This window comes from Amblyomma mixtum, chromosome 9, assembly GCF_055824585.1.
Source record: "Amblyomma mixtum isolate Tamu chromosome 9, ASM5582458v1, whole genome shotgun sequence".
Lineage (NCBI taxonomy): Eukaryota > Metazoa > Arthropoda > Arachnida > Ixodida > Ixodidae > Amblyomma > Amblyomma mixtum.
Window position 1 is genome coordinate 23,819,419 of NC_143020.1, and position 72,089 is coordinate 23,891,507.

Genomic DNA, 72,089 nt, shown 5'->3' on the forward strand with positions numbered 1-72,089 from the left:
CAGGGGAGCTACCTCGTGTTGTTGGTATGACGGCGCGACACAGAGCTATATTACCTTTCAATATAAAGCTTCTTGCCTACAATACTCTCGTTTTTTTCATCTTTGTATTATTGTGTATTGGTGCGGGGTACCACGACACGTACAAATCTGGAAAGAATACATATACTGCAAAAAAAAAAAATGTTCGAGCACTTTTTATTGTACCGCATAATTTCCATACTTCAGAGCTATTTTCGAAAGGGAACATAATGCGCGTGTTACACATTATTTCTACGCAAAAAGTGTCATACACACTGCCCACACTTTTACACCCATTCCACAATTCCGGTATAGATTTACATACAATTTCTGTACGAACCCTGCGCAAACATTTAATTAGCAATCCTTGCTTACGGTAACAACTAAAAGAGTTATCTTGCCTTTTTTATGTTTACATTCTATGACTATGAAGTGTACGTGCATTAATTTTGAGTGTTATGCATTCTGCAAGTTTTTTTGTTGTTGTTGTTCTACCGTTGCCTGCATTGCAGGGAGGCTGCGGGCTTCAGTGAAGTCGTTTGCTTGTCAAGCGGCTTTTATCCGCAGTCTCCCCCATCACTGATGGAAATAAACAAGTTATTATTATTATTATCTGCTCGTGCCCTGTGAGAGCAGCTGAGGTAGCAAGGTAACCCGGTTGTGTAACGGCCGTAAGTCGTGCAGGCCTCCTCTGTTTGGCATGGTATAGTCTGCAGGTTAGTACAGCCAAGTTGTTGGAGATATCAGCAGTGTCGTCGGTAACGGCGGGGTATGCCAGCGGAGGAAGAAATGAGATACTCTCCCGAGCCGCGTTGTGATTGGACTGGTTCCCGTCGTCATCGCCCGTGTGTCCAGCGATCCACGCGAGGCGGATGCGCACGTTGCGTGTTGAGTGGGTTCTGATTATAGAAGTAATCTGCTGTGCAAATGTGTGAGTCGTGAATGGTTTGTGGAGCTCGCGTACAGCTTCATGTGAATCACAGAGTATTCGGATATTGCGCGACATGTAAGTTTGTAGCAGCTGATTGCCGACGGGAACGTTTTCCACCTGGAGTAGAGCGCCGTATATAGCGAGCAGAGCCCCTTCCTTTATGCACCCATCGGGTGCACGAATAGTACGGCAGCCGTTGAAATTGAGGTTCTCATGGCTGCGCCATGCCATTGATATGGCACAGTCTTTCAGGGATGCATCTAAGTATATGTCATCCTCATCTCGTTCTCCACCAGCAGCCGTGAGCCGAGCTAAGTGCGGCCGGGCCGCCGTTTGTGCTCTGGGTGAAGCCGTTGATCGTAGCGGCCGAGGTGAGTACGAAGCCATAGTCGAGCCGGCCGGCCTCCATAATCAACTGGCGCAGAGAGTCGGCGTCCCAGCGTTCCAAAGCGCGTCCTTTTTCCGTGCAAGTTCGGCTTGTTTCGTGCCGAGTTACAGTTTCCTCAATGCTTTTTTGTATAGGAAGAAGAGGCACTGGTTCCTCTAGAGCCATGATGCGCGTATGTCGTGGTAGACCTCTTATGATGCGTAACGTGGCCCTGTGCAGCCGGGCTAGGTCTCCGTGGATTTTCGTGGTCAGTTGGTACGCGGGGACGCCGTAGAGAATCTTGCCAACTGCTACCCTCATGAGCCATCGTCTGACAGGCCTCCTGCCTTGCACCGCCGTACTTGTTTGACATGCGAGCGATGCGATGCAGGGTACTCTTCCAGGTGGTCACCGCTGAGCTCGACCACACTAAGGAGGAGCATGGCTACTGCTCGCCATGCATGGAGATACAGGCGCCAGTCTCGCAGCAAGCCACACTCTCTGAAATACGCTTCGCTGCAGACTGAACACAGCGTCAGTTTCTTAAACTCCTGCAACCTTCACTTCACGCGCAAAGTAGAAAAGGGGCGAAGCATTTTTGTTTTGGGAGAAGCGCATCACTACCAACGCTAATCAAGAGATACCAATGAACCAGCTTCGCCAGTTACAGAGCAGGCGCATTCGCACACCTTCAACGTATTCTTTCGCGGACACGCTCTGCGTTCGAAGGGCCGCGATAGCAGGTGTCACAAAATTCGGCGCATTTTAGAAACAAACAAAGAAAAACCGCCGCGCGCACGGCGTCTAGCCGGCGCGAGCCCAACGGGAGAGAGAGAAAGCCCCGCCGAGCGCGTGCCTCTCTCTCCACCGCCATGGCGTGCGCCGAAGGAATAGTCATCCACGCCGAATTCTCTGGAACAGACGAGTCGGTTCTACAGCTGACGGGGGGAAAGGGCGTAGCCTTGCGTGCACTAAGACACGTCCCCCTCGCCCGTCGGCGTCGGCGCCACTCAAGAACACGCTCGAAACTTCGAGATGCGACCCGCGACCTCTGACCAATGGGGACGCGCGGCCGGTGAGAAGAGGAAAGGGAGACAGCACTGCCAATGCTGCGTGTATGTGCGCGCCTACTCGGGCGCGAACAACAAACAGACGGGAGAGCGAGCCTATAAAGAAGGACGTTCACCGCTATCAGTCAGTCCGGACCGCCGTTTAAGCTTCATCGAAGCGCGCCCGTTCGACTCCCGGGAAAACACCACTCGGCCAGCATCGGACCAACGAGGCAACGGTCGCCAGTCTGCGGGACGGCATCGTCATGGCACTCTGGTCGTCGGACTGCCGCAGTGCCCGGTGAACAAATTGTGTTTTGTTTGTTTACCTCTCTCTCTTGTGTTAGTGCACTTTAGGTGCAATATTGCCTCTGTATTGCATTCTCTCTAGTTTAACTTTGCACGTGTTGCCTTGTTCAATTAATCACTTTGTATGTGTCTGAACTAGTGATTGTGTAATCCTCTGTATCGTCTCGTTGCTATATAAACTTTGTTTTGTTTTGTGAACCTTTCGCTCCGACCCATTCTCTGGCTTGCGACCAGCGAAAGCTGGGCACCGAACGCCCAAAAACCTCTTGTCACTTGGTAGCTGGTCTCCGCTGAGTTGGCCACGCTGAGCCGAGGGCATCTCCTTCGAGTCCGAGACCGCTACCCCCACACGCTCTAAGGGTGTCTGGGAGCTTCCCACTAAAAGTGCGCGAAGTCTGGGTGACAATATATTCTGGCGTCCACGACAGGACGTTTGGTGTTTGTAAGCACAGAGAACGGAGAAAGAGTCGGAAGGAGTTTACGAATCGTAAACGAGTGTTAGCAGCAGAGCGATATTGTGAGGTGCCGCGCCGAAGCGGTTAGTGAGGTTCACCGTGGAGAGGTATTCGTTGCCTTGAGTATAGAGTTCGGTCTCCAAATATGAATTTAAAGGAGCTTGTAGAGGTCGGCACCCAGATGGGGTTGTCCGGAGCTCTACTGCGTAAATGGGTGGACCAGGAAAGGCAGAGGGCTCGGGAAGAAGCCGAAAAAGAAAGAGAGAGGGCTCGGGAAGAAGCCGAAAAAGAGAGAGAGAGAATTGAAAAGGAAAGGCAGAGGGCTCGGGAAGAAGCCGAAAAAGAGAGAGAGAGAATTGAAAAGGAAAGGCAGAAGGCCCGAGAAGAAGCCGAGAAAGAAAAAGAAAGAGAATTTGAACGCGAAATGAAGCTGCTTGCCGCGAAACTGGAACTGCAACGTGATGCGAATCAGTCAGCTGTAGTTCAGAGCACTAGAGAGGAAGGTAGCAGCTTGCGTATAGATGCCAGTAGGTTGCTTCCAAAATTTGATGAAAGAAGGGACGATCTCGACGCGTTCCTTAAGCGATTCGAAGGGATCGCAGTGAGCCAGAATTGGTCAGACAGTGAGCGCGCCACCGTTCTAAGCACGTGTCTGAGTGGCGAAGCACTAGGTGTATTCGGGCGACTGTCTCCTGAAGACGCAGCAAGTTATGGCAAGGTGAAAGCCGCTTTGCTTAAAAGATTCCGACTCACCACCGAGGGATTTCGGGACAAATTCCGGACAGGAAAGCCCACAGACGGAGAAACGGCAACCCAATATGTGGCGCGATTAAGCCACTATTTTGATAGGTGGACGGAACTGTCGGAAATCGCACAGGAATATAGTGCACTCCGCGAGCTGCTGATCAAGGAACAATTCCTGAGCAGTTGTCACCCGAACTTGGCGCTATACCTCAAGGAGAGAAGGGCCAAGACCCTCTCCGAAATGCTAGAACTTGCCGACCAATTTCTTGAAGCCCAAGGGGGAACGAATCTGACCAAAATTAAGAATGCAAATTCAGAAAGCGCTCAGAAATCCGACAGCCGCGATACTCGATCCAGCCCAAAGCCTCCACCGAAGTGCTACCTGTGCAACAAGACAGGCCACTACGCATCTATCTGCCGCAAGAGCGCCACGAACAGTAACCTTGCAGCTTGTTTTAAGTGCGGCCAGAAGGGGCACAAAGCCGCGGCTTGTTCCAACCCGGGCAAGTCCGTTCCCCAGGTATCGTGCGTGCGAGCCTCCTCAGGTGATCACCTGGAGGAAGAAGACGAAAACGGCTTTGTCGAGCTGAAAAACGGCAAGAAGGTGCCGGTTGTGAACGCGGTAGTGAACGCGCGACCCGAAGCCGGTATGCACAGGATGCCTGTCTCGGAAGGGAAAGTAGGGCCGCGAAGAATTTCAGTGCTGCGAGACACAGGAAGCAGCGCGGTCATCATAAAGCGAGGCTTGGTGCGAGATAAGGATCTCACTGGAACGAAGAGCCTTGTGCGGCTAGTAGACGGATCCTTTAAGCGCTTACCAGTAGCTAGAGTGCAGGTGCAGACTCCGTACTACAGCGGAAAACTTACTGCACTTTGCATGGAACACCCCATATACGACCTTATATTGGGTAACATCAAGGGGGCAAAATTTCCCAAGGACCCAGACGGTCGCCGCGAGGGCGAAAAATCGGAATTCTGCACGCCAGAGCGTCGCAGCGATCGACAGGGAAAAAGGCGGCGAAGGAAGCGCGAGCGAGCTAGCGCAAGAAAGGAAGAAATGAAAGAATCACCCAAGAAGGAAGAACGGCACAATGTAGCGCAGGAACGTTCCGCGCAAGAGAAGCCTTCTTCGCAAGAAACATGCGGAAACAAAGCAAACAGCTACGAGAAGCTGGAGGATAAGCCAGCAAGTGGCCGCAGCGGAGCACGAATGCCGAAGGAAGGAAGGAAAAGCCAAAGAAGGACACGTGGAAACAACGAGTCTAGAATTTCTGCTAAGCTCAGCGTAACGCAGGCTTTAGAAACGATTCTAGTGCTGTTCGGCACCTTGCTTCGGCTGTTTTCCTGCCGCACTGTCGAATTCAGGAAGGAGACCAGGAGTGTGTTCACACCGGTTCTTATCGTGAGCCTCTGCGTTATGATGCAAGTGCCTTGGAACATGTCGATTGTCTTGTTCGCATGTGCATGCCGCCCCGAAAACTTTTTGTATGCTTGGGATATGAAAGAATTTCCCAGGGCAGAAAGCCAAGAGGCAGACATTGACAGAGCGAAAGAGTCGCGTAGGAAGGAGAGCCAGGAGTGCTCCCCAATTCTAGAACAGGGCCAGCCTGTTCGGCCTGAACCCAGTAAGACGAAATTGGGAGTATAGGCGAAAGTGTGCCACATACTTGTGTGCCTACTGTATGCAATGTTGTGTTAATGCACTGCCCAAACGCAGCGTGTTTTTATGGGGATTATGAACATTGCATTGAGTTTTGTATGTGAAAACATCGTGGTATTGATGTATGCATTTTCACATGCAGTTTGTGAGCGCATGCATGTGCGCGCGAATTGTACCGCCGAAACGCGGCGTGCTTTGAAGTGTTGTGAAGTTTGGAGTGCACTCTGTCGATTGCACTGTGTTATGTATCTCAAAGCATCAAGTATTGATATATGTATTTTGGCATTCGCCACTGACTTTGTGAGCGCATGCATGTGCGCGCGAATTTTGTGTTTTGTGAATATTGTTACACAATATTCTTAAAGGAAGGGGCAGTGTCACAAAATTCGGCGCATTTTAGAAACAAACAAAGAAAAACCGCCGCGCGCACGGCGTCTAGCCGGCGCGAGCCCAACGGGAGAGAGAGAAAGCCCCGCCGAGCGCGTGCCTCTCTCTCCACCGCCATGGCGTGCGCCGAAGGAATAGTCATCCACGCCGAATTCTCTGGAACAGACGAGTCGGTTCTACAGCTGACGGGGGGAAAGGGCGTAGCCTTGCGTGCACTAAGACACGTCCCCCTCGCCCGTCGGCGTCGGCGCCACTCAAGAACACGCTCGAAACTTCGAGATGCGACCCGCGACCTCTGACCAATGGGGACGCGCGGCCGGTGAGAAGAGGAAAGGGAGACAGCACTGCCAATGCTGCGTGTATGTGCGCGCCTACTCGGGCGCGAACAACAAACAGACGGGAGAGCGAGCCTATAAAGAAGGACGTTCACCGCTATCAGTCAGTCCGGACCGCCGTTTAAGCTTCATCGAAGCGCGCCCGTTCGACTCCCGGGAAAACACCACTCGGCCAGCATCGGACCAACGAGGCAACGGTCGCCAGTCTGCGGGACGGCATCGTCATGGCACTCTGGTCGTCGGACTGCCGCAGTGCCCGGTGAACAAATTGTGTTTTGTTTGTTTACCTCTCTCTCTTGTGTTAGTGCACTTTAGGTGCAATATTGCCTCTGTATTGCATTCTCTCTAGTTTAACTTTGCACGTGTTGCATTGTTCAATAATCACTTTGTATGTGTCTGAACTAGTGATTGTGTAATCCTCTGTATCGTCTCGTTGCTATATAAACTTTGTTTTGTTTTGTGAACCTTTCGCTCCGACCCATTCTCTGGCTTGCGACCAGCGAAAGCTGGGCACCGAACGCCCAAAAACCTCTTGTCACTTGGTAGCTGGTCTCCGCTGAGTTTGCCACGCTGAGCCGAGGGCATCTCCTTCGAGTCCGAGACCGCTACCCCCACACGCTCTAAGGGTGTCTGGGAGCTTCCCACTAAAAGTGCGCGAAGTCTGGGTGACAGCAGGGCTCCGAATTATTATCTAGAAAGCCGTCCGCTACTGTACCAGAGGCTTACATCTTTCTTGACATATACAATGTTTCATCCCCCCCCCCCCCCCCCCCCCCAAAGTTTGTCGGGAGCGCGATTATATCTACTCTCGGAAGGACGATATCTTTGGAAGAATGTATATGCCAGCGGGCTTTTGCTGATAAAAGCGCTAAGCTGGTAGCCTTAACTCTACAATTTTTATTGCACTGCAATCCGAACAACGAACGCTTGCTTAGAGTTTTAAGCAAGAGGAACACTATCTTTTTCAGAACCCGCTCTCTGGCAGGCCCGCAGTTTGCGCGGTCCCTTTGAAAGTTCAGAGTAGGTAAAAGCTCACAAAACTACCATGTCACCTCTGACATCAACTCAAACAAAATTAACTACGAGGTTGGTGACGTCGCAGTTCCTCTGAACCAATGGAGAATTGTCCTACAACCATTCGGGTTCACGTCGGAAGGGAAGTCTAACATATCGCTTTGATATGCCAGCCGTGGAGTGAACGAACGCTCGCGCTTCCTTGGCAATGGCGCTCTGAAGACGTATTAAATACCCTCAAGCGCGGGAAAGATATATTCATGCCTGCAGCAGGGTTGTTCTCGCTGCTCAGCAACGTCTCCGGATACCCCACCTTTCTGTATGCAATACGCTCTTCCCCACAAGTCCGGTGTCGTCTGCGGAAGCCATCACGCACAGCCAGCTCGCGATCAGCCATGAGATGCGCTGCGCACATCGCCGAATGATGGGCTTTGAATCGTTGCCCATGTTTCCAGTGACGATTCGAGATGATGTATACCTGTACTGGCGCAAAGTGAAAACCTTTTAGAATTTCTGTGATATCAGCGGTCACTTGCAGTTGTTACAGCAGCAATTTAGTTCAAGCACGAATGTTTTCACAACAATGTTCCTCATGTTATTTGCTGGGGGAAAGGACGTACACTGCAGAAATCCATGCGATTTTTAGTAAAATTATTGAGAAACCCTTGTTTTTAATTTCAGCTTCTATTGAGCCGAATCAAAACCCACTTTATTCAGCACTCCTGCTTCCTGTTGTTCATGGTTAACCAAGCCATACACGAATCGAAATAGTTTAGGTGTTAATAATGAAGGATTAGGCGTGAACGTACCTCACAATAGTACGTCCGAGCGGCGTGATTCATGTGGCTTTTGTGTATGAGGTAAGCAATCGAGATTTCCGCATTCCGTCAAGCAAGATTTCCTAGCGATTGCTGACAATACTTTTACAAGGTGGCAAGATTAGCGTGTGCTGCCGATTAATCATTAAAGGCCCTCTTTGGCGCTGGCCAACATCAAAATTCAGGGTATGTACAGGCACCCACAAACCTCACACGAATGACGGAAAGCATGGCTGACTGCCGAAAGCGCCCCGAAGTGATAGTCACCGAGCGAGGGAATACCTTTGCATGTTTACGGCGGCTGACGACCGCTGGTGCGCAGCTCGCTTAGGCTGCTTTTCCGCCTGTGCCCGATCGCCGCGTATACAGCTCGCTTGTTAGGGAGGGTTTCTCCCCTTTTGCTCGCGGGAACAACCTCGCTCACCATAAGAACGCTTTGCGGATTTCTTATCGTGGTAACCCTAATTTGCGCGCTAAACTGCGGCGCGCGCCTTTCGAGTTTGGACCAAAGGCAACCCATGTAATTAAAAAAATTATTGAGAGAGAGGTGCGCTCATCAGTAAACAGATATATGCCAAACCTTCAGACAATACTAAGAAAGTGAGATATTTCGATTGCTTATTACACTTTATTGCTTATTACACTTTAGAACTCTGAATCACTTTTATAAAGGGAAATAATTTTGTCAACATTGTGTTCATGAGCATTTTTCTATGGATGACTCCTGGCCATTGCACAAACTTGTAGTTTGCCGCAATGCCTGAAGCATTTACCGTGGATGACAGTGTCGAATTTCTGACTTCTAGTTTTTTTATGAAAGCGTGGGCACCATGTCTGCTCTTCTTATGGAATCAAAACGCAGCCTATGGGTCAATTTTGCTTTCGTATTCCTGAGGAGTCTGAGGAAATAAAAACGCAGAACCGTCAGGTGCTTGCATAGGAAAATTGAAGACTATTTATGCAAAAACAGAACAGTCAGTGGTTCCTCTAGAGTAACAAAATCACTACCAAGGGTAGCAAACTGAGGCAAATGACGAACATGATACAGCATCGTCAGATGGACTGGTCATATGAAGTTTAAGGAGACAATTTCAGCCTCAGCTGACACGGGACAGGGTTAATTGCGAAGTATGAGAGATTCCTTTACCATGAAGTGGACGTAGTAAAGCTGCTCATGATGATTGAAAAGCGATTTCTAAGAATAGTATCTCTCATCGACCTTTACTATAAAAAATTAAGAAGGAATATCTACAAAACGGAATAGCAGCTAGTATAGGGAATTCTTTCCTTCAGAATTTATCGCTGGACACTTTGCGTTGATAGCAAGAGTGCTCCTGGTTAGCTTAAGCAGCGTGTTTATTTTTTTTTTGCAGGTCACAAGTTTGTTATCAGTTTTCGCCATTGCGGCATCGCATACTTAGTTGAAATTGATTGCATTCAAGTGTTTCGTGCTCAGAAAAGGCACAAATCTGTCACGCGTCGTCAGAATCATTTTCAAGTAGAACTCCTCTATGGGCTTGTTACTATATCATATTTTCAAAAAAAAAACGGCGCAAAATACAAAGACAAAGAAAGCTCACAAAACGACAGGACCAGTGCCGGTCGTCTCGTTTTTTGTGCCTCTTTTGTCTCCGTTTTGTACCGCCATCTTCAGTTGCAAATCATCAGAATCCATGCTCTCCAAAGCAGCGTCAAAGAAACAGGGCGCCGAGATATTTTTCTGCAAACCAAACAAACGTGCACGCATTGTCAAATATTAAAGAAATAAGCAAAAGCGTGGAATGATTTCATGCAGCAGATATATTTGCTTATTTGGAATGAGACCTTACGGGCTGCACTACTTCCTTCGTGCCCTTCTGGGTGCTTGTTTCTTGCTTCCTTGATTACGAAGCAATACGTGTCCTGTGGAATATAACTTCGGAGCGCAGCGCAGAGAAGCCGCCATTGGACCAATCTCGGAAAAGGCGCGTGCTGAGGCAGGTTAGCGCGCAATTCCGGGTTCCCGCGATAAGAAACTCACAAAGCGCTTTCAGGGCGTGCGAGGCCGCATCAGCGAGCAAAAGGCGGAGAAACGCCCCCGTAACGAGCGAGCTGTTTACTATGCGATCGGACACGGTAGGAAAAGTAATCAAATAGAGTTGCCCATCAGCTATCGTAGGTCGTTGTAAACTTACCGGGAATATTATCTCACACCCAGGGACTATCTCATCGTGGCGCTGGCGGGAGTCCAAGCCACGCTCTCCGTCATTCGTGCTAGGTTTATGGTTGCCCGTACAACGAGAAGCGGCACAGCAACAAGAAAGGAAGCTTACGGTCGTTGCTTCGGCAGGGAGAGACGAATGTGGCTTGAGTCATATTGAATATAGCCCCTTATTTGCTACCATCTCTGGTCACCAGAAAGCAATGTCCACCATAGTTTAAAAGAAAGAGTGATAAATTTTACCGTACGAAAGCTAAATGCCAACCTGCAAAATTTGTAAGGATAAGTGGCCACAGAGTGCGAGTGAAGAGTCTTACGAGATTTCTTACGAGTGGATATGGTAAAGACAAGGAATGGACGTGCCGTTTTTTCGGCCCAACATCACCGATCGTTTATTTTTTTGCCGAAACACATGATTCCCATGTCCTCAGTTGCTATCCTGCGACGCAGCTTTAGAAAAATTCCGAGGAGCCTTTATGATTCACACTAAGAAACAATGCCTTCTTTAGGGTCGTTAAGGTATCTATAATTTTCGAAGGCGGTTTTGGGGATAGCTGAAATAAGAACAGAAAGTCTGACATGGACCAAGTGGGAGAGGTGTACACAACACTAGCCGGTGTTGGAGAAGTAAATGCAGATGGGGAGTGCGAAGGTGAACGGGGCCCTAAGCAGTCAGTGCGAAAAAGCAAGACCACAAAGAGATAGCGCGAGATATTATCGCAGGAACACACTCTAACAACATATCGCAAAGCACTCTGAGCTGTGTTGACAGGTGCGCTTTGATCTAGATGTCCGGTCTGGACGCTCATTTGACATTCAGACATCTTTTCCCATCTGTAGCTATATAAACGAGGCTGTTGTTCGCTTCTAAAAGAACTAAATTCTGCATATATGTTTCGCGCTAAAATTGTATACTAAAGAGTAGAAAGGGCACCAATGCATTTTAATCCGCGATGCAGTAGTCTGGAAGGTTGCTTGAGACTGACGCAATTTCCGAAAAAGTAGCAGTCCGATGGTCAATTTTTAAAGGTAGACACTTTGTGTTGTTGGCTCATGATATACATAATTGTGCCGCGCGAACTTGGCATGGACAGATAGCCCCACACACGCACGCTCTTACAGTACATACACCTTTGTGCGTGTGCGTTTACCATTTGTCCATGTTCTTCTCACACTGCATTTCCATGTTCTTCTCACACTGCACTGCATTTCTTCAGAGTCGTTAGCTGTAAATTTTCCTTCGTTCATTTCGCATCGATGCCAGCGTTGTTTTGCAGAGAGAGCTCTTTTTATAGCTTTGGAGTTAACAGAAGCTAGTAAGTTCAAACAACTTCCCGCATTCATTCGTTAAGATAATTCCTTAATCGGCAGAAACTAGTGGACATTTGAGTCATTTCAACGCGAAAAAAATATTTACAGTTGTGCAACAAGCGCGAAATAATCACATAATAGCAAGAATTAAAATTAAAAAAACATGGAAGCACTGAACGCATCTCAAGGATGCAATTGGATAGCATTAGAGATCCCTGTTGTAGGTACTTTGGTGTAGTGTGTCCTCATTTCTCGTTCTTCAAGTGCTGCGGAGATGCTCCTCACCACTAAAACAGTTAACTTTGATCACACAGCTGAATAAACCGATGACATTCGATTGATTAAGTGCTGACGCACAACATGCACCATGTTTTCCCGAGACTTCGTATTTCAAAACCCGATGCTTTCTCACAATATGGTCAAGCAGTTATGAAGACGTCGCAAATTCACTTGCCCTATCACACACCGACATTTCCGTGGAAATTGGGTCTTGGTGCCATCGCCTTGAAATCGCTGATTAGAACAGCGCGAGGCACGTAATGAGGTAGAAAAGAGTTTCGGCAGGTCTGTTAGGCCGCTAAGATGGCTCCAAACTATGAGCATGCTGGCTGCAGCTGGCCAAGAACAGAGGTGAATATCGTTCAGGGAGTTCTTTCGCTTGTAGTAGACAAAAATGGGTCTGAGGTTGGTGAGTCAACCCGGGCCTTTAACCACCGCACTATCACATCGCGAAACGTGGTGGTTTGCCAGTAGGTAAGCACATTTCTTTCTCTGAAAGATGCGAGGGCGATCCGGAGTGCATGGTTCACTGTGCGCACATGCTTACTGCGAAAGGAGGTATTCATTAGGCCATGCTCTCTGAGATTCAGAGATGTTTTTATTTCACTGGGTGTTAAGAGCGGTTGTGTTTGGGGGCATGAAAAAGTTTTTGTTGAGGCCGGCCACGTAAACATTTCAACTGACCTGGAAGGGGGATGTGCTGAACTATAATTTTTTTTGGTATACATGTGGCACTGCAGCATACTCAACAGCCACTGAAGAGTAGCAGCTCCAGCTCCACCTTAAAACAGGAAACGATAATTCGCATCGAAGTGCAGTGAGTTAAGGTGAGACACTGAAGAAAGCCTCGTTCAATAAATGATTTTAGGCACCCTAAAAACCTAAATGAGATCATGCGAAGCGCAGCGTATTAGGAGAATCTAGGTGACAACCTTTCCTTGCGGAGAATGGTTTACACTGAATAGCGATGAATGAAGCAGTCTTCATGAAATTCTAGCATAATTAATACAACAGGTTTTTCTCTAATATGTGCTTCATCGCAACTCCAGCTCACACAAAGTAACTGCCTTTGGAGCTTCTTTCAAAAGTAATGTATAAAAGGACAATACACGGATCAAACAAGTAGCCGATATTTGATGCCAGTACTGCTTTCATACAAGAAGACGGAGATCAAAGATCCCAAAAGCCTCAATGTGGCGTTCGTAGAACTTTATTCACACCGAGGTATTCGCCACCTGCGACGTATTATGTTATTGTTATCCTTTGTTTCAGGTTATCAATGCGGAATCCTAATACTGCACATCAGCAACAAACACGGCATACAACGTATTTGGTCCAGAAGCGCTGGTCCCAAAAACTCCATTTGACGTTACCGTGCCCTCGCATGACACCAGCAGTAGGCCATGAGGTAAAGTGTCGTCCAGAAATCTTGTCAATTATAAGAAAAGAAAAATTAAACTTCTGCCAAAGGTGCGGGAATGACAGCGAAAGACAATTCATATTGCTAGGTCAGCACGCAACCCAATAGCCCACAAAAACGCGCTGCTTCTTTGGGAATACAGGTAAAATGGTGTATGCGTTTTCTTACGACCGTATGGTGCGTGCGTGTGTTTCACTAGAAAAAAAAAGTATCTTTGATGAACCTAGCAATAGAGCTCACGATGAGACAACACTTTCACGTCGAGAGTACCTAAATTACAATAGGCACCCTCCGTAATTTTGCATACGCGAGCCATTCAGTAAGCTAGCCAGAATAGAACTTCACTCGCACCAGCTACGAATCTCTAGTATTAACTTTCGCCGTCCAACGTTTCATTTCAAGTTAGCACTTTCCCATCTGTTAGAAGAGGTCGCACGTACAGCTGTTGAAATAATTTCACTGAAGCATTTCTTCGTTATTAACTTGTTCAACCGGTTTGCCGATTATTATTTAGTGTTGTTTCTTATTCAGTGCTTACTTACTTGTTTTTATAGCTTTACTAGCTTTGCGATACGAATTTAATTTTAAGCTAAGTTAATTTAGATCGGAAGACGCAAGCTCTACGTTCCGGATCAACTAAGGCCGTCACTTCTTTACTTGCAAGAGTCTGTCCCCATGGAATCGTTCTGCCGCGAATAGAAAGGTGCATCGTCACTGAGTGCTTTCTGATAAAGCGCTGTAATAAAGCGACTGCTTCAAGGCTCCCGTTAAGCGTAAAAATTACCGTCATCTTCTCGCCATTCGGCGTTGAGTCGCGGAACAAAAGGGTGGCCCGAAAGGTTTGACGTCATGCTTGAAGTAGCGAAATCGAAAAGGAACAAAACGTTACACAAATTGTGACTTAAAATGTCGCATCATGGCTGAAATGTTATTTGGACATGCGAGTACATAAACGAAACTAGACGTGTTGCGAATAAAACGGGGGCAAGTAGCAGTTAATCTAAGAACTGACTCACGGATTGCGAGTCACAAACGACCATGGGCTCCCTTGCCCTTGCAGAGAGCCGAATGACACTGTTGGCTACTTACGGGTGGGCACACACCACAATTGCTCGGGTATGTCGTGGTGCTTCAAACGAAACATTGTTTTCTTGAGATATATTTGTGTGGAACGTCATAAAACAACTTAAATACAACCGTACAGCCGTACAACCCTAAATATCAAATGTGCAACTCTACTAGAGCCTTGCCGTCTCGTATAACCAGAAACAAACGCAAGTAAATTGGCAAGCAAGAACAGGTGAGGAAAATATTATCAAAAGCGTGTCTTCCTGGGTGAGTAGGAATTTCCCAAGTGGTTGGCGCGATTATTGCAAAGAGACCCAAGAGAAAAAAAGAGACAGGCAATCTGAGGCAGGTTTTACAAATGAGTCTAACCTACTAAAGAAATAACTACGCCTAAGGCATACGCATCGGTCGGTAACAATAAAGGTACCCATGAAAAAAAACATAACCAGACAATGATACAGAAACAGCTTAGCAGACGAAGAACATATACTGTATATTCATAAAAACCAGACGGCTCATTAACACATCGTGTTTTTTTTTTGCTCCCATCCTTTCATGCAATTATTCCTGTAGCTACGTTTTTAGGAGCGAAAAACCTTGAAGTGGGAGCGCTGCCTTTACCGAAATAACCCAAAGTGCGATAGCATCCACAGCCGTGGGTGCAGAGAATCGTTTTTGTCGCTGTATGGAGCTCAAAGGCGGGGATGCGAAACGGTGAGTATGGCGATAATAAGTGATGTAGCCTAGTTGCTGGCAGGATGGGTCAGAGTTCTCGTGAAGTCGTCAATGAATAACACTGCTTACGCTGACCACCATGCGTTATGTGCTCTCTCTGGATGCCAAAACACTTAAATAGTGGACGGGATTGTAAATTACCGGGCAATCTTTGCAGCACCTCACCTTGCCACTGCCTGAGGCGCTGGGGTTCAAGTGTAAATCCAGAAATGTGTGATGAATACCGCCTGAAGGCGGTAGATAATGGTCTAGCAAGACGGACGGAATGTTGCTTCGGAACACTACCACCATTTTTACATTTAAAGTAGTTGTACTCTTTTGCAAACTACACATAAAAGTTTCACAAACCGTCCACATTCGATGTCTGAGAAAGGTGAAGTGCCGTGACGTCATTTAAGTGAGCTTCCAAAACAGCTCACGGCCGATCATAGGCGGCACTTCGAAATACTGGAAGCGCGGCCTTAAAGTGAAAACCGACATTCAAAAAAGGCGTACTCACTATGGCAAGGTGCACGTGCAGGGCACCTGAGAACTCCACTTTTTCGGTGGAGCGCATTCCGCTGCATAGCGTGGGTCTGCATCTCATTGCTACGCGCGCACGTGGTTAAATTAGGATTCATGGGGGCGAAATAAGCAAGGTTCATCTGTCGACGGAAGCCGGAGACTGAACAACGTGGCGGGAAGCGTACACGTGAGCTTTCAGAGACCCCAAAAAGTATGCGAGGAGCAGTCGCTCCTTGAAGTATTTCATTCAACATCACAAGGCAGTGAAATTTTTTCACGCATTTATCATCAAACGCCACTGTTCATCATCAAACTGAAGCCTTACATTTTAAAACCTCGCTCCATGATAAAGCGTATTTCTAATCACGTGGTAATTGTGTAGGCGCATGATGCTCAAAAATAATTCAACGCCTCATTGTTTTCAAGGTGCAGCTTTATTTCTCGACATTCATCTAAGAGCTTGAAGAATAAACATTTTCAATTTCCAGCGCAGATGACCTTTACTGAAAATGCAAAAGATGGATCTCCCGCTCGGATTCATTTCCGGGAGGAGTTACGGCTCTTCTTCGCAGGCTGAAATGACGAAATTTCAGAAGTTAGTAGAGTCCCCCCTTTTTCTATATGACCGCTTGTAACTATGCAAGCTTAAAGGCCATATTTATTTATTTATTTATTTATTTGTTTGTACATACTATCAGTCCTGCTGGACTAAGATCGGAGTGGGTACGGCATCAAAATTTATAAACACAGGCCAGTACGATAAAACCGCCAGTACAGTCAAACACAGTTCACAAAATACAGTGAATGTAATGTACAAATTATGTGCACTCCTGCGTTAAATATGCGCACATGAGGGTAGCAAATTGCTCTCGGGATTGGGCATTCACAACGTGGTTAGGAAGCCTGCTCCAATCGGACGATGTGGCAGGAAAAAAAGGGTATTTAAAACAGTCTTTAAAAAATGTTTCTACCTGACGTGTTTATTAAGTTTATTACGAGTGACGCGTCTCTTTGCTTTGTTAATGTATTGTTCTTTATTAACCAAGACTAAACCATTTATTACACACTAAAACAGAGTTAGTCGTTTATCTTTTCGTCTGTGGGAAAGAAGAGGCACATCTGCTTGGGCATAAAGAGGGGTCACTGAATCCAATCGTCGATACCGGGAGAAAATGAAGCGTAGCGCCCGTCTCTGTATCTTGCTTTCATATCGCTTATGATACATGATAGTGATCGAAATGGGAAAGCGATTACAAGTTGTTGCTCAAAAAGCAGAGACAAAGTTATGTCTGCTAAGGTGGCTCCGTATTCACATTGTCATCGCGGTGACGTTCATGACGCATGATCCAAGGAGTGGAACGAAGAGGGAAGAGTATGTCGATGCTGCCCTGTCTGGCGTCTCTCAGCCAGCGTTTATCTGACTGCTCTTTGGCGGCTGTCTAGTTTCCATATTACGAGCGTTACAATTTTATCAGGCCCCTAACGTGATACATACATATTAACACACGGAACTTTTCTCTTTCCTTATTGAACGTTCCACCACGAAAGCTTGCACCAGAAAGAAAAGCTTGCCCAGAACGTTTGTTGCATCCGCAATGCTAGATGTTTATTTGACGTTTTATCTGCTGTGATTTGAGCAATGTTTCAAATAGCATACTCAGATAAAAAGAACTCGAAGAGTTATTTTGTACGTTTTTCCTTGGCTCCCACCTGTTAATACAGTAAGCCCCGGCAACCTATTCATGTTACAAGACGACCACTTTATTGTTTTATCATCCTATCATCGCAGAGTGGCGCTTGAACAGTTACTCAGCGCCGTCATATTGCCTTTTAAAGTACGCGCCAAGAGGCAGTGTACCATTACAGTGCCTGCGCTGTGAAATCCGTCACAAAATATTATTCTGAGGAGGACCATTCCCATGTCTCGTCTATCATATCTTGCCTTCGAGTGGAAGGTCTCAGCACACTGGACCATTCTTGTGAACAGAGAAAACTGAGGGCCTGTGGCATATGAAACTTCAGAACTATGTCATGATATTTCTTCTAAGACTGTCCTACAAGAGAACATACATTGGAATTCACGAGGCATACATTTTTTGACTACTCGCGGCCTTCGCCTAGCAGGTGAAAACGTCACTGATCTGGCCATATTGCACCATAGTATGCGTTTTTTTCTTGATTGTATTTGTTTATCGCCAAGAATATGGAGTTTTCACTCAGTACACAAGAAGCGACTAGGGCGCTCTTTAGGTGCCATGGTCCGCGAAAGAGTTTTATGATGTTCGAGTTAATCTCGGTGTATTAAGAGCCTTATCTAGGAAATTTATTTATCTCTCAATTAATACTTTGTGTCTTAGAGCGATTACCTCTTCACGCTTTTTTCTTTCGAACATTCGTCGTACTCAGAATCTCTCTTGCTGCAGTGCTTAGTAGCCAATTAACCTGAACAGCTGACCAGCACTCGAATCATGATATTAGGCGACTTAATCTATAACTTGAGTCCTATATCGATTTTGTTATTTGTACGCACCTAATTCCATTAGTCTCTTCCATAATCTGGAAGCTGTTCAGACTTGACCAGTGCTTTTTGTGTCCAATTCTTACAGGCACAAGAGCAGGGCAGCCAGATTCAAAGATACTGCTCCATGTCTATACTTACTTTAATTGCGCTACCAAAATACAAACAGGGTTCTTTCCTAATCGGGATTTTCACCTAAAACATTCTATGTTACTACTTGCTAGAACACAACATAGCTGTAAAACACGTGATATTGCTTGGTGCTAACTTCGGTACATGCAGTCATTTATAGTACATTCAAGAACAGTAAAAACCTGCGCCTGTAAACGTTGCAATGGAACCCACTTTGATGAGTTTATGAGCATTTTCGGAAATTTATCAGACATGGAGATTTCAGATCCTGCTCAGCATGGGCTGCGAGCACTTTTGTGTGTGCGATGCCGATACCGTTTTCGTGTTTTCCCCGCCGGTCACGAAAAGCTTATCAAGCGTTTATCATTTTTTAAGAGCAACCAGCCAGCAAGCCTCACCGACGCCTCCTCAGACTCCACAAGAATACAATATGTTTCGCACAAGCTTCGTACGCACCTCTCTCAAACGAGCCCTTTAACATCGTGCTCTGTAAGCTCCGATGCATGGTTAACTATATCACTTGTGGTGACTGTGGGTTAAGAGAGGCGGGACCGTGCAATACTCACGCAAGGCATCCTTAATGCCGTCAACGATGAAGTCAAGAAATGAGTTGGGTATACCGACACCGACGTCGAGGACGTTGGTGAGGTCACAGAGAAGTGTTGAAATGGTGCTGGCCGGACTGTCATTAAGCGCATTCTTTACCAGGCACTGAAAAGGAATTACAAGAAATAAAAAGAAGCGCACTGAATGGTGCAAGAAATTGAAATCGTGTGATTCATTCTGTCATGGTATGGTATGGTAAGAAAGGTGCGGTATGGTATTGCATTGCATGACAGGGGTTGGTCCATGTCCAACGACCGTGCCGTAAGAAAACGCCGCCCCCGGCACGCCAACGCCGCATACAATGGCAACCTTGACCGCAACGCGAACCGCCTTCAAAACGACGCCGCCACCTAGAGGAGCTTCGACAACATGCCCTACTCACGATTCACAAACACGACGAAGCCGTGACCTGAAACCCAGGACGACAAACAACGCAAGAGCCATGACATCTGATATAGAAGTGGTTATCGACGGCCGGAGAGCTGCGACTCTAGTCGACCCAGGAGCCTTGTACTCGGTGATGAATAGAAGGTTCACTGCGCAGCTGCGGAAAGTCACGAGCGCTTCGGACAGCCCACAAATTCGCACCGCAGAGTCCACCTCAGTACGCCATCGGCACAATGCACACCGCGAGCAAAACTCAAAAGACTTATCCTGCGACCTTCATTGTGCTACGGCTAAATTCTCTGCTCTCCATTAAAGACCCCCTCTCTCTCTCTCTGCGGCAATGTTCTAGAGAAGTAATCTTGGGCACGGATTTCCCTAATGAGCATCAGACGATTATCGACCCGGATACAAGTTAATCACGCTTTCGACGCACGAGGCCATCCCTTCGAGGAGAACTCTGGAACATCACGTTGCCCTGAGTGTCCTGGAGGAGCAAGTGAATGTCCCACCCTGCTCATGCATCACCGTCACAGTAAGCGCCACAAAAGCTATTAATGCTGATGTCATTATTGAAGGGAACATGTAGTTGCTTCTAGACCGAGGAATCGAACATTTCTGCAATGGCCAAGCTCTAGGACTGCTGAGGACCCTCAGCGAAGAATACCAGCACGAATACAAAGGGAGGACGATTGCTTTCGTCGAAGAAATATTCGACGTACGAGACTTCATCCTCTCCGAGTTGTCAGCAGAAGATACGATGTGCCATGAGAACTCGCCAACTTTTGACAACAACCCAGCCTTGCCGCTTAACAGAGAAGACAAGATCCACAATCTGCATCGATTCCACAACTTCTCGTCACCAACGAACGCCTGACAAGCGCCAATGGCCAAGCAGCGATTATAACCAACCAGCGCGCCTGACCTCACCGCCAAAGCCCCTACCGAGTGTCGCCGGGAGAACGACAAGTCATCAGCGACCAAGTGGAAGAAATTATTCGCGACGACGTCATACGGCCTTCAAAGAGCCCTGGGCAGCAGCTGTTCTAGTGAAAAAGAAAGACGAGAGACCGGAACGGCTCTGTACCGCCATTTATTTAACATCGATGGACCTCAAGATCGGCTACAGGCAAATTGAGATCGAAGAAGGATGTCGCGATAAGGCCGCATTCTTCACTCTGGATGTCTTGGGTGCCATTTGGCATCTCTTCCGCAGCAGCGACGTTTCAGCGAGTAATTTATACAGTGCTGGCCGCCTGAAGTGTCAGATTTGTCTGGTATATTTAGACGAAGTCACTGCCTTCGTACGCACTTTGAACAGCACATAAAAAGGCGCGGAACAGTACTAGACCCAATCAAGTATTTCGGCCTAACCTTTAAAGACAAGAAGTGCGCACTTTTACTACGAGGAGGTGCTGTTTCTAGGCCACATCGTTAGCAAGGACGGAGTGCGCCCAGACACGCCGAAATCAGCCGCTATCGCATTGATTCCACCGACGGCCGCTAACAAAGCTGCGCGCAGACCCCTCGGACTGTGCTCGTATCACTGACGATTTGTCAAGAACTTTTCGCGCATCACCCAGCGTCTGACCTGACTGACAAAGCCAGACGCGTCATTTAAATACGAGGCGGCCCAAACGGAAGCCTTCAACGAACTTCAGCTCCGTTTACAGTCCCCACCGGCCCTCGCATACTGTAATGGAAACGCTGAGGCTGAAATTCCTGCCGACACAAGCAGCGCTGGTCTAGGCGCCGCCTTCGTTCAGAACACCGACGGACTGGAGAAAATAATCGCGTACGCTAGCCCTTCCTAGTCCAAGGCCGAGGCTAACTAATCGACAACTGAGAAGGAGTGCCTTGGAAGTATCCGTACGGACGACCTTTCAGAGTGGTGGGCGCTCACCACGCACTCTGATGACTTGTGAGCTTGGAGGACCCCTCCGGCCGCCTCATTCGATTGGACCTGCGCCTTCAGGACTTTTGACGTCACCGTCGTTTGCAAGTCCGGACGCAAACTTCCTGTGACCCATCACCTCTAGCTTTTTTGCACATCAGCAAGGCTCGGACCCCGACCTAAAACGCCTCATCGAATACTTGAATGTAAATTTCTTCAAACGCCGCCTCGTTCAAGCGAGGATTACCTTTGTACTGTCGACAGAATGATGCCCTCGTTAAGAAGAGCTTCGCTGCGAACAAAACAGCCTATGTCCTTCTTGTACCTGCAAGTCTGCGCGAAGAAGTTCTTCATGCTTCGCACGACCAGCCAACAGCTCGGGATCTCGGTTTTTCTAGCACCCTCAACCCCCTTCAAGACAAGTATTACAGCGCCGACTAACTGACGATGTCGCACATTATGTGAAAACCTGCCGAGATTATCAGCGACGAAGCAACCCTCCCTTGCGACCAGCAGAGTTTCTGAACCCCAGTGAATTTCCTCCAGGCCCTTTCAGTAGGTCGGCTTGGGCTTGCTTGGCTCTTTCCTGAAGTCAACGTATTGAATTAAGGGGATCATGATAGCGACCGACTACCCTACCCGCTACGCCGAAGGAAAAGCACTACTGAACCGAACAGCAGGAGAAGTCGCCATTTAATTCATGGAGCTAATTCTTCTGCGAGAGGGCGCCCACGATGTACACATTGCGGACAGAGGAACAGCATTCACGGCGGAACTGACGCAAGCCGTCCTACGCTACAGCAAAACCAGCCACCGGAGGGCAACCTTATACCATCCGCAGACCAACGGACTGACCGAGCGACTGAACAAAACTATCGCTGATATGTTCTACACGTACGTCGGTGCCGAACACAAGACCTGAGACGTCATCCTGACCTACATCGTCTTCGCCTACAACACCGCAGTGCACGAGACCACCCAGATAACGTCTTTTAGGCTCGTCCATGGCCGGGAGGCAACGACCACTCAAGACGCCATGCTGCCTAACGTTACCGAAGAAAATAACGTATACGTCGCAGCCCACCTTCAATGTTCAGAAGAAGCCCGAAGGCTTGTCAGATTACGGATCAAGACAAACAGCGTACCGACGCCAGACGCTACAACCTACGAAGAAGCAACGCGGAATAAAAAACAGGAGACCGAGTCTGAGTTTGGACGCCCATTCGCCGCCGCGGATTGCGTGAAAATCTTTTGCGCCGCTATTACGGCCAATACAACGTTCTTCGTCGGCTCGGTGAACTGGACTATGAAGTCGTCCCTGACGAAATCACTGCATCCAAGCGACACCACGTACGACCAGAGTTTGTCGATGTCGTCCACCTAAAGGCAAATTATGCGCGCTAAAGGACGCCTTGTTTCCCAACCCAGTGTATCTTTTGCACTACCAATTTTTAATAGTTTGTAGCTGCATTATGTTCTAAAGCATCGGGGCGATGCTTCTTTGAGAGGTGATTAATTACTCGAATGTTTTTAGTATTTGTTTGTTCGTTTTTTAAAGCTGCCGGCACGCCGCTTTATCGCTTTCCTTGGGATGCAAGACGCGCCCAGATTTATCTCGATTGATACAATACAAGCCGGGCGACCAAGTCTGTGTTTCGGCGCGCGTTCACCGCGGCGGATTGAGGGAAAAGCTTTTACGCCGCTATTTCGGCCCGTACAAGGCTCTTCGTCAACTAGGTGATCTGCACTATGAAGTCATCCCTGACGAAATTCCAGCAGCACTGCGTACGACCAGACATTTTCCATGTCGGCCGTCTAAAACCCTAACATGCGCGCTAATGAACGCTGCGTTTCCAAACACGGAGTTTTTTTTTTTTGCACAATCCATTTTATTTGTGAGGTGCCGCCTCATCCTTTAAAGCATCGGGTCGATGCTCCTTGGAAAGGGGAGGTCGGAATGCCGCGAATCTTTGTCGTGGTTGTTTTTTGCCATTCTTCGAAGCTAGTTCAGCCCGAATAAGTGCTTCTCCCGCAGATCTGTGAGACTGCGTGTTTCAGTGTACAACCACGAAGACTTGTGAAATTGAGGTGTTCAAATTTAGCTTGCTTTGCACTAAATCGATGTATCTCGTCGAGTTTTGCACGAATACGTGTTTTTCACGCTGATCTGAGACACATATCGTGTTTGAGTGTACAATCACGAAGACTACTACAAGACTCGCCGAGAGTTATCTCGATTGATCGCATCGAGGCGGAGCCGCTTTTATGTTGTTCCAGAATGTTCTAGTAACTTTCCACCCTTTAGCTCGAAGGTTACCTGTCAGCTTTAAAATGAGCATGGCCGATAGCCGCGTGCCTTCGGTTTGACGACCGTCGGGCACGCTTGTTGCTAGAGCACCGCCGAATCTTTGAGTTCTTTGCGGCTGTAAGTCATCCCAAATTAAGAGTTTTGTTTAGAACCCATTTCCGTTGTCTTCCTGCTCTCCGGGCTTCAATCTCCACTACATGACAATATGGTATATTGGGATATTTGGTGTTCAGCGTGCGACGCTAATCTATGGCCAGTGGGAGTTTGCATATCGGAGGCTTCATTTCGTCCACCGAAATTTCTGTGGTGAGAACTAACAACGCGCAACGCATGTGCAGTTTTCAAAGTCGTCTCCATAGAAATGCAGCTAATCTCATCAGGATTCGATCCGGCGACCTCGGTCTCCACAGCAAAGTGATAAAATTTCTAAGCCAGTTGAGCGATTGAGATTTAAACGCTCTTTATACCAAGGAAACTCAGAAAAGCAAAAGCGTTTACTGTAAAATACATATAGTTCTGGCCGCCGTGGTGGCGCAGTGGTTATCGCGTTCAGCTGCTGGCCCGAGAGAGGCGGGTTCAATCCCCGCCGCGGCGGTCGAATTTCGACGGAGGAGAAATTCTAGATTCCCATCTAATGTGAGGTGTCGGTACACGTTAAAGAACCCCGGTTGGTCGAAATTTCCGGAGCCCTTCACTATAGCGTCTCTCATAACCTGAGTTGATTTGAAACGTTGAACCCCCCTAAACCATGAGCCATACTTATATTCAGCAAATATATACGGCTGGAGTTCAAACTTAAGAGGGAATAATATCCATAATCCTCTCATCCTCTCATATCTGCCGACAAGAGTGGAACCTTTCGGATAACGCGGAAATGTTTCCGACATAACATTCGCGTTCCCAGCCGTTGCTGACACCCTGTAGGATGTGAGGAAAAAAAGTCTCCACGTTTTCTTTTTCCTTGAATTGTATATTGTTTACAATACCTGAAACGCCCCCAGAATCTTGCATCCTCAGGTTGTAGATAAACATCCAGCTTATTAAAATTCCCTCGTTGAATACCGAATCTATCAATAGGTGCAAAAGCTACGACGACTTTTGTGCTTAACGCTGGTGTCCAAACCATAAAGTGGCAGGGACGGTTAAACAGATGTGCGCCTGCATCGCTAGGCAATTAATTTTACCTAAAAAAGAACCTCCCGTAGAGAAAGACCTTTTATGTTCTGAAGAAACAATATAAAACAAAATCGCAATGTCGCGATCCCCGACCAGATTCGCAAGTTAAGTGCATGCTTCAAAACCAATCTTTTTGGCGGATCTCAGAAATTACGTTACAATTCCTTTCACTTAGGAAACAATGGCAACTTGTAGTTTTCGGTGGAGAAGCTTATCAAACGGCAGAAATATTTTAAATTCATGTTCCTCACCGTTAAATTCTCTATTAGCTGCGAGACAAACTGCTGAAGGATTTGCAATTAGAAATCCTTCGTAGGGACAGTGATAAGGTTGTCATTGTGTTTTCGTTAACACACACACTGTGTTGCGACCGATTTTACTGCCTTCTCAAACCACTCCGTAGCTTTATGCTCAATTCTTAAACAATGCCCAGTGCTTCAACGAAAACTATAGTGCTTAGAAACAAGCTCATGCATTACAGTCGAATGACTGCCATTTTTCTCCTGAGTAGTAACCTTCTTTCTAAGCTGTACAATGCTAATAATGCTGCACCTCACTGAAAAATAAATAACTCGGAGCACTGCTTTCTTAAAGGAAAGTGAGTACGAAACTGAGATTTTTTGAAACCTTCCTCTCATCATTATTCGATATAAGATTTGGTATGGGAAGAAGCTGCTTGCGTGAAGTTTTGAAAGTAGGGAAAGAACACATAAGGAAACGCATTAATGTCTACGACACCAAAGCACCTCCAATGCACAGGAATTCACCAACTTGGAGTCGGTTTGAAATAATGAAGCAAATACTCATAGCATATAAACAAGTAAAGCATATTATTGCCAAGAAAAACTATGCTGCTTTCGCAGAAACTTCGCATTTAAAAAAAGTTATCAGAGTCCGGGGATCGGAGCCTGCACCGCCGTCTATCTGGGGCAGTCACTTCCTTAGCATCTACTAGTCAGTCTGGTTACCTTAGCTAGTATAGTGACTGGTCTGGATAGCCCGTGGTTGCGTGGCCAATCCCCTATGCCAGGAGAAATTCTTAAACTGCGACCATTTTGTTAAAGTTGCACAGCTTTCTTGTAGCTGTTTGACTTTACCTGTGTTGATGCTAATGAGGATTTTCACTTTTTTACGATAACAAAGCAGTGCACAGACGGCCAATAATGGATATGAGAAGAGTTTAAAAAAAAACGATGAAAGGTCGCGAAAATAAACAAAATTAATATTCTGAAGGCACGAAAGACTACGGCTGAATTTCTTGTAATCCTGACATTAGGGGCTAGTCTTTCGAGTGCAACATCGTCTTAAACTTGCTGTAATAATGAATGTAGAGAAAAATATGCCTTAAACAGGATATTTTAGAAGAAACGATGTTATGCATATTCCCTTGTAGCAAGCCAATTCAGGTGTCCGCCTGGTAAAGGAACGGCAAATATTAGGCCCAGTGGGAAAGATACACTAGCTTTACCAAAAACGCTACCTGATTAAGAAATACGAATGAATTCGGATAATAATGCATTTCTGAAACTGTCACCTTTTGTGTTTGTTGGTGCATATCTATATTCTTTTTAAGGGACATGTATTACTGAAATTTATGCAAACCCCCGCAAATTGACGTACATGTTCTTGCCTCCTGGGCGACAATATATTAATAATTTTGGACAAGAGGCGGATTCCCAGAATAAAAGCTCATTAAAAAAATCATTTTTGAACTTGCGCGCTAAAAATGCCGAAATGCAAGGGCCGAAAAATGCAATGAAGTCTGTCTCTAATTGATTTTTTGTTCAGTGTTTGCAAAGCTCACTTCGAGAAAAGTTTCGAGGTTCGATGGGAAACGGAGCTTGTGTTTCTAAAAAATTGTATACACGGAGAATAATGAAACATACCATGCGTTTACCAGAACTCTCGTACCTAGTTGTGTGTGTGTGTGCGTGTGTGTGTGTTCGTGTGCGCGCGTGTGCGCGTGTGCGCGTGTGCGCGTGCGTGCGGGCACGCGGGCAGGCGGGCCTGTGGAGAGATGGCATCTTTTTGTTGCACGAAAACCAAAAATATTAAACAAAACAGCGAATTGTTTCACAGAAATCGTACTAGGCATTTGCGTCTGTTAAATGTGAAAAGCGTCATATGAAATCTACAACTGATTAGCAGGAGTACTCAACAACTTTTGGAATTTCATCCCTACTGATATGAATATTTAACATGTAGCATCTTCGAAATAAGAAATTTGTTCTCTAAAGCATATCGTAAAAGTGGAATATGGCTCTTGCAAAGGAAACTTACCGACAGAGCGTTTACTAGTCCAGGAACAAGGTTGCTCTGAAATCGGAAGAAGACTATTAGGGTGACAATATTATAACAATATAAGTGCACCACAAACATATCACATATTTTTATTTACTTATCGCATAATGTGTTCCCGAAAACTTCTTTTTATTGTAGTTATATGCGGAAAGACATATGCTTTATATCCGTCATGATATATTACTTCTTCTGAACATGTCTCATTGTTGGCACTCATTTCTGTAAAAACAGCACTTCCTGTAGTACTGCACTGTCCCCTGTCGCAGAAAGAGAGCCATTTCGGTCGCTACAAGAGGGAATATCACAATACTACCCAAATATCTTTGCTAACGTAGGACGATAAAAAAAAATGGCGTATTTTAGTACCGGCTGTGTAGGGTTTTCTATCCCTGACTGAGGTGTATATTTACTGCGTTTTAAGAAATGCTAGGTTTATAGGTTATTTAAGCCCAGTAGATGAGTGAAAGCATATCCTTAGCCTGGTTGGCTCATGGTTTTGGCTGTTGGTTCATAGCTGCTGCGCGAGAGAACTCGCGCAGCAGCTTGGGAAGCAGATTTGTTCGCGCCACCGCGGGCTCGACTCCCAGTCGTGGATTTTTGTTTATTCTCTTTTTATTTACGCGCGTACGTACGTAGGTGACAAGATTGTTTGTCGCAGTTGGGAACTGCATGAGTTTTTTTTTCCATTAAAAGCGGTATAAAAAGAATATATACACAATTACAGCGCTTAAAAATTGTTGCAGTAGTCAACAACACATGCGTTTCAAGAATTTTTGCCTTGGGAACATTTAGAGAAATGCAAAGGCTCCCTTTGAATTGCAGTTTACATACCACTGTCGTCGAGCACAGGTTACCGAGGTTCGTGGTGCACTGTGTACAGATAAAAGATAAAGAAATATATGTTTGAGTAGAACAAAACAAAGGGAAAGGCGTGACTTCAAAGAATATTTGTTCGTTATTCATTCGGACTCCTTGTTCATAACACTAGAGTAGGCAAAACTACAACATCATAGTAAGAGAAAGGTGACATGCTAGTGTCACCTTTCTCAACAGTAAGAGAAAGGTGACATGCTAGTGTCACCTTTCTCTCAAAATTCTCTGAAAATATGTTACTTTCTCTGAAGGAAATAGCAGTCATCCATGTTTTTTTTTTTCTTAGCAAGATTGAAGGCCCAAGGCTGGCTAGGATAGCCCAAAAATGCTCTTTTTATTTTGATGGTAATCTATAATGTCGAGACACACATGAAAAATATTCCCTGACAAGCCCGGTATTACCCCTTTTATTACAAAAAAAAACAGCAATCCGCTTCTGCGGTGACGCCGCAGGAGTTAAAATGATTCTGCTAAAGTTATAAAAAATATTGTGAGCGGTTCCGCGTCTTTTTTGCACGCTTGCTACAATACATGGCATGAACGTTTCTTGAAAACTTGAATAAGTTAACCGCTGCACATATCGTCCGTGTGCTTCGAGTTAAGGTAGTGTTCATTTCTCACACTTTGCACTTTTGGCAGATTCGAAATGAGCGTTGTTTTCGTTTGTATGAATACAAGTTTTTGGCTTACCTCTCCAGCTAAGGTATTTGGAATGGAGACGGTGATCGTTCCATCGCAGCCAGTTAACTTCACCGATCCAGGCAGTAAATTAACGGCATTCTGGAAAAAACTGGCCACTATGCGTTGCAGCACAGAAGTGAATTGAGAGCTTTAGTATGGTGCGGGCAGGCGTAATAAACGCCACCGTGTGTGGCAAAAAAAAGGTTGCATGGTCTGCACTAGGCCCGAGGGGGGGGGGGGGGGACACTTCGATCCAGACTCATTAGATGCGTTCTGCTAGAGAGCACATTTTTTTATTTCTCTGATGTATGCATAGCAAAGGTCAATCTCGACAAGGCGCTCCTTCGAAGTCCCTTTGGCAGGCTAGAAAGAATGTTAGACATGTTTAGTTCCCTGTTCCCTGGCAAATGATTTAACGAAAGTTGTTCCTCCGTTTCACCTCGCGAGGGTAGTAAACAATGAGTGATAACCGAATGGTGAGACCTGCTGCCATCGATGTCAAGCCAAGATCTGTTTTTTCATCCGCACGATTCTGGCCCTCGCAAGAGCCTCGTGTATGCCGACATAGAAAAATCAGGCTGGTATCCCATGGATTTTGTTTCCTATAACGCTTAGATATTGATGATCGTGGTTGGAAAACTGCCTTTCCAGCTCGGAACACACATTTACTTTTTGGCTAGTGAATATGTCGCTGTTAACGGTTTTCTTGCTGCGTAAACTGAAATCTTGCGACAGTGCTAAAATTTGTGCCGCAGATTTTCATGCATCTCACCTTTGAAGTACAGTCAAGCAATCATAATGTTATTTCATTATTCTTGTCATCTCAGAGTCGAATAATACAGGTCACTGCGGACAATGAACACCTGTTGCCAACGGCTAATTTCTTACGGCTGCGGTTTATTTGTAAATAAGTATGCTGAAGTTATGCCCTGCTTCTGTGTGTCATTTATGCAACTATGCCTCGTACATAACGGGGGACCTACTTGGGAACACATCAGACGAATTTATACTGCGGCCATCATCAAATCCTCCTTGTCCTTTTACTTGCCCATGTTTCGAATTTGGAACTTTTGAAACTGAGCTTTTTATTATTCCTAGCAATAAATACTTCGGAATTTTTCTTTGAAATTGTTCTTGGTGCATACTGGATGATGAATGTGCAAAACAGAGCGCAATGAACATATTCATTATCGACATATTTAAAGACTTTCAAGTACCATTGGGATCAGACATATTTAGTACTGTGCAGCAGACGAGTGCAACAGCCGAACGGAAAGAAACGTTGAAACAAGCAAAACAGAAGAAACCTAACAGCGAATAGTTGGTGGCCTCGTGGAAAAAAATAAAGGACTAAAGCGCGTGTGTCTTTCAATGACAGATTGTTTTCAGCAAATATTTCATTTTTGGAACTGTGATATTTGCAGGAGCAAAATTCAAATAAAGGCGATGCTCCTATCTTATGCCGGCTGGCGTACACAGAGTGCTATTCTCTCGATTAATTATGTAGGAACAGATTTCCGGGTACTAATGAGCAGTGTGTTCGTAGGCACCATCCCTAGCGCATCCTATATGTCATTCAACACGAGCGGAGGAAGTCGCAATAGCTCTCGCTGCCGCCGATCCAAAATCGAAAACGGTTATTACAGACTCTCGCCGGGCCTGTGAACATTATCTTGCAGGCGAAATATCACCTCTGGCCTCGCAAATTCTAAGACGCGCTCTCGCCGATCCAACTCGCACAAAAGTGATCTGGGCTCCTGGCCACCAGGGTCTACGAGGCAATGAGGCCGCTGATGCGGCCGCCCGAGCGCTCACACACCGGGCTCCTCATCCTAGCTCTCATGGCTCAGAAGCTCATAAACCGCTTCTGCGGTTCCGCGAAATCCTAATTTATTATTGCGACAGCCACCGTCTCTACCCGGCACCTGCCAAGGGGCTGAGTAAGGCGGAGGAGCGAACTCTGCGGCGCCTGCAGACAGGAACCCTTCTCTGTCCTGCAATAGCAAAACACTTCGATCCGAACACAGATGGGCGCTGCCCGCACTGTGGAGAGATCTGCGATATCTTTCACATGGTGTGGGCATGTACTCAGAATCCTCACCTTCCCCCCTCCCCCACCCCCACCCGAGAGGCATGGGAGACTGCCCTCCTCAACTGCTCCACACTGGAGTCCCAAAGGGCTCTGGTCAAGCGGGCGCGAGACGGGGCCTCGTCATGCGGTGTCCCGGACTAAGGATACCGACCATGCAGCAGGGTTATTTATTTTTTTTTAACCCTCAAGCTCTCTTTGATTAAAGTTTTTCACCACCACCACCACCACCTATATGTCATGTTAAAGAAAAGTGTCCAGATATGACCAGTCTCTATATATAGACTTCATACATTCCGAGAAAGCATATGAATCAGTAGAAGCCACAGCAGTCATGCAGACTTTACGAAATATGCGTTATGTAAAAATACTGGAAGATACCTGTAGCAGCTGCGCAGGTACCGCGGTTATGAACTGGTTACCAAGAGAAGGCAAGCGTAGCAGGAAACGCAGAAAGTTAGGTGGGCGGAGGAGATAAAGAAACGAACTTGGCAAACAAATTTGCGGGAATAAAGGTGTCGCAGCTGCGACAAACAGGGTTAGCTGGAAGCATACGGGGGAGGCCTTTGTCTTTCAGTGTGTGCACTCAGGTTGATGATGATTAACACGTATGTTCGACCCGCTGCATGTCTCTGGGCACTGATCTCCCGGCTACTTGCGGCGTTTGAGAGACGTTGCGAAGTATTTTGTGTGTCTGCAAACCAGGCGTCCCACTCGATCACGGCAAAGATTACACCACAAATTTCTGTAAGGAAATGAAAGCCGCCCTAAGTCTCGAACTTCCAGGTGGAACGGCGCTGTGAGAAAAGAGAGAAAAAGCTGCCGTCGTGGAGAGCTGTCAAAGATTTTCGACCAGATTCAGAAATTCTGTCTACACTGACATCGCACCACGCGGTGTTGAGTGCGAAAATTGTTCGCATCGAGAAGAGGGGTATATATAGGGTGTGGTCACGCACCCCCTCCCCCCCCCCCCCCCCCTCCGCCCTTTACCGCGCACGCTGCCTGAAGACGGCAGGAGCAGCGCGAGGCTTGTGGAAATGGCGGTCACGTGATTACAGAGCGAAGCCAACATGCGTGGACGTGCAAGTGTGGATCAAATTTATGCAGCAAAAGACAACTTTCATGAAATGCTTTCAGACCTATCACGGCGTCTGAAGTTTCTAACGGGACACAGCGCTCACGGTGAAAGAAAACAGTACTCAAGCGTAGTTGATTGCTCTATAATTTTGTCTTGCGAAAGGTGCAAAACCATTACGGCAGCTATGGCGCTGTTTTTAGATAGCAATAAGAAATCTGCGCTTGAGATACCCCGAAAGTTCTTGAAGTCGGCACTGTCATTCTGTATATGGGAACGCCAATGTTCAAAAATAAATCTGAGAAAAAACTTGCTTAGATAAGGTTCTAAATGCCATGGCAATCCTTCGGTAAGCTTATTGCAAGTATGCATAGTTTAATATAGTTTTAAATATCTGCACTCCGCATTTCAGCATTTCCATCTGAGCCCCTCATATCAACCCCACGTGGGGAACATTTTGAGTAGGAATCGACTCTAAATTGAGCACACCATCTGTGGCACCTGGCGATAACGCTTGTTCTAAAGTCTGCCGGAAATAGTCTAAAAGTAGACAAACATCGCTGCAGCCCTCATTATTCTCTTTGAGCGAACACCTGCATTTCCAGCCACAGCCAGCGCATAAGTGCGTTTCTCTCTGCCGACAGTTTTGGGCAAAACAAAGCTTCATCCGAGGAACGTCACTCATGCCTGACGCAGTACAAATCCAGAAGTGGTGCGCACTTCGGATGCACTGCCTGCGCATCGCGGATTGGAATCCGCCACTGCGTGCTTGTGTCGTTCGTGGAAGCGCGTATCACAGCACACCTGCTGCAACGATAGAAACCGGATCCAGTGTTACAGCGTAACGTCCGCCCTTCGCTGGAACATGTGGGCGGGAGGGCTGCTTGCACAAGGGCACGGGGAAATAAAGGCGGGGAGGGATCATCTTACCTTAACATGTAAGATGTTGGAACATTAGATGGCAAGTATTCATCAGTAACTATAACGAGTGCAAATACACGACGATGTGGAAAGAAGAATACAGCACAACACACGTTCTCAGTCTTCTTTCCTCATTGCCGTGTGTTTTGCGCCTCTTTACCTTTTTGACAAGACTGGCAAGACTCCGAGAGGACTGACGCCTCTTTGGCGTAAGTCCTGTCTTTTGTGCGCCTTCCGTTTCCTCGTTTCTTGCGCCATTAATAGTTTTTTTTTCTTTCAACATGAACCAAGTCGCCCAAACTAGAGTTGTACTTTACCCAATAAGGCTGAATTTTAAAATCTTTACAGAAAGTTTTCCGATGATCTTTTATGTACGCTTTTAAAAACATGATCTTTTTTTTAGTGCGTCAGGTTCGAGACAGCCTGTGTACTGGGCAGCCTGAAATTTGCAGCGTGGGCATAAATTTCACTAAGTGTATGCACCTGGGACAGTCGGTGGTTTGTAACATTATGCCATTATTCCAGCGCACATAAAACACATGACAGTAAGAAGATTAGACACCACAGAGCACAATCTGTAGTGTCTACTCTCCCTCTGTCCCTGTATTTTATATGCTCTAGAAAGATGAGTCATTCTGTTATAATTTCTAAGCGTCAAATCTCGGTTTTTCTTAATTCAGTCACGGTAAGCTGCCATCCCTGCCATCCCTGCCACAGAAAGTGAAGATATTCCTGCATATTCGCGGCAGTAGAAGGAAAAATACAGGCTGGAGTATCGGGCCTCATACAGTAGAGATAGTCATGGTTTTAGAACAAACAGCAATCACGAGTTATTACAGAATAAATTGGAGTTTAAAACTGTGTAAAGGACCTTTATTTTAATAATATATTTCGGTTCCTTTCAATTACGAGACCCGTACGCGACCTTATATCTTTATATTCTGCCCACCCCTTCATCAAATCACTCTGAAATGATCGCCAGAAACCTGTTACGATCTTCTGATATGCCTGTGCTTACTTAAGGCATTATAGTTGCGCAATTTGGAATGTCACATTGATTTAAATATCCCTGTCGAGGGCAATGGGCACTCCTCTCCTGATGTCTGCCCAGCTCACGTGTAGCTATGTCCATTGTTAAACACACAGATTCGTCCTGAGCTAGCTCGAGTGCTGTCATTGCATTGTGTCAATGTCCTAGTTTAAAAGGAGAGAATGGAAAGTACTTAAACTATGCTTCCGTTGTGGCTCAGTGAATATGGCGCTCGGCCGCTGACCAAAAAGACGTGGGTTCGATCCCGGTGGTAGCGGCGGTCGGTCACATTTCAATGGAGGCGAACTTCTAGAGGCTCGTGTACTGTGCGATGTCAGCGCACGTTAAAGAACCCCATGTGGTCGAAATTTCCGGAGCCCGTCACTACGGCTTCCTCATAGCATTAGTCGGTTTGGTACGTTCAACCCCCATCAACAATAAATTAAAGGAATTAAGCGGCAATTGCAATGACGAATTAGACACAAGCGGTAGTGTTTAGCGACATCAGTGTGGACGCTGTAGTAACAGAAACGTGACTCTCAAATATTTCAATACAGGCTACATTTCAGATAAATGGGAGATGCAATTGCCTGAATACGGAGCAGTATTTCTAATCGTAAAGATGATTACAAAAAAGGCGCAACAGCACAATTTCCATGTAAGGTTTCTTTTTTTACTTACCACTTTGGTTGACGGCGCTCAGAAGTAGATAAAATATATTGGCAACAGACTTCAAAACTTGTGCTGCGGACCCACTTTGTCTTAGTACTTTCAATGTACACTGAAACAAAATGATTACAGCTCTTTGTATCGGTGCCAGCTTTCATGGACTGAGTTTCCAAGCCAGCGGGTGCAAGTTGAACAGATTGAAATGACTCATTATACTGTAATAAGGGAGTAATTACTGACTGGCATCCACCCAAGCGCAGCCATACGGACACAAAGGAAAGCTATACAGCTTTCTTAGAGACCTCGTAGTGAAAGAAAAATTCTTTAACTAATTTTAACTATTCTTTAACTAAAATTTTTTATCTAAAATTCTTTCACTTACTAAATTCTTTAATTTTCTTTAACTACGAAGTTTGTGAGAAAGCTGTATAGCTTTCCTTTGTAGCCGTATGACTGCGCTTGGGTGGATGCCAATGAGTAATTACTCCCTTATTACAAATTTATTCCACTTTGGGGGATTTCCCTAAACATTTGACCTCATTATACTGTAGTTCAAAGGGGTAACTGGCTCGACCGGCACTGAAGAGAAATAATTTTGGCGGCGTAAAAACAAGCTGCTATTAAGGCAGGTTCCTCCTACTCGAAGAGCAAGAAATGGGCTTCAGGCAAACTAAATTCTACACTTAGACCCTCACGTAGTAAGGTGTTCGATAAAACAAACCCGGGATATTTCACTTCCCTTTTCTCCAGGTACGCACCAACAAAGCATTGAAAACCTCCTCCTGGAGCGTAACGGTGGCCTGATACACCGGATGTAAATTGTTTGCTAACAATTTTGTTTTGTAAGTCCAGATGGATGTGTCTATGTATAGCGGAACTAAATGACCTAGAAGTTAAGTTTGCGTAAGAAACATTAAAAACAGTTACCGAACTATGTTCATAGTTGCTATAAACTTACTTAGTTCCTTAGTTTCTTCCTCGGAAAAAGATTTAAATTTGCTACACTGTATCACTTAAAACATTTTTACGGCCTCTTTTAATTAAAGCCAACCCCTTTCTTCATCCTAAGGTTTATAAAAACCGAAGGGTTCACTCGGATGACTTCTACCGCCAATATCACGCTGCATGCATTCCTCCCACGCGCTTTTCGTCACAACTAGTTGAAAGCATTTTTTTCTCATTTGTACATGCCATGGGTCGTCTAATCGTTTTTACAGTGTAACAGATTAGTAAACACTAAGATCAATTTTGCCTGATTCATTGCAGGCACGGATTCTAGTTATACCATGCCGCTAGTTTCACGAATGTTGAGAAGATCTGGAGTGCTTCCTAAATATGATTCTTATAAAAGCAACCTGCCATTGTCTAGTTTCGGCACATTAATAATAATAATAATAATAATAAATACTTTATTCACACCAAAGAAACAATACAAGACGCGGACGCGCCAAAGCCTCAATTGGGCTTGTAGGGCGCCGTCCGGCAGCAGCAACAACCTGTGTTACCAAATCAATTCATTGTTTTGTGTACTACATTAAAACATATGCACTAGAGCTGTTCAAGCTCGGCAATAGCATCACGTAACTGTCTGCGAGTGTTCAAGTTGAAAACATTATCAGGCATCTCATTGAATATACATGGGATATAATATGACCTCATAGACATACCAAAATGAGTACCAAAATAGACATACCAAATGATAATATTAATATTATCCTCAGGACAGCGATAGGCAGCGACTGAATTATTTTATTATATACAGCAAATTTTCACTTAAAAACGAAATTTTGAAAGTAAGTACATAATTTGGCATGAAATGAACAGAAAAACTTAAGTCTGAACATTTATATTTGTACTGCAGAAAAGGCGTCTGATAAGAAGCCACTTGCTCAACCATGGCTTATGTGGTCCTGAAACATGAAGAACTCTTTGCCGTAACGGAATGATGGTTTCTTTTTTTTTTCCTAACAAACGCCTAGATAGATAAGAGTCATGTGAATAAGAAACTTTTTTGTCGGAACCTTAGTTATTTCTGTGCTGTGTACAACGAAACCTGAGACTGCTTTCATTACGTATCTTGTTGACTCTTTCAAGTTTTTTACATTTCAAACAATATTACTCACCTCTAAGAGAGGTTGCAATGCTTCAATCGGTGTCTGCCGGAGAACGAAAGCGGGGGAATATATTTCATTAAAAGAATCTCCATACCCATGACCACTCTTAATATAGGAATTTGCTGAATAATGCCTTGGCTTTCCTCAAGAATTGAAAAAAAATTCAACGCTTATTCTGGTCGAAATCTCCCGGGCATTATAAGTTGCCCTCAGGTGCTTGGTTACTTAGTTGCTCTGCAAAGATATGTCATATGATGACAGACATCTGACACGTTGAGGGCACAGGAATGAGGGTCCATGCCTTGCGCTGCATTAAATTAATCTGTCCTCATGATTATTTACTTCTTAACGCATTCCTAAACGTTGAGCAACAATTTCAGCATCGCTGTGTTAATCATAACATCTGGTGGATATTATTTGCTATAACACTTCGGAAAACCCAAAATAAAAAAATAGATGGTCGACTTGCCTAGTAACGCTAAATTATATATATATATATATATATATATATATATATATATATATATATATATATACGAGGTCTGTTAGAAAAGTATCCGACCTTTGGCCGAAGAAAAAAAAATGGCATAACTGGAGCGTTGGAAACCTAATCACCCTCGAAGTAGGCTCCTTGGGACTCCACACACTTCTCCCAGATGTGCTGCCACTGTTGCAAGTATTCCGAAAAGGCCTTTCTCGGAATGGAGTTTAGCGCAGCTGTCGTTGCAGCCATAATGTCCTCTCTTGTCTGAAATCGCGCTCCTTTCAATGGCCTCTTGATTTTCGGAAACAACCAGAAGTCGCAGGCGGTCATATCAAGAGAGTAAAGAGTCTGCCGAACTACAGGAGTCTGGTTTTTCGCCAAAAAATCAGAATCAAATGCAGGGAATGTGCAGGAGCATTGTCATGATGGATGCGCCAATTTCCTGTTGACCTCAACTCCGGTCTCTTGCGCCGCACAGCATCTCGTAGGTGACGGAGGACACCCCTGTAGTACTCTGTGGTCATTGTTTGACCCTGGGGCGTGCGTACTCGTGGTATGCCACACAGCGAGAGTCCAAGAAAGCAGTCAGCATCACTTTGACGTTGCTGATCATTTGGCAGGCCTTCTTTGGTCTCGGGGACGTGGAATAATTCTACTGTGACGACTGGGATTTGCTTTCCGGGTCGTACCCGTACACCCAAGACTCGTCACCAGTGATTATGGTGTTGATGAAGTCGGGGTCACTGTTTGTAGAATCCAGCTTGTCCTGTGAGACTTCAACACGAAGCTGCTTTTGCTCCACCGTGAGCAGCTTCGGCGCGAATTTCGCCGCAACTCTCTTCATGGCCAAATCCTCGGTGATAATGGAATGTGCAGAAAAACTACTGATGTTCACCTCTTCCGCAATTTCTCGGATAGTCACACGACGGTCCCTGATCACCACAGCGTTCATTTCGGCAGTGACCTGCTCATTTCGGCATGTTGATGGCCGACAGGAGCGTGGCTCGCTCTCCACCGATGTGCGACCGTCTTTAAACCAGTTGTACTATTGCTTAATTTGTGTGCTGCTGTAAGCATCATCACCGAAAACCGTCTGAATATTCCGAATGGTTTCCACTTGGCTGTTGCCCCGTTTCTGGCAAAATTTGATGCATTAGCGCTGCTTCTGTTGCACCGCCATTTTGCTTGCACTAAAAAACCGACGAGAGCACTGCGCACTACCTCACTCAAACGCTGCCTCCCAGCGACTGACGCTATCTGCAGGCGGGAAAAAATTCGTGCATGCGCACGACGGTTCAAGGTCTGCTGGTGCAAGCGCGCTTGTTTCATATCCATCAGGTGTTCGCAAAAAAAAATAAGGTCGGATACTTTTCTAACAGACCTCGTATATATATATATTAGGGGTGTGCGAATATCAAATTTTTCGAATACGAATCGAATACGAATACTTGATTCCGAATATCGAATCGAATATCGAATAATCAAGGACAGATGCATTTAACCACTACAAAACATTTATTTGAGCACCCAAGAACATCACAGTTCAACTATCGATGACTAAATGAACAAACAAGGTGTGTGTGGCTGCACAAAAGGTATCAAAGTCTCGAACATTATTCTTAGAAGAGTGGAAATATCAGAGAGGATGGCTAGTACACAGCATTGATTAAGGCTAGCTTGCCGTCAGCACAAAAGCGCGTTGCTGGGATGAGCATAAAAGGTTGTCCTGAAGGAAAACCAGCTGCACCACATGGTCAGGCAGAAGTAGTTCCCTTCTAGCTCGAACGATTCCTCCAGCCACGGAAAATGCCCTCTGACTTGGCACTGACCTGGCACGTATTGTCAGGTACTTCGCGCACAGCTCTGACTGTTGCAACTTCGCAGGTATAGCCACAAAAAGCTCACGAGCGCAGTTAGCTATGGCATGGCCCTTGGAAAAATTCGAAGGGAAAATTTTCCTTCATCCATGCGCATTGCTCTGGGCGCCGCCATGTTGTTATGTCTGTGTCGACAGGGCTAGTGGACCGAAATGAACGCCGGTGCTCACAATGAATATTCGGCTAGGTACGAATATTCGCGTCGGGTCGAATATTCAAAAGAACACGAATACTTGGATTTCGAATCGAATACGAATACTAAAAATATAATATTCGAAATATATTCGAAAATTTCGAATATTGGCACACCTCTAATATATATGCATCCCTTCCCACAGCGAAGGGATGCATGACCCGCTGGTAGCGCGGCCTTGAAGCATGGACAAATAAACACAACAAACAAACGCTACAGAGACTCGCGGGAATATATATATATATATATATATATATATATATAGAGAGAGAGAGAGAGAATCGATCGTGGAGGCCAATATGTTTTCTTTCTCGAAGCCTATACTACTTCGCTATATACCCCTTTTAGCAGTCAAGTACTTTATGCTCTCGCAATATATATATATATATATATATATATATATATATATATATATATATATATATATATATATATATATGACAGAAGCCAACAGCCACAGAAACCAAGGGGCACAGGGGATTTTTATTTATTTATTTATTTTGTGGTGTTGATCAATTTAGAGTATTACTGAATATGTTATCGCTTAAAGCTAATCCTCTGTCATATTTATAACGAGCCCCTCATTCCCCTTCCTTGTTTGCTATATATATATATATATATATATATATATATATATATATATATATATATATATATATATATATATATATATATATATATATATATATATATATATATATATATATATATATATATATACTTGGCCAGGTTCCTCACCATGTGGTGGGTAGTCAGCAGCCTCAAAAAAACAGATAAGTGGCCGTAGCCGCGATAACTCCACCATCTCCCACACAGGTGTCCCCACAAAGACGCACATTTAATACACCATACGCGACACAAACACTAGCACATAAAACAAACTAATAAAACTAACACGAAACACAAGTACTACCAATACAGGCGACCCGGGAGCACCCAGTCTACTAGTGTTCGGCGTTTTAGCTCACGGTTCGGTGCTTATGAAGCGTTGCATGGGTCCACTCAGTGACAACCAGGTAGCCGGCGTCGAGGTGCTGTTCAAAGTGCTCAGGCTGGCGTCGCTAGCGGCGTCGTTGGCGGCGTCGTACGAGCTCCCAGTTAAATAACTGGGAGTCAACTTAAAGTTACCTAATCAGTACAGATATCCAGCCTATTATTTCTGACGCCTTAGCTGTATTCTCATGAGCTACACCACTGAAAATGGTGCACCAAAATAACAGGGAATGTTAGGTTTAACACCCTTCTGCAGCGTTCATAAAGAAATCTCTGCCTCTCCCGTAACCGAGAGTAAAGTAAGCATGAAATGTTTACGGGCATAATGCGAAGCGTACGAGGACACGACGAGACGCAGGCCTGACAAGAATGTATATGCAGCGCGTTCGAAGCTGTCCGAAGTGCGTAGAGGCGAAAGCGTTTTCAACACCACTTTGCGTATGTGACACTGGTGATGTTACCACTGGATTACGTCACACATAATTCATGACGAAGTAATGACAAATTACTTATTAGTGTGTAATGACTGATTAATGACGAAATACTAATAAACTGCTAATTAATGACGCTTAAGCTTCGCCTTTATGAGTGGAACGCGACAGGGTCTTGTAGCGCTGCCAGGCAGTCCGCGGAACGCCACCACCCGTTCGGCGTGATGCTTCGTCCTTTGAACGCGACGCTTTTTGAGGAAAGGAAATTACGCAGTAATTCTCTGCCATCTCGGTGGACACCCGAGCCGCACCTTACAGGAAGGTAAGAACGCCACCACCCGTTCGGCGCGATGCCTTGCCCTTTGAACGCAACGTTTTTTGAGGACAGGAAATGGAGCAGTAATTCTCTGTCATCGCGGTGGACACCCGAACCGCACCGTACAGGAAGGGAGGAACGTCACCACCCGTTCGGCGCGATGCGTTGCCCTTTGAACGAAACGCTTTTTGAGGAAAGGAAATGGCGCAGTAATTCTCTGTCATCTCGGTGGACAGCCGAACCGCACCATACAGGAAGGGAGGAACGCCACCACCCGTTCGGCGCGAAGCTACCGGCGCTTGTATGCCGGTCCTGTAGGAGGGCTTAGAGAGCTCGTTAAATCTCGTACGGTGCCCGGATATGGCACTTTTTGCATGCGTTATTAGAAATCGGAAATTATAATTCCGTGCATTATCAAACGCACAGCCCGACTGATATCTTGATAAACATTGAGAAGGCACTGGCAGCAGTTTTTTTTGTGACTCGTTTGGAGACCAACCGGCGCTTGCATGCCGGTCGGGTAGGAGGGCTTAGAAAGTCTCGTCAACTATCGTACGGTGCCCGGATGTTCTTGTTTCAGAGCCCGGATGAGTGGATTACGGTCTCGGCGTGACGTCACCACACTGCCGACAACGGGAGCTAAAAGCATTTCATGCTTAAAACCGGTTTCAGCCAGACAGAGAAGCAGACGCACAGCGGCTAAATGAGGGGAACGAGCACTCTAAGTGCAAGCGCCCTGAAACGAACTTACCTGGGAGGTTCCGCAAGTCACAAGCGTGTCTCCTAAGCACTGTGAGGAAAAATCATTAGTTTTAGGTTACTGCATGCATGTACAGCTACACAGACAGAGTCACATGTGAATGGAAATCGACTTACGCCATCAAACTGAATACGCTTGCACTGAGGGCATTTTTCTTGATAATAAATACCGGAATACCTACGCAATCAACACTCACGAGTACGCTGAGAGAAAATACAGCTGTGTGGTTAGGTATTTTTGCAGCTGATATGGTATTCTATATATATATGACTCCGCGTGTTGTTGCGTGCAAGTGTAAACTCAATATTTAACTGGCACTTTTAGCGGCACACAATAGAAACGTCCTCTTAAGAGCACCAATCTCAGTCCAGCGGATTCAGCTTTCGCGTAGCATTGAACCACGCTGACTAGATAAGCAAGCAGTGACGTAATTTGAATACGCAACAGTGATTAGACTGAACACGGACGTGATTAGTGTTAGCAAACACGACACGCGCACTCTACCACTTTACTTTATCATGACCGAGTAACATTTTGAGCACTGTGAATAGTTATCGCTCAAATTTCCTATCTAATTTTTAGTGTCATACGTGTCGTTACCAGTATGCGAAAAATTTACATCACCACTCAGCAGCAAGCAAATGCTGGAGGTTTGACGCTGCCGAGTACGAGCGCGTTAGCCGGGATCGACCAAAGCGGCGTTTGTCCACCCGGGCCTCCTCGTTCACATTCCCACAGCGAAGGGATGTATGACCCGCTGGTAGCGCGGTCGCCATCTCCAGAGTGAGAGAGCGGAACACCATTTTGCTACCGGCCAGCAGAGCAGCACGTCGGTCCATTCCGTTTGAACTCGGCATCGACAGTTACGATGCTTCGGTGGAAAGAACGTCACGTTGCGCGAGCCCTAAAGGCTCAGAGATACAAGCTATGGAAGCCGAGGCACAGAGACTTATAAGTACTAGTCAAGGAGGCAGCAGCGAGTGCACCCTAATGTAGGCGCTCCAGCCAATGCGTGGACTGTTTCTCACAATGCCGCAGTCGCAGTAGAGCTGAAGCCAGGCTAGAAAGGGAGAGAGGGGGTCGTTTGTCTTCGTGCCCCCGGGAGGCGTTCCTTGTTCGGGCTAAGGGTGCGAAGGGTTGAAGTCGGAAAGATGCAGCTAGGATGCAGATCCGCTTGTGCTGTAGACCTTTTCTCCACGGCACACGGATTAAAGCTCGTTGCTATAAAAAGTTGTTTAAGAGTGCAGCCTGAAATCACAGGCGCCTGGCGAGGAGCTCGATGAAATGGGATTAACCGCGATGCCATGCAACCGGTTAACACCTTTGGCTAGAGACCGTACAGTCGGGGACAAAGGTCTCCGGACCACGCGTTCCTCTAACGAAGCCGATAGCTCTGCTATCAGTCGGCGGCTGGAGACCACACTTGTGGAGGTAAAAGTTAAATTTTTGTTCTTTCATCTCCACAAGTGCAGTCTCCAGCCGCTGTCCGATAATAGAGCTGTAAGCTTCGTTTGAGGAACACGTGGTCCGGAGACTTTTGTCCCCGACTGTACCTTTTAGGGGCATCTGCCGCTGCCTTCCCGACTTCACTGCTTACTATAGCCGGTTCGCAGCGGCCAGCAGTTAGCTTTGCGAAAATGGAGGAAATCTCAACTGGGACCGAGTGCTTTAAATATCACCTGAGCAATATGTGTTCTTTAGATTCTTGATGTTCCGGTTTTGGGCTACTCTCTCGGTGTTCTTTATTTCTTTCTTATTTTGTTTTTATCTCTCACGCACACACAAAACTTCTGTGCAGGCTAGCCACGCGCCACAGCACAGCTTGGTTATGCGCCTGAACATAAGTTTTCACAAAGTTAGCAAATCTCCTGGAATCGATAGTCCAAGTACACATTGACGGGTTTATAATCGGATTAGTGTCTTTCCAGCTAAGCACGACCTGTGATTATATCTTGGTCTGATCTCCCCCTTTTTTAATAAACATGCGCATTGAGGACAGGGAAATCAAGCTACCTGCTTACCTAACGTATTTGTCAGCCGTCTTCTAACGAAACCTGCTTAAACGTTAATTAATGATGCACTGCGGTCGAGTTGGTTAAGCTTGACTTTGCTTTGGTGGTGTGGTTTATTTTACATATCTTCGAAGATTGTGGCGCTAAAGGCTATATGACTCACCCTAACCGTCAGGCTGCAGAGCGGACATTTTTGATCATGGTTCCAGGTTATCCAAGAAATATAAATCTGCGTTCTTTAGCACGAATAGGAAGCTTGCGTGTGCAGTGTCCATTTTGTGCTCGCCACTTCATTTAATGCTAAAAAATTCCAGTTCCTTCGTTGCTGGCAAAGTGTCCTTCACCCCTTCGCTTCTCACTTACGTCTTAATAAAGAATTCGTCTCTTTAAGAAAATAACCATGTTTAAAGGACGCTGTATCCTACCAAAATATAACTAAGAGAACGCAGCTTTATTTAATGTTATTACCTCAAATACCTTTGGAGGGGTATTAATTAAGGGATAGCGTCAACAATGAAGATAAAAGGAACAATGCAAGATGTGTTTAAAATATATAGGACGTCAAAATTTTTTGCTACCGATAACGAGCAGCGAATGTCTAGGATAAGTTGTGGAAGGCCGTTGCAACCTTTAACGGCATGCGTAAAGAATAAGGCGGAGAAGGTTACAGTTTGAGCGCCAGGACTCCAAACTTAGTGAGAATGGCTTGTGTTGTGTGATAATCACGGTGCTTGCAAAATAGGGTGCATGATTAGGTGGCTGCTACCGGAAACTGCGGTAAAATCAAATGATGTGTGGCGAATGACGGCAGAGGCCAAATAGAATATGATAGGCTGATGACATTGATATAATAGAGTGTGGTCGAATCTTGCGGCGCGGTTATCGAGTGTTTTGAGACCGCTTAGGAGGATACAATGGGGAGGGTTCTGTTCGGCTTATTATGATTTAGATACAAAGAAGTATTTGCATTCTCACATGAGGTACAGTGAGGTGAAAGTGAAGTTCAGGAAATGCCAGTCTAGTATCAGCTCCTGATAATATTACCTTGGCAACATGCGCATTTCATTTCAGGCCACCTAATTTTTTAAAGTATGGTATTGATTCAACCTAACCTAACCTAACCTAACCTAATCGTCAGTTGTTGCACCACTGTTCGTTGTGGTTAAGCTCCAGTTGTAGGGCTTCGTGACTAGCAGTGTTGGTTACTGGTCTGTTGATCGCGCATTCATTTCTTATTGCTGATATCAATACAAGCAACTTAAATAATTTTTAATAGCCGTTATTATTAGCATATGTCGCAATTTTCTATTTACTTTGGAAAAGCATGATTACCATGAGAAGTTGAGCTTACTGTCTTGAACAAGTTATAGTCTACTGTCTGCAAAAAACAATTCCATAACCGTGCGCCCTGTTCGCTTTTGTTGCGGAAGCAACACTACGCCAGGTGTGAGCGATTTCGCGGAGCCCCGGAGAGCCCCAACTGCGCATGCGCGAGTAGCGAGTGACGTCAGAGCAACGCGGAGCCGCAGCCGATTCCTCCGCTGCGCGGGAGACCCAGGTGTCATCGCCGCTGTGCCAGCAGTGCATTCTCCAGGAGGAGTGACGTCACCCGCCGCACAGCTGCGGCTCTGGGGCCACCGCCGATTCCTCCGCTACCCGGGTGACTGAGATGTGCAGCCGCCGTTGCGATTGCCGCGCCGTTGCTTCCACAATCTACTCGGGATGGCCAGTGGTCAAACTACAGCCGATTTGTTTTTCACGCACAACACGCAAAATAAGTAACAAGGAGATATTTCATTACCGTTCCCAATCCACCAACGTCTGGCAACGTCAGATTCACGCAGAACCCTAAGGAAACGAAAGAAAATATATAATTTACAAGGGCAATTTTAAGTTCGCATTGCGGCCACACGTATTCTCATTAGAGATGCCGCACATCAGTCATGTTTTTTTTTTCAGTATCTCATCAGCTTAATACTGTTTGCCTTCATGAGTTAAATAAATTCAGTTATGAAGCCCTTGAGGAATATTGGCTTAAAGTCTTGGCATGGGGCGCCTGTGTCTCATCTCCCCTTTTTGCGTCGTTCGTGAAGTTTGCGCTGTTTTCGTTGTGATGGAAAACGAACTAGCTCGTGATGTGTTCTTCAAGTACATAAAATAGGATGAATACTGTTTGAGATAGGTACAGAAGCCAAAGCTGGTTTACATGGTACGACATTTTCAACTCCTCTATGCTCCGCTAGGGCATTGGCGGCAGTAATTGCTATAGGCAGTACCTTAAAATGCCAACTTTCAGGATCGCAATAGTTTGGGATAAAAGACAGAAGTAAAAAGGCAATGAATCCTCTCACCGCCGTCGCCGGGGTCAGCGGAGCGGACCGTCGTGAACGTGGCCACCAAAAGAAAGCAGAAAACGAGTGCGGAAGACGCCATGCTTGTGAGGCTCTCCTGTTGCTGTGAGCCGAGGCTGATGTGGAGGGCGACTTATGTACTTGAGCCATATTTCATTTGAAGCTTTTACTTTTTCATTGGTTCGTAAAATGGAGGTTTTGAAGCACGCCATATGTCCCCGCTGTGTTCATGGAGCAAATTTTTTCTTTTTGTTTTGGGGTTTTTCTCTGATTTTGATTTTATGGGATTCTCATACGTACTGAGTCGCTTAGTCACTACTGTTTTTCCATTCTTTATGATATATTTCCTGCAATCGCATTCCTAACGAGATATTTCAGTTCGATGGGCCCAGTAATGAAATTCAGCAGCCGTACGTGGATTTTCTTTTTTTATTGCAGCACACGTGCTAAAAGTATCCTCGATACTCGAACCTATTTGCCGCAAGGTGAAAAAGTTCTTGCGGCTATTAAACTTTTCCATTGGCCTTGCCACGTGCGGCTGCACTGCCTGTTGACACCGCTTTCTCTTTGGTCGCCTAATCAAATGACTGCCACGCACGCGCTACAGTAATATTCTATTCATTTAGGTCAAGTTTATGAGCTATGGGTACGTCAGTCTCGAGCGAAATTTCATCAACCTTTAGGCCGTCCACCAGTTAAAGGAAGTATCATCAGAACACTAGCTACTCCCGTAATAAACCCTGCTCTTAGAGCAGTTCTAGATGGGTGCATTCGCAGTGACGGAAGCTAAAGTCACTGAGCACCATAACTTCTTTTTAAAGGCTATAAAAGCATGCAGGAAAGTCGCCGTAGTCTGTGAAGCTGATTTCAGTTATGGTGGCACGTAGTGCTTAATGTTCGCTTTACCTGCGTCGCTATGCCTCGACGTCGGCGACGTGTACATCTCGACCCTTGAATTTGATGGCGGCCATCTGTCCGAGACCATTAATCCTGTATTCCATCCGGATTATTCTTGGCGCCTGTGTCCTTCCGATGACATGCAACGTCCCTGGCATGACGCCTCCTCTCGGCTGCGTCCACTGCCGCCTAGCGCTGACACTCGCGCTCTTTTTTTTTCGTTCCGGATGAACGGCCAACTATGATGTAGCGTATAATGCACTCGAACGCAGGGTATTGCACCCTCCGTAGAGGTTGTGCGTCTTCGTTGCCCGGTGTCTGCGAAGCGCTTGAAACAGTCACTCAAGAAGTTCCCGCCTATGGCGAAAACAAAGGTGAAAATCGGCTTGCACGTGCCGGCTCCTCGCCCCAGCTACTGCTTCCCTCGCGCCTTCCTCCCCTATGTTGACCCTGGGAAACGCCTAGCACTAGTTCAGCGCCGCCATACCCTGTGATGTGGCCTTATCATCTGTGGTCGTGCAGTGCGATTTGTATTCAAAATAAAATGGTTACGGTGACCGCCAAATCAGTTACTTTCTTGGAAAAACAAAATGCAAATTTTTTGCGGGTCAATAAAAAAAGTATGTTCACTTTGAAGTCTACGTACTTGCAGCATTATAACTGCAGCTTCGAGGAATAAATTTGCAGTTTAAGACATCAGAGAGAACACTGGCTGTTCTCTCCAGAGAGAACACTGGCTGTAGTTTTCCTAATAGCAAGATATAAAAGTGATTTGTCATTGCTACGTATTCTTCAGATGTAGAGGCTCCCCGATTTTCGCTGAAGAAACAGGCGCATTGCCCCATAGTGCTAGATGTAAGAGCACTGGCTGCTTCTAGGTCACAAAAGAGAAACGAGTGTACAAAATGTATCTTCAAACAGCGCGCGATAAATGTAGACGACTCTGAGGAACGCACACACAAAGAAGCACTGCCTTGCAGCTGACAGATGTATGACCGGAAACGCATAAATGCACTAAATGAAAGCAAAATATAACAGAATTTAAACAGTAAAAAAATAAATTACACGTGTAGAGCTCAAACGAAGCATGCGTGCACCCCCGCTGAATAACCGCAACGGAAGCCACGCTTAAATGCAGGACAAGTTATATTGACCTCTCCCATTTTACCTTGTTTTAATATGGAAGGCTGTGACTAAAAAATTGGTTTTTGGTGAATTGGTTTTTGAGGAAAGGAAATGGTGCAGTATCTGTCTCATATATTTTGATGGACACCTGAGCCGCGCCGCAAGGGAATGAAGGAAGGTGGGAGAGAAAGAATAAAGTTGTGCCGTAGTTGAGGTCTCCGGAATAATTTCGACCACCTGGGGATCTTTAACGTGCACTGACATCGCACAGCACACGGGCGCTTTCTGCTTTCCGCCTGCATAGAAATGCGGCCGCCTTGGTAGGGATCGAACCCGGGTACTCCGGCTCGGTAGACGAGTGCCTTAAGAAGTGAGCCACCGCGGTTGGAACAAGCCTCCTGTGGATTGTCCTAGTGCCTGAACAGAAAACATAGCCTTTGTTTCCTCCATTTTCTGTGGAAAACTTGTAAGGGCATGCGCGTCCGCGTTGTCCATTTGGGTATTACTTGTGCTCACAGAGCGGGATGCCAATATTTATCTCCACTGTAGCTACCTTTGGGACGTTAAACCCCATAAACCAACCAACCAACCAACCTTAACTTTACCTGAAGATGAAAATGCAATGCCTTTTTGCCCGGTACAGCTTGCAACGCATGCTTGATGCCACTACCTTTCCTTCTCCTCTGCCACTGAGAAACGCAGTTTCCGTTGCAAAGGAGGGACTCCCAGTAGTTTTCCTTGAGCTGAAAACTCGAAGTCCTTAGCGACGCTTCTAGTCATGTTTCGTGCCAATGCTATAGGTGGATTATATAGATCACCCCTGGTGTAGCTTTGTCGATACGGCACATATGTCAAAAACCAAGACAACGAACACAAAACGTCGACTAAAAGCGCCTGTTTGGGAGATTTACCATAAGACAACGTATTACAAACAAGTGTTTTATGCTATTGCTTCAAAGAAAGGTTTTAGCAGCCAAGAATAGCGATTAGTTAATACGTAATGTATTGCATGCGATGGATATAGGCGAAAACAGCGAATCTGGAATGTGATCCGAGCATACAGCACTCAGCAATGCACACAAACCCGATTAAAAAGCATGACAGGATTTTCTGTCGCGCATCTCTAGCGCGACAGAATTTTGTATCTCAAGACAAGCTTTCTTGTCGTGCCTTGTGTCGTGCGACAGGGGCTTGTGTCGTGGGTTCTATTGCGCGAGAAAGGTGTTTGTAGTGGGTTTGGTCGCACGACAGACATCATTCCTGTATTTCGTCGCGCGAAGACGGTGCTTGTCGCAGAATTTGTCGCGCGACAAGTTTATGTCACAGGTGCTGTCGTGGGACAGAGAGAGTCGTGCCGCGCGACAGGGCCTGCATGCCTCGACAGACCTGCCTGTCGCGGGTTCAGCCGCATGACAGACTTGTAGCGCGCTTATTTTCATGCGACGAAAGTGCCTATCGGGAGATCTGTCGCGCGACACAACTGCCTGTCGTGGATTCTTTCTTGCGACAGGTACCTGTCGAGGCAAGTGTCGTGCGACAGGTTGCTGTCGATGGTAAATGTGTTTTGCTACAGGATTCTCGAAATTTTGTTGCGCCGTCGTAAGATAGCGATAGGCTGACATTCAGCAATGGCGTCTTAAATCGCTTTCACCCTGGCTAGCCGCGAAGACGGTGCAAGTTGCTCTGGTCGATTAGCGACGGCCATCGAGCGAAATGAACTGCTAATTCGTAAACGAGACTAGAGTTTATAACTCGATTCTCAAGACTATAGCTACCCGCACGAAAATTGGTGGAGAGGAGAGGCGCCACTCGCACGCCCTCCTCCCTTCAGTTCACACATAACAGTGCGAGCGAAAGAAGACGATGCTCTAGAGTAATGCGGCTTTAAAGCCCAAAAAGCTGGAATGCACCAGCGACAAAGCCAGCGGTGAATGTGAATGCGCTCGTGCTTGTGGTGGCGGCAAGCTGCCAGCCACACGAGCGTCTGCATGCCAGTCGCCGTGAGCGCGACGTATGGCGCTACCGAAGGTCAGTGTCCTCCTGGCTGCTGTAACATGTGCGTCCTCGCCATGTAACATGCTGTGCCCACTACCATATGCGAAAGAAAGGCTAAGGGCACATGTACGCGTCCCCTAACTACGTACGCGTAGTGAGAGTTACCTGCATGAACGCGAAAAAGCTGGAAAATTGCAGTAATCGCCCTGCTATCACAAAGGCAGCATGCATGTATGTGCACGCATGACCTGTTGTCTGTATAAATGTTCAAGGCGACTGCCATATCAAGTTTCCATGTTTCAGTTTTTAGGTCGGTGAATGCTGCTGATCATAAAATAAGAAAACAGAATATTTTTACGACTTCGCTCATTGCCTCCGCAGAAAATTTCATGACAGCGACACAACCATCTCGCTAAATATAGAGAACAGCGTACGCAGCCAAAGGCCCAATACATCACCGTCAGCGTGTTTGAACACGGACACCTAGAAAGGGCGCGCGTGTGGACCGCTGCCTCGCGCCTTCGCTGTAATTTCCCGGTGGAGCAAGGATAGCGCGTGTTCGTGTCTCTTTTTCTTGGTCCTTCGTTTTAGTTGCGCTGTTTCGTTCCTTAAAGGAGCAAGGATCCCGGATATTTGTCAGTTATCGCGGTGTTGTACCTCGCGACGCCAAGGATTGGGTGACGAGTTCTGTGACATGAAGACGCGCCACAAGAATTCGGTCAGTGAATGACTTCCTCATGAGGATGTACTTGTTCGGGGCTCCCCCTCCATGTCCAAGGGGCTGAATTAACTAGCGCCAACTTTGCGACTAGCAACTGCAAACGCGCATGTATGCCCGTTCCCACCTGCAAGTAGCAAAGGACATGCAACCAGCAGTTGCTTGCGATCAGGCAGCAGCTCCACAACACTGTTCTCCACACCTACAAGGGTGACCTACCGGTTGCCTGCTAGTTTGATTCTCACGTGAAATGAGAAGTCTCGAGAATAACGCCAGTCGCGCCCTTTGGCCCAGTCTCCTGCGCCCTCGCACTCGGTCCTCTAAAGTGTTCTGGTCCGTCGCTATTAACGGTGTGCTACCACAACCTGAGCGAAGAAAAGCATGTCGTGGCGGTTTTGATGTGCGCCATGGCCATACAAGCCTAAGGGCGCGCTTGTCGGGGCAGGCCTGCCAGCCTGGATGCTGGCTGCCGGCGTCAGTAAAATGAACTGGTATTGTTTGTTCACGTGCATATACTGAGCTCTGGGATAGAGTATCGTTAGTCAATATCGAGTTGTTTCCAGAAGCGATAACAGCAATACAAATTTCCTCCCATAGCCCGTTTGCTGCTGCTCCATTGCAGCTCGCCTGGCCTCTGCTAGCTCTCCTCTCTTCAGGAAGAAAGCTAGCAGAGCATATCTTTATAAACCGAGCATATCTTTATTTCACTATGACGCGAGCTTCTCAGTGAAACGGTGCCGGGGGTGGCACCTAAGTGCTAGCCAGTTCCGAAGCGCACTAAGCTAAAGCGTCTATGTGAAATCGTCTCGGTTTAGCGACGACAAGGGCAGCCAGGGCGCCGCGCGCATTTCGTTGCCGAAAACTCGCCTCGCTCAGTGATTGGCTCCATATGTTAGGAATTGCGCACGTAAGGCTGGAAAATAGAGTAGCGAGCGACTGGCCTGCGAATGAGCGAGACTTCGTGTCATAGTTTGCATCACAGGTGAACAAATTTAGCACACATATATCCATGGTATATCGGCTGCGTTAAGGCCATTTTTAAGCTTGCGCTCGACGCCTTCGTCACCGGTCGTTCGGAAACCGAGCATATCTTTATTTCACTTCGAGACATAGTTCACAGGAAAACGTACAGTGACTAGAGTAGCACCTCAGAGCTACCCAGTTCCGAGGCGCTCTCAGCTCCGGCACCGAAGGGAAACCTGCTAGGCTTAGCGACAAATACGGCAGCCAGGGAGTAGGGCAGACTTCGTCGCCCGGCGCGCTCGCGGGAAGCGTTATTGCTGAAACCTCGGCTAGCTCACATATTAGCTCAGCAGCTTGCGACTTGCATTCGCAAGGCTGGCACATCGAGCAGCGGCCTGCGACTGAGCGAACGTTTGCAGTACAGGTGAAATACTTTTAGTGGGATACCGGCTGCGTTGCAACCACGATAAGGCGATTCTTAATCTCGTCCTCGACGCCATCGTCACCGTTCGTGAGGCAAAAGTTGAGAACTTCAATTCGAGTGCGCCTAAAGCAAGCTGTTCGTATTTCTCGGGCCAATCTAAACTCGAAAATACAGTTGCTTCTATCGGCTTCCAGGTGGGCTCTTGCTAGTGAAATTACACCCGTTTAGGATGCGGCGAGTGCGAGCCGCTGTTGCATATGAGCTAAAGTGGAACGCAAATATCTATGTAGCTTCGTAACGCAGTTGATACCAAAGTATTCCGCATGTACGGGTTACAGCTAAGATGTCCAGTTTCATGTAGGTCTCCGTCGAGCATGCCAGTGTTGCGCAAAGTAATGCATCGCAGCTGCTCTCCATCGTACTGCTCTTGTCCATCATATCGTTGATATGCACCAGCTTGAGATACGGTGCATATCTTTGCCATTTTTGTAGCAATTAAGTGATTTTAGGTGGCAGCAAACAAAATTGCATTCCGTCAACAGCGTCGTCTGCGTTGTCGTCTGCTAGGACATCCGGGGCACCTTAATTCTGGGTGAGGAGATCACAGGATCGCAGCTTCTACAAACGACATGCCCGCAAAAGTATCTAAAAGCGCTTTGGTATTTGGATTTAATAAAAAAATAAACTTAAAAAATTTACAATGCTTCTGTTGTGAACACAATTTAAATATTACTAATAAAGAAAGCGCATTTGTAGGTTGCAGCTTTTCAACGACGCAGAACCAAGGGTAAAACCGCAGCCGTTGGCGCCATGACAGTGCAAACGACGCATCACGTTTTGTATTTTTTGGCTTTTCGTGGCATTGTTTGAGTGCTCGTGCGGCAGACATGTATGAAGAACAGAAGTGCGTTTTTGAAGCCAACGACGAGAATTACGCCCTGTCAACATCGATGAGTTTGAACGGGTAAAGCCATGAAGAAAGGCGGCGCTACGACATCTTGTCATCTGGAAGGGCAACGAAGAAGACTGCGTTGTTTTACTAGGCCTCGTTTAGCCGCATGATCGGTAAATCCCGTCTACGATTCTCTACTACTGATCTGTATTCACACGTGTTATAAGTGTGCAGCTATATAGGGCGGGCAGCGGAGGCAGTCTGCGTGCGGTTGCCTCAGTTATAATGCGTTGCCAGAAAAGAACGGGCGTATAGCCTACGTGGCAAGTGTTGCTCCATAGTCTGTGTCTGCGTTTAGTGCTCTGGTACCGTGGTAAACAAAAATGCCACCAGATATCACATCAGAGTTATGGGGTCGTTTGCGAGCACTGCGAAAAACTACAATGTTTACTACATTTTAATAGCATAGATTTATACTACGTAGGAGACGGCGATGAGCGAGCAGCGCCGCAGTACAGTTTGCTCCCGCTGGGCCAGCTGCGAACAGACAAGGAAACTGATTTTTTTCCCTTTTTTTTCCTTACCCCTACTAGCATTGCCACGTGACAAATTTTTTGCAGTGCTTATTTGAGTGCAGGTTTGTTAAATGCGTTACAATTTTCGTATCATGCTAAGCTGTGGCGTGAGATATTGGGCTTCTTGCTAATCATTGCATACCTTTCCCATTTTCTCTTCTCATTTATGGAAGGCATACTGGTCGCTACGTTAAATTTAAGAATACCTTCGATGCGGGTGCAAGGAACTCTAATAGTAATTAACAAAAGCTTGTGTATGCTATATTCTAATAGTTATGCTCTTTTCATCATGCAAAAAATACAGAGGTATTCCAGCCAGCTCATCTTTCAGTGTGGTTATGACAGTCATGTAAATGTACTTAAAAATGTATATGGGTGCATCACATACAATCTGTTCATTTCTTTTGCCATGGAGCATCTCATCGCGTTTTGTGTTCCTACATCAATACCATATTTTAGTTCCTGATGCAGTAGATAATTTCTTCGCTTGTCATTCATCGCATATTTATGGTCACTGAAAACAGTTGCTCTGGACATATTTATTTGCAGTTGCGGTTATATTTATTTGCAGCGTCTGCTGGGCCATGCGTGATTCCTGCTTTTAGCTGTGCCATCTCTCCTCAGCTGTTTATGGTAGCTATTGTTTTTCAGTGATGCATACCTTAGCTGCCTATTTAAAAAATATTTTAGACAGACTCACAGCAGGGTTTAGAAATACCTGCAGAACTCTCCATGCATTTACAGCAGTACCTCATTTTATACTTACATGAATCTCGTCATGAATGACATTAATGTAATTACCTGATTTACAAGATTTGTGTGAAATGTAGTCACTCACGTTGGTTTTGACACTGCTGCTGTTAACAAATGGAGCTGAGACTGCTTCAGGTGGAGTGACTATTGCACACCTGTTGTCTCTTGTGCACGTGTGCCCTCTAAAAGCGCCAAAATAGTCGTTTATCCCTTTACAAACATTGTGCTCTACCATGGTGCTTTGCCAGTATTTCTGCTGCATAGACCAAAGTTTCACTCATTATTGTAACATGAAGTTGGAACTGCGTTTGTCCAATGTTTTAGGGGTCCTAAGACATTGGACACACAGAGTTCCCACTTCGAGTTATTGATCAATTTACTCTCGCCTTAACATAAGCTTGCCGTCCAGGTTAGATCAATCCGTAGAGCGTCTGCTCCGGTGAAGCGATGGTCCTGGGTTCGAACCCCGGACAAGGATGAATTTTTCTTTAATTACGAAATTTCTGGAGCCCATACCGTCTTCAGACGGTATGGGCTCCATGACTTGGCAATGGTTGGCTCGCACCAAAACATGACGCACATAGGTCCGGTCGCCACTGGCTGCCAGTTTGAAGGCCGAAAAGATTGCGAAGGATTGCACCCACACTGCCACTGGCTGGGGCAAAGCCGTTATGTCATCACCCGGTTCTGCGCTCGGATCAGTTGACATCTTCAAAGGTGTCGTCTGTCGGCCCTCCAAATTAAAATCCGTAACCCCGGCGCAGTTTCAGGGCGGATAAATAACCCCAGGTCACCGAAATTACCGAAGCCCTCCACTACGGACCCGCCGTGGTGGTTGAGTTATTAAGGCGCTCGTCTACCGAGCGGGAGTACACTGGTTCGAACCCGACAGCGGCGGCCACATTTCTGTGGAAGCGGAACGCAAAAGGCGCCCAAGTACTGTGCGACGTCAGTACACGTTAATAATCCACAGAAGGTCGAAATGATTCTGGAGACCTCTACTATGGCTCCACTGAAGACCTCCACTCTTTCTTCCTAACTCCCACCTTCCTCCTTCCCACCTTCCTCACTTGCCTTACGAAGCGGTTCAGGTGTTCACTCAGACATGTGAGACAGATACTGCTTTATTTCCTTTCCTCAAAAACCACTTTTACCCTACACTACGGCGTCCCCCATACCCTGAGTCGCTTTGAAACATACGTAGAACTCAAAAAACCCACTCAAACCGAACAAGCTCATAACACTGCCTGTTGTCCCTCACCGCAAGCTATTCGCATTTACTTTCATCTGTACAACATAGATGGCGCTGCTTTGCCACATCTCATGGCATTCAGGTTGATTGATAGCTGATGAGGTTCTACACGACCCAAATAGACTCACGGTATGAGAGACGCCGTAGTGAAGGGATTCCGAAATTTCGACTACCTGGGGTTCTTTAACGTGACATCGCACAGAACACAGGCCTCTAGAATTTCGCCTCCATCGCCATGGCAATCAGTTGAAATGCTTTGTAGAGTAGAACGCGGTTATCGGGTCCTGTTTCCAAAATCCCATGCTCATAATTACTCATATATGCATCATTACACAAAGACACTTCATGAAGTAGAAGGCCACAACCCATTCACTAGGTCTCACTTTATTTAGTTCGAACTAACGAGCCTTCGTGGCTCGTTAGTTCGTTAGTTCAAAAGTATCGAAAACTCGCTGCGAAGCGTTGTTGGTACCCACTGTAAGGAATTCAAGGGCGGACCATCTGACGAACGTTCACATCTCTCGTACTGAGCTACAATGCTCTGGCACAAACTTTAGGCGAGTCGCAATGTTGCAGATCGATTTATAGAAGGCCTTTGACGGCGTATGTGATGACATTCGTTTTAAGAACTTCGAATATGCCAATGTTGGAATGTGATTTTATAAGGGGTTAAAATGACATATATTGGCTGTACCACAAATCTGGCTGTTAACTGGAAGCTCACAGAGAGAATTGCCGTTAAAGAAGCCCGTGCGGCAACGCTCCCCATTGTCATCGTTACTTTTCCCTCTGTACCCAGAGCCATAGAGTTTCTTACTATTCCCTAAAAGGAAAGCTGGCGCCCCGTCTATGGAATTGGATGGAGCTCCCTCAAGACCCCTCCAGCCACCATGAATGTTCAAAGCATCATAGGTTGCTGAGCTAGTGACTGCAGAACCACAACTTTTGGCCAAGAAATAATGCAAGAATAAACGCTATTCGATAATCAAAAATGTCTTAACGTTCAATATCCTTTCTTTAAATTACAACAAACAAGCACAAAAGCATGTAAACGCAAAGTTCGCCCAAAATAAAAGATGGCTAGCTCTCCTATAGGACAAGTATTGAATACTACAAAAGCTTACATTTCGTGCTTAACAGGCCCACTTTTAAAAATAAATAAGTTTTCAAAAAAATGTTGTTTCCCGCCAAAATCGGAACTGCTCGTCACCAGACCACTTTTCCGGGATACATATGCACACCTCCTAATATACGATGGCCATATGCCACTGGTCATTAGACAAATGGTCCTTGAGCTTTATATACAGAATATTGCTATTTTTGTTGTATTATGTGCATTTACTGAGTATTTTATTCTGCGTTGTTTGTTGTGTTATTTGTGTACATTACTAGCTTTATTTTATACTTCGTTATTGCATGCATTTTGTTTCAGGTGCTTGTGCCGTATCTTCATCCTTGTATCGCCCCCCCCCATGTAATACCCTCGCACGAGGGCCCTTAGGGGTATTGTGAATAAATAAATAAATAAATATTGAACATAACCTTTTCTGTGTAACTCCTAGTTAAGAAAAAAAACAAAGCGCGTACCTCATCCGCAGGCTGCCCGCAAGGAGCCATTCCTTATCGGAGAGGCCAACCCTCAATCTGACAGACGCCCTCATCACTAGCCGCTTCACTTACCACCTTCTTTATCACTTGCTCACCAAAATGCAAAACAAAGCTGATATTCTTATTATGAAGGCGACCACCTCAGCCTTGTTACCACAATCCGTTACTCGCAACGGGCACAGTCCGTAATTCCAGAATCACTTGCTCGGAACGGGCACTTAGAATACAATTTGAGCCCGTCGAAGCCCAACGAAGCAAGCAGGTACTCCGACTAACCGGCACTGAAACCGGCGACCACCTTCTACGGCATCTTGACTTTATCCCCACCATCTGCTCACCTGTACCACCATCGAATCATCCCACCGTACCTCTAGGACCAATTGAGCTTATACATGTACCCATATATATGAACCTCGAGCTACAGAGGAACAGGCGCCTGGCTCGAGCTCAATATTACATGAAACACTATAGAGGCCGACACGACACCATCTACGTGGACGCGCCTGAACAAACCCTACCAGGCTATTACACCGCTATCGCCACTAAGAGGTAGGCACCGACGCGGCAGGAGCTGCCTGCCACATCAACATCCCTAGGGAAGCTGAGGGTGCACTCATCGCCTTAGCGCTCACACGCTAGACAAGATATCAGCATCTCGGAAATCTTCACCCACTCCCAAGCTCCGTACTGTAACTATCAGCAAAGCATTAATACAGCAACCGCCGGACGTATTCTCACATTAACGGAGAAGCTTACCCGAGAGGTAATCTTGACGTGGTTTCTTGGTCATGCCTCCATAACCGGTAATGAGCGTGTTCATGCGCTGGAGCGATAACTATCTTTCCATGCCCCAGACAGTCGGGCACCCAAACGAACACATAAACCAAGAGGGTTCTTCTCACACACCAAATCACCACCCATTAAAAAAAATTGCCGGGGTTTAGCTTTGGTTAAACCTGGTAGGTTGCGTAAGCATCCATAGCGTACCATTCGGGATCATCACCGGTTATAGACGATTCGGTTTCGATAGAGGCGCGGTGCACACGTCTAGCAGCGTCTTGAGCGCGCCGCTTAGCAAGGCGCTATTCGCGTTCTTCATCTGTCTCCGAAGCCCGCTGTCGTTTCCTGGCTTCGTCAAGCCGACGTAGCCTCCCTTTCTGTTCATCAATCGGCATGACGACGGAGCCGGCAAGCGAGCGAACGCATTTTTATATCCCCCCACCACCCATTCCCGTTCTACAGCCTCCTCTCCACACCCGCAGGCTGGTGAGAGCGTGGCGAGGGCAGCGCCTCCACTCGGCAGCGGCGCGGCTACAGCTGTAGTGCGCCGCGCCTCGCGCCGCCCCTCAAGGTCAAACGTGCCTCGCGGCCGCCCCGACGCGAAGGGCTGGAACCTGTCGTAATATTGCTTACACAATAAATTAGCCGCTTCTCTCTCGAACCAGCTCACCGAAGATAAGATTCAATATACAGTGCGGTCTGGCTCCGCCTCATAACAAGCCACTATATCTCACCATAACTCCTCTATCGTTACGACTCTACCATGAACCTGCCACTCTGCTCAACATGTGGGGCGGCCAAGGCTACCCTTATGCACTGCCTGTGAGATTGCTCCCACCCCTCCAATACCAGTTTCATCCTTACCCAACCAATCTCTCTCCTGAAGGGAGAAGGCTCTGCGAGCTGCCCACACAGCTGGTCAAACATGGCTAGTGGACAGAGCTGTGCATGAGGCCCAGGCTCGTTACTCTTGGACAAGTAGGAGCACACCCTTGAGCACTTTTCGCTCTCTTTTTTTAAAGTCCCTCCTCCTCCAATTACCGCTTCGTCGTCGACTTCTGCTTACATGCACCCTTTTGTAGAAGAAAATGTAACGGGAACTGGTGCTCAAGGTGCTATGGCATCTAGCTTGCAGATCCGTCGCTCCTCAAAACATTTTGGTGGGGCAAGCAAGTTGACTTGACGACATGAAGTCACGAAGAAAAATTTAATGGCTGCAAGTCAAGCCCGAGCGCTTTGTCCCACTCCAGTGCTCTCTTCGTGCATAACATTCGTACTCACACACAGAAAATTTGGTCTTGATCTTGACTGTATGACGCAAATATGCTTATATATACAGTTATGTACACATTTCCCGGTCAAAGATGAATTTTTCTTATACCGTAAGTTTCTCCTGAAGCTGTATAGCTTTCCTCGGTAATTTTAAGGCGACTCTTGGGTGGATGCTAATGCGTAATTACCTCTTTATTACACTAAACTTGGGTGACTCCTCTGAAGTCCTGAACCAGCAATGTCCTCACTTCGAGGTTTTGATCAATTCCCTCTTGCCCTACCTACTGCCAGCTCTCCCTACTAACTCAGTTAGGAGAACGACTTCTCCGATGAGGCGCTGATCCCGGGTTCGAACCACGAACCACGAGTAATTTGTATTAAACTGTGATGTTCATTTGGAAGCTGCATGGCTCTCAATCATCCTAAGGCGGAGGTTGTGTGGACGCTACGCTGTAATTACTCGCTTTTTACACATATCGATCTTCGGAAATTCCTTAGCTAACATGTTCTGTGTATACTTCTCCGTTAAGGTTAAACGAGTTAGCGAATGACCGAAAAATTTGTCTCGTTTTTTTCCCGTTTTGGGAAATTGGGAAAAGCCTGAGTAGGCCATACTTTTGAGTTATGAAGTATACTAATCTACTAGTAGCACAAAATAAGTGTTTCAGTTCTCTGAACTTTCTCAACTTCGTTAATATAACTTCTTTTCGCATGAACCCTAAAATTCTGTCGCGTGTTGTAATGTAGGACAATAATCGTAAAGTGTGAAGTAATTAAGTTTGGTGTGCACCGACGGTTAACTGTTGCCTAATCGTCGTGAGCATTTCTTCAACTGAGCAGCAGTTGTTGTTTACATGCGTTTTCTAGCTTGGCTCATTCGATACGGCGGTTCCTTTATACTTGAAGCCCTGAAGCTGTCTTCTGTGCTTACACTCTTACTCGTAAGCAAAACATTGCATATTAATATTCTTAGTTGTTGGTATTATATGCGTAATTAATCTTTGGTTCATTTTCACATTATAGCACCTATCACTAATACAAAGGAATGCGAAACTCAATGTGCCTGGTTCTTTGTGGCTTAAGACTTTTGCTCAACCTAACGAATCATCTGCGAAATTCGGCACTATTTATATTTCATTGGGGATTTCTTTTTTTCTCAAGTCTTTCTCTGCCAGATTATTTCGTTGCTAGGAGCTGTCGCTACACAGCTTGAAGTCTTCCGTCCTTGACAGCATAAATCGCTGCTGGGTGTGGAGTTGAGTATATGTTGCTCTGTAATTTACGCAGAAAAAAATATTATAAAGGCAAAATTTCAAATGACAGTGTCTAAATTCGGGAATGCACATTACTGTCATGCTAACAGTTCTGTGCATGGCCACCGAATCTTGCACCCACAAGCACAGGCACAGTACTTGTGCTACACCTATGGCACTGAGGTGAAGCAAACGGCTCCTAATTGAGAATTACAGTAAATAAAGATAGGTGCGCAGAAAGAAAATATAGCGAAAATTCCCTCTGTGACCGCCCGATAACGCCTGTCTGAAAAATCTGGGCACGCTGGACCCATCCCTGTTTCATGTTCATTTCGTCCTTCTTAATCCTTCAGGGGCGTCTTTCTTTAAAAATCACATTTCCCCGCCCATCATTTGTACCTCTTTTTTCTTCCCCTCTTGTAATTGGTTTTTCTGAAATTTTCTCTTGGGCGTTGGCCCCTTTTCTTTTATGTTTAATTGGATCGCCTGCGATAACCTCTGCTTGGGTGCGGGCTTCCTCTCCAATTCTTGTTTATTTTATTTCATTTCTTGAGAGTTTACAATAAAAGGGGATGCTATCAATTGGGTGATTCTTTTACAGTAAAACATGCAATCATCATTTTGTCGTCTTCAGTCCCGGCATGTTTCGCGCGCCGAAAGGGAATGATCAGTAACTCAATGGCAATATTCGCTGATACCACCTGTTCTGTCCTTACGTTGGGGAGGCTGTTTAAAAACGATTCTTTTAAGCAGTTTTGTTCCCCGCCACATGAAATAACTAGGTTTTCATCCGATCCCACGGCACTCTCCTTCTGGCTTCGTGCCAAAACTGGTTTGCAGGGCTGGGCCCTAGTTGCACATGGCGTCCCTAACCTTACAGAGATACCAAGATATTTCTCCTCTGTGCTGAGATGCTCCGCTTCCTACCATGCTTTACGAAAGCGTAGTGTTCTATTGCAGATTACCCGTCTTTCTACGACGTAAGATGTCGACTGCTCTCTTGCGATTAAACGTCCCTGGCGAAATTTGTGGCGACGGGGATGTGGGTTCACACCGACAAAACTTTGGGAATGGTGCGATAAAGTAGAATGACTGCAGAAATACATACTCAGCCTCCGACGGTCAGTGCATAATCATCATCATCAAGCCTTTGTCAGACCTCTCCAGATAACCCTCTGTTGTGGTAGCCGCTACAATCGTAGCCCGCAAACCTTATAAAGTCATCCTCCGAACTGACATTTTGCCGCCTCCTGCTACGCTTGACGTCCCCTACGCTTGCCGGAGGCGCAGCATATAAAAAAAATTGTGTGTAAACGAAACGGAACCAGGCCTGAGGTGCGGCCAAACCATGATGCCCAGGATTTGGTTGCCCTAGTGTAGTGCTTGCAGACAACCTTCTGCATAAGTACATGAATTAACCCTAGGTACATAATAGAAAGACATGTAGAGATGGCGTCAAAATTTTACCGCTACACTTTCAGTTCCATTTCTGCTATCTTTCGCTGCGTGCTGTAAGGTCTGTGCGCTCAACGTCGTTTTTCTGTACGTTCAAGGCTTCATCATTAAAACCTGTGGATACCCTTTTTACCTGTGACAAAAGTGTGTCTCCATTTAATCACGGCATTATTTGTTCGTATTTCAATAGTAGAAATTGCTGGGATATATAGTTCATAATGCACAGATGGTGAAGACAACGGTGTTGTGTGTGTTCCTCTTTGTCTTCTCCTGCTTCAGTTTCGCTGTTTCCACTGTCTTTTGTTCTACTTATTTTGCGCTCAGTAATGGGACACGGGCTAATCGCACTGCTTACATTTCAGGCATCTAACGATAGGGAGATATCGAAGTTATGGAGGCATATAACGTTCTTGTTAAAAATATAAGAAATACCTTCCATATACGTATGTGAAAGAATGTTTGGATTGAATTGATTGGGCGGGGCTAAACGAGAGCAACTCGGCTTCTCCCTAATTATTAGAGACATTTCCCTCTGAATGTGTAAGCTGCCTTGTCTTCATTCCGATGCCAGTGCTGCCGTTGGCGCTACAGCCTTACAAGTTTACCACTATCCATAGAAGAGTGCTTTCAAAAAGCTGCCCGATTGTTGCCGATTTTATTCGCGGCTTTAGATCCTACTTCTGGTTTGTTATTAGATACAAGCCGTCCCTTTGTTGTCCTGGAGGTTCGTGCTCCGTGTTCAAAACTGGGCAATCTAAAATCTTGTATCCTTTCTTTTGTGCCAGTAGCTGCTCTATTTAAAATCACTGGATGAGCGTCAGCTGTACATCCTATTCCTTAGCGTGGAAAATAAATTTTCGTTACGGGAATAGGCGCTCATATATATGTGTCCCGTCTCGTTTTTGAGTTCTTAGGGCACTTTCGCAACAATGATATGCGCCAACAGAAAAATGGCTTTCCGTCAGAGTAAGAGAGATGCGAAGATTCTTGCGTGTCGAGGCAATACAAAAGGCACAAATTGCTGCATCAGACAGACGTGGCACCCTTCCTAAAAAGACGCCTTTGTGAAGAGCTCTGCTAGCTCCTTACTACCAGTGCACTACGCCCCGTCGTAAACAGAAGAAAGACGTTTTTTTTTCATGACCGCCTCATACCGGTCGCACTGACCAGAACAGATGATGTTAACGTCTCTGCGTGCTTATACACTCCTACGCTATATCGACCTCATGCCAAAGCGCGACTTAAAGGTAGAAAGCAGAAGGAAATTGTTCGATATGACCGGTCCGAGATTGTTTTTAGGCTTGTTGATCGCTAACTCCTGCAGTATCTCTACGGTAAGTATTGTTCCTTTCTTTATTTTTCCTTGATACATGGTAGGAATTGCTTTCATTGGTACATTTTCAAAATTTTGAGATTCGCTCCAAAGAAGCAAGTAAGGAGGCAAATTATGGTGCTTGGCTTATTATATACGGTAGATGTGTTAAAAAGCTAGACGATTCCTTAATGTTCATGTTCAAATACAGGAGCAAATATCTTTTTTTCAACCACTCTACAAAGACAGAAAGGAAGAAAAATTTGCTGCGAATTAAGGAAAGCTAGGGCAATCAAAACCTCTTTTATCATGTGTGTCTTTTCTATCTGTGTCCCTGTCTTTTGCGCTGTTTGAAAGAATCATGGTTCACCAACTAGCCTGCACGTCTACCCTTATATGTTGAGGTTGGTAAAGGAACACCTTACCCGCCTCAGTAATGTAGATAGAGTTGTATTTTTGTGCGGCGAAGCTTGTCTTTTTCCCAAAATGACATAGACGCCTCCGTGTAGCTTTACAATGCACAAAATGCTACGCTAATACTCTTGCGACTGCTCTACCAGCTCCGGAATCCTGGTGCTTGGCTCATTAGATACGGTAGATGTGTTAAAAAGCTAGACAATTCCTTAATGTTCATGTTCAAATACATTAGCAAATATCTTTTTTTCAACCACTCTACGGAGACAGAAAGGAAGAAAAATTTGCTGCGAATTAAGGATAGCTAGGGCAATCAAAAACTCATTTATCATTTTGACAGCAGAAAACATCCCGGTTTTTCTACTGTTGCCCGCAGTTATACAATCTACAAATAGGGGTTTAAAGCAGTTTCCTAGCTGTATTTCTTTAGGGATTGAATTTTCCTTCAAAAAGCAACTGGATATGCACATTTCTATAATATGGGTGCAAAACCAACAAAGTGTGTAGAAATTAACAACGTTTTGCGATGTCTTCGTTGCTTGGGCGTTAAAGAGTTCCATTTACCAGTGGCAAGAGCTTCAGTAAAAAAATAGTTACATAGTGTGGGTGCTGATTCTGTTAAGGCTTTTTCATTTTGTTTCCGAGACACATACCTCTAAAATAAAATCTCGGCTGAAAACATTTTAGCTTCTTCCATAGCTCTCCTTCGTCTTCAATCAAGATGTTATGGGGTGTTGTCCTGGGCATTTAAAACAACCTAATCAATCAAAAATAAGCCGACACATTTCTTCAGCAGAAAGAAAGCGCGTTTATTGGAAAAACAGCAGTAAGGGAACATCTGGTCTCGCCTTACCGCTTGTATAGTCTAAAGTCCGCGCTAGGCGTAGTCCGCACAGATCAATTTTGTTTGAGAAAAGATTTTTTTTACTTGACTGCACGCACCCCTTGTCTATTCCACACAGTCCGATCTATTGTCCGCAATACAGTAATGCAGCTGAAATGTCAGCTGCGTTATTTCTTATTTAACATCTCTTTTTTCTTACGATAGCAGCTGGGCTGAAAACTGTGCAGTCTGTGATTTCTTCATCTGGGCACCGAGAGGAAACAAAGGTGTATTACCTTCACACCAACAAAAGAATTGTGTTCGCTCTGTTCTTCAATGTTACCTTCTTGCTCAAGATTTAACCTATGGCTTTTGCACGCATTTCTACCGGTTAGGGTTGCATTTTGCTGCGACAACTTGTCCACCCTAGCTACACTTAGATAAAAGCTCAACTCAGCAATTAGAGACTCAGAACTGTGCTCTTCAAATCGACGTCGCCACTCGCACAATCAGCTACAACAGTCATCATCTGTTTCTGTCACCATCTGAAGTACAGATCAAAGCCTTGGAGGAATGTGAGAATGTCGAGATTCGGGGCCCGTGTACTGTGCGATGTCAGTGCACGTTAAAGAACCCCAGGTGGTCGAAATTTCCGGAGCCCTCCACTACGGCGTCTCTCATAGGCTTAGTCGCTTTGGGACGTTAAACCCCATAAACCAACCAACCAACCAGCCAACCAGATGCTCTCCTATATGTCCGGTTTCCTCGACTGTAAACTTAGTTTTGAAGTGAACCGTGCAGCTCTCCTCCACTCTAGAGTCAAACAGTAAGAATACAACGCAACACATAAGATAATGTAGCACTGACTCTAAGGCCTATCGATTTAGGAGGCAGAAAAGGTTACGTCGCGAGTACTAACGTCGTCATCCACCCACTAGAGCGGTTGCTCAGCGAGCAGCTAAGTGCCACCTTCCCCCCTCATTGCCCATGAATAGGGCTGATGGCTTCGCCTTTTTACAAGCGAACGAAGCGTGGGGGGCTTCTCGTGCATGCAATGCCATCCTTGAGGGCTACGACTACTCGTCCCTCGGGCGTTGTTGGCCTCTGTCGTGCCGCTTCTGGGGGGGGGGGGGGGGGGATTGCTAAAAATTTGGTATCTACTTTAGTGCCCTAAGTGCGAACAGTCCAAATGATGAACCTCTGTTGTTAGCATATTTTTAATCCCCCAAGAAATCATAAATATTTACCATATGCGCCATAATTATAGATTCCAGCAATAAATGTTCCTGTCTGCTAGATACCAGCGCTTCATCTTTAAGATGTGCTACGTAACACCCCTTTCGACATCCTGCCACCAGTTCTTCTCCATATTGCTCGAGCCATGCCTCTTCATCCTCTGCCATTGCACTACGTTGTAGCTATAGAGAGAAACCTGAGTGGGGAGTCTTATGCCATTGACCAGCGTTCGTTAACCTAGCGAGTGCTCTGCGTTTTCTTGAGCGCACTCACTAGCGTCATTCTTTTCGCACAGTCGCACAAACTACCTTGTACGCTTGGAATTTCTTGCACTTTAAGTGAGCTCCTGCGCCAACTACTGCCATGGTGAAAGAAAAAATGCGTATATGTTTCTATGAAAGGGGGCGTGTATGTGCTGTCCAGAATTCCACTGCCATTTGGTTTTAGAAGAAAAAATGTTTTTCCCAACCAACCAATAGAGGTGCCGAAGTAAGCTGTTCGGCGTCCCGAGGGACTACCTACTGATGATGTAAATGTTCATTTCTTCAGGTGGCGGAATGTTTTAAAAAAGCATATTTCAGCTGTCTTTTCATTGCAGAAATAGGTTCCGTTGAAAAAAAATAATTAAAAGGACGTAAATATGCTTTTAAAGATAAGCCAAATCCCGTGAGTGTAAAAATCCGCGGCGTGCGTCAAATTCCAAACTTTTTCGCGTTATTGATGTTACCTTAGTGAAACAGAAGGTTCGACTTGAGCAGACTGAAAGGTTCAATTCATCTTAGTAAGAAAATACTAAATTCGAATTTTATCTCGTTATAAGAAAATAACCCGTGTCTAAAGGTATCCACTGTTTGGACAGTAAAGTTTAAAGCTGCTCTGAATTGTGAGAGAGCATCGCAATCCGGAAAGATCCTGTACTTGTCAGTGTCAATTCCTAATGCCCAATTAGCACAGTGACGATGCTACGCGTGACGCACACGGATGTGCCTTTGCCGGCTCATGAACACGACGATGACGACGTGAACAGAGGAAGCTCTCCTCGAGGGAAACATTCCTTCTCCAAACAGTAGGATTAAACATTTCAACTTCACATCAGCGCACCCGTTTTTTTAGGGTATAGGCACGACGCAATCAACGAAACGGTACCCAGACAGCGGAGGCGACTGCTCCAGCAGACATTCATAGTCAGGAATGATGTCCCGCATATTGGTAATGGTATAAACAGCATACAGTTGATTTCAGGCAATTTGTTTTGGGGCTGATATTTGTGAGATCGATAATTTAGTGTCCCTTGAACGATGGTTTATTTGTTGCGCCATGTGTTGCGGGTGAAACCGGTGAAGTGCTATTTGGGGCCCTAAGAACACTTTTTCGCAATATTCAAAATATTTGAGTATGAATTTTAGGCAATAGGTGAATCTATTTATTGAAATCTGCAACTTTGAGATTGTCCATCACATCCTTCATTCTTTATTTTCGGGTAGATGTCATTACCGTTTAAATGGTGCTTGCGGTTGTTTTCCGAATCAGTCCTAAATGGATTCCAGGTTTCAGATGAGTGGCTACTTCAGTACCCTATCTTACCTGTCCTTAGGAAACTGAGGTAGGCGCGCGCTCGCTTCTGTCAGTCATATTACACAATATGAATGCAGCTGTGTGGCACAGTAATTAAGCCATTCTTCTGCATAATCGCGAAGTAACCAGTTGCAGAATGGCGAGAAGAGCCATTTTGATTGGAGATAAAACCTAAAAAAGTAGTGTCGCAACGAGGCAACATGCACTCTTGGTTTACAATTACATCCTCCAGTGACAAATATCTGTTTGAAATGGAAAATTCTTCCATAGAAATGACAAGGACCACCACGCACTGCAGCCTTCTCTGTGTGCTGTATCAGCGCAGGCAGCTCTGGTTGAAACATAGTAGTGCAATAGACGCCGGGGCGCGCGAACTAAGTTGCGAAGCTATACGTTTGAAGAAACGAAGCTCGATGGAGACGACAGCCACAGGTGCTAGTGCAATTCGTCGCACAAGCACCTCAAGAATGACCCTCTACTCCGGTCGAAAAAAATCAACATTGACAGGAGTCATCATGATCACACTGGTGAACCCCGCGAATGGTTCCAAAATCACTAGGCGGTTTTGCTCATGGCCATTATAATTTTTTAGAGTTCATCGCGGCTTTCGAACATGCGAACAATTAGCCGCATCGAGTTGCGAGAAGAAAATATTGAGGCCACATACTAAAGTGAACAGCAAGTAATATTGAGGAAGCGCACATTAAAACACTTCATGGAAGTAAAAAAAGCTCTGTAGGTGAAGCTATCTGAAACGTTTTCTTCCTTTGCGAAATCGAGAGAAGATTAAATGACCGCTCAAGGCTCAGGGTGCGCAGCATGCAAATGTTTTACACTCTTTATGAGGTTTAGTACTGCTCGGCGCTGCTCTTTACCAGAAAATATTTTTGAGGCCCAGCTAACAGTTATAAACTAGTAAAGACGTGTTTGTTGCCGAAGTTGGCGGGAAATCACATGGTACAGACGGAGTGAAATTGGTTGCACAACTCGACTTGTACTCACCCCACTGTAACAGTACTGAATACAGCATGTTTTTCAGGTGCACAACGAGGAGTTCAACGGCCCCAGTAAGTCCTCCTTCTTGGCTTGAAGTTTGAAGTTTATTTTCCCTTCAACACAGAAAGATGAAGTAGAGGAAAAAGCAAGATGGCCTGGAATTGTGCGGGCCCCCGTAGTAGTGGTTTCGGTACCCGACAAATGCAAAAAGTATAAATGGGATGATAAGACTGTGGTCACAAAAGGAAGCAAAACAGCACAGCGATGTAAAAAATGACAACAGAGCACAACACGACAAAAAATATACGCTGCCATGGTGGCTCACCCGTTATGGTGCTCAGGCTGCTGGCACGAAAGGCCCTGACTAAGTTCCAGCCGCGCCGGTCGCATTTCGATGGAGGCGCAATGCTAAAAGCCCCTATACTGTGTGATGTCAATGCACGTTAAAGAACCTCAAGTGGTCCATATTACCGCAACCCTCAACTGCGGCGTCCCGCATAGTGGGACGTTAAGCCCAATAATACAAAACCAAGCCAATATTTATAGTGCGGTTTGGGAGCTATTATATAAAGCTAGTGAGTACGTATTGCACTGGAAACACAAAACAAAAATCTAGTGCCTGAAATAGTAAAATAAAAAGTGATAAGGGAGCTAAAATGATAACACAGTGAAAAGAAAAGCATGTTGCACAGGACAAGAAACCCTTCGGAAAAGGCTGTGGTAGATGACGGTCGTTATCTGTCAAAAACCTCTTGATTTTTTTCTCGAAATAATTCACGGGAATAACATACCCAGCTCCAGAACTAAATACATTCAGACTCACTATTACCTGATATTTAGAATCCTGTTTCCCGTAGTTTCTGCGAAATTCTGAAACTAGTTTCTTCGTTTTGTGGAAGGGGTCACAGCCAGCAATTCTCTAGAAAACATTTCTTCAACAGCAAATTGTTTACGAACGCAATTTTGTCATACATGATATCGTTTTTTTTTAGAACTTCAGCATATTCACAGATGTCCTCTGCGCAGGCTTACATTCGTTTCATAGTAGTGTTTCTGCGATCGCCCATAAAGTTCTCCATTGGTTTTCCAAGAGAGTTTAACTGTTCATTCAGAGCGAGGAAAATTTTTAACAGATTTTGCTATGCTGCAGGAGCAGAGATGGCGTAGAGGTAGAGCATCCGCCTCACGTGCAAGAGGACCGGGGTTCGAATCCCGGTGTCACGCAATTCCCCACCGGATTAAAAAAAACTCCGCGTGTCGATCGAATTGCATAACCAGGCTTGGAGTGCGCCCGGATTTCGGTGACCAGAACCGACAACGCACTTCCTCATCAGAACAGGATTTGGCCACCCTGGTGTAGTACTTGGCCACAGCCTTCTATGAACAAACCAATTAACCCTCGGCCCTCAGTCCCCAGCGGCTGCGGAGCAACTGACCAAGGCGGCGGTCAGATCTGTGACGCAGCGGAGGGTGCTAAGAATCTCTGGCTCCGCACAGGCCGCCATTGCAAACTGAACCTCGCAACGTTTAACACAAGAACCTTATCAAGTGAGGCTAGCTTAGCAGTCCTGCTGGAGGAATTAGCCGGTATTAAATGGGATGTCATAGGGCTTAGTGAGGTTAGGAGGACAGATGAGGCGTATACGTACTAAAGGGCGGGCATGTACTGTGCTATCGTGGATTAGCAGATAGGCGAGAACTAGGTGTGCGATTTCTCATAAATCAGGAAAATGCTGGCAACATCGATGAGTTTTACAGTATTAACGAGAGAGTGGCAGCTATCGTAATTAGGCTTAATAAGAGGTGCAAGCTGAAGGTGGTGCAGGCCTACGCGCCTACATCAAGCCATGATGACCAGATAGTTGAAAGCTTCTATGAGGATGTGGAATCGGCAATGACCAAAGTAAAATCACAGTGCCGTGTACTGATGGGCGACTTTAATGCAAAGGTAGGTAAAAAGCAGGCTGGAGACAAGGCGGTAGGTGACTATGGCATAGGTTCTAGGAACAGTAGGGGAGAGTTATTCGTAGAGTTCGCAGATAGAAATAATTTACGGATTATGAATGCCTTCTTCCGCAAACGAGCAAACAGGATGTGGACGTGGAAGAGCCCCAATGGTGAGACTAAAAATGAAATAGACTTCATGCTGTGTGCACACCCTGGCATCGTAGAGGATGTGGATGTCCTCGGTAAGGTCCGTTGCAGCGACCACAGAATGGTAAGGTTTCGTATTAGCTTAGATTTGAAGAGAGAACGGAGGAAACTGGTGAAGCGAAAGGCTATTAAGGAGTTAGCATTAAGAGGGAAGGTAGAGGAATTCAGAATGTCGCTGCAAAACAGATTTTCCGCTTTAACTGAAGAAGACTACCGTAGTGTTGAAACAATGAATGATAATCTTACAGCTATCGTTACAGAGTGCGCCGCAGAAGTAGGTGGTAGGATGGTTCGACATGATACAAACAAGCTATCTCAGGAGACTAAAGATCTGATTAAGAAACGTCAAAGCATGCGGACGTCTAACTCCACAGACAGGATAGAACTAGCAGAGCTATCTAAGTTAATAAATAAGCGCAAGGTAGCCGACATAAGATAGTCCAACATGGAGAAAATTGAGCATGCTCTAAGGAACGGAGGTAGCCTAAAATCAGTGAGGAGAAAACTGGGCACAGGTAAAAACCAGATGTATGTGTTAAAAGACAAACAGGGCAAGGTCATCAGCAATATGGAGAAGATAGTTGAATAAGCCGAAGAGTTCTACACAAATCTATACAGTAGCGAATGTAATCATCAAGTTACTGAGGGAGGCAGTCGAGCACAGCAATGGGACATCCTGCCAGTAACGAACGAGGAAGTAAAGAAAGCCTTAGGAGCAATGCAAAGAGGGAAAGCAGCTGGTGGGGATCAGGTAACAGCAGATTTGCTGAAGGACGAAGGAGAGATTGTGCTACAAAAACTAGCCACCCTCTATATGCAATGCCTTGTGACCTCGAGAGTACCAGAAGCTTGGAAGAACGCTAACATTGTCTTAATTCATAAGAAAGGAGACGTCAAGGACTTGAAGAATTACAGACCGATCAACTTCTTGTCCGTTGCCTACAAGGTATTTACTAAGGTAATCGCTAATAGAGTCAGGACAACCTTGGACTTTAGTCAACCAAATGATCAGGCAGGCATTCGTAAAGGATACTCGACAATAGACCACATTCACACTATCAATCAGGTGATAGAGAAATGCGCAGAATATAACCAACCCCTATATATAGCCTTCATTGATTACGAGAAAGCATTCGACTCAGTGGAAACCTCAGCTGTCATGCAGGCATTGCGGAATCAGGGTGTGTAAGAGTGCTATGCGAAAATATTGGAAGATATTTATAACGATTGCACAGCTACTATAGTTCTCCATAAAGTCAGCAATAAAATTCCAATCCGGAAATGTGTCAGGCAGGGAGACACGATCTCGCCAATGCACTTCACTGCCTGCTCATGATGTAAAAAATAGCTTCACTGCCTGCTTACAGGAGGTATTCCGGGGACATGATTGGGAAGAGTTGGGGATAAGAGTTAATGGAGAATACCTGAGTAATTTGCGATTCGCTGATGACATTGCCTTGCTACGCCACTCAGGACAAGAACTGCAAACCATGATCAATCAGCTAGACAGGCAGAGTAGAACGGTGGGGCTAAGAATTAACATGCCGAAAACCAAAGTAATGTTCAATAGCCTTGCAAGGGAACAGCAGTTCGCAATTGATAGCGAGGTGCTGGAAGTAGTAAGAGAATATGTCTACTTAGGGCAGGTAGTGACCGCAGATCCGGATCATGAGAGGGAAATAACTAGAAGAATAAGAATGGAGTGGAGCGCGTATGGCAGGTTCTCTCAGGTCATGAATGGTAGCTTACCAATATCCCTGAAGAGAAAAGTATATAACAGCTGTATCCTACCGGTACTCACCTATGGGGCAGAAACGTGGAGGCT

The 72,089-nt window shown here is 45.8% G+C and overlaps 1 protein-coding gene and 1 pseudogene across 2 annotated transcripts; one reads left to right on the forward strand and one right to left on the reverse strand.

Moving 5' to 3' along the window:
* The first annotated feature begins 3,523 nt into the window (after positions 1-3,523).
* On the forward strand, positions 3,524-5,521 carry LOC149328514 (uncharacterized). The gene has a single exon (XM_089559007.1). The coding sequence runs from the start codon at positions 3,554-3,556 to the stop codon at positions 5,519-5,521; it is 1,968 nt and encodes a 655-aa protein (XP_089415133.1). The 5' UTR covers positions 3,524-3,553.
* Positions 5,522-16,044: 10,523 nt separating this feature from the next.
* LOC149328515 (uncharacterized) lies at positions 16,045-45,942 on the reverse strand (annotated as a pseudogene). Its single transcript, XR_016285808.1, has 10 exons — positions 45,793-45,942; positions 45,243-45,289; positions 41,421-41,459; positions 36,385-36,417; positions 34,274-34,373; positions 28,487-28,593; positions 27,755-27,793; positions 26,903-26,938; positions 18,821-18,965; positions 16,045-16,177 (listed from the first exon to the last, which is right to left on the reverse strand). The product of XR_016285808.1 is annotated as an uncharacterized LOC149328515 (transcript).
* Between the last annotated feature and the right edge of the window lie 26,147 nt (positions 45,943-72,089).

Excerpts from the sequence above, each read along its gene's own strand:
- LOC149328514 (XM_089559007.1), top strand. The coding sequence starts at position 3,554 with ATGAAGCTGCTTGCCGCGAAACTGGAACTGCAACGTGATGCGAATCAG.